General features: G+C 45.6%; 4 protein-coding genes across 12 annotated transcripts; 3 read left to right on the top strand and 1 right to left on the bottom strand.

The window, feature by feature from the left end:
- The first annotated feature begins 7,402 nt into the window (after window positions 1–7,402).
- Window positions 7,403–7,995, top strand: LOC119651762 (vegetative cell wall protein gp1-like). Its single transcript, XM_038055501.1, has 2 exons — window positions 7,403–7,563; window positions 7,632–7,995. The coding sequence occupies exons 1-2, from the start codon at window positions 7,557–7,559 to the stop codon at window positions 7,901–7,903; spliced, it is 279 nt and encodes a 92-aa protein (XP_037911429.1). The 5' UTR covers window positions 7,403–7,556; the 3' UTR covers window positions 7,904–7,995.
- A 12,072-nt stretch (window positions 7,996–20,067) lies between these two features.
- Window positions 20,068–22,090, top strand: LOC119651362 (bifunctional endo-1,4-beta-xylanase XylA-like). 5 transcript variants are annotated; one of them, XM_038054932.1, is made up of 3 exons: window positions 20,068–20,138; window positions 20,212–20,802; window positions 20,980–22,090. In XM_038054932.1, exons 1-3 carry the CDS (start codon window positions 20,132–20,134, stop codon window positions 22,002–22,004), a joined length of 1,623 nt encoding a protein of 540 aa, XP_037910860.1. In that variant the 5' UTR covers window positions 20,068–20,131; the 3' UTR covers window positions 22,005–22,090. The 5 variants fall into 5 exon arrangements, with proteins under 5 accessions (XP_037910860.1, XP_037910863.1, XP_037910861.1 ...); XM_038054935.1 differs by having other exon boundaries at window positions 20,212–21,498; window positions 21,817–22,090; XM_038054933.1 differs by having other exon boundaries at window positions 20,212–21,499; window positions 21,746–22,090.
- A 17,112-nt stretch (window positions 22,091–39,202) lies between these two features.
- Window positions 39,203–40,771, top strand: LOC119653032 (vegetative cell wall protein gp1-like). 3 transcript variants are annotated; one of them, XM_038057478.1, is made up of 6 exons: window positions 39,203–39,298; window positions 39,364–39,418; window positions 39,534–39,952; window positions 40,011–40,202; window positions 40,267–40,493; window positions 40,566–40,771. In XM_038057478.1, the coding sequence occupies exons 1-6, from the start codon at window positions 39,292–39,294 to the stop codon at window positions 40,737–40,739; spliced, it is 1,074 nt and encodes a 357-aa protein (XP_037913406.1). In that variant the 5' UTR covers window positions 39,203–39,291; the 3' UTR covers window positions 40,740–40,771. The 3 variants fall into 3 exon arrangements, with proteins under 3 accessions (XP_037913406.1, XP_037913405.1, XP_037913404.1); XM_038057477.1 differs by having other exon boundaries at window positions 40,014–40,202; window positions 40,267–40,771; XM_038057476.1 differs by having other exon boundaries at window positions 39,204–39,298; window positions 40,267–40,771.
- An 8,127-nt stretch (window positions 40,772–48,898) lies between these two features.
- LOC119651955 (protease inhibitor-like) lies at window positions 48,899–49,713 on the bottom strand. 3 transcript variants are annotated; one of them, XM_038055808.1, is made up of 3 exons: window positions 49,545–49,713; window positions 49,128–49,310; window positions 48,899–49,076 (listed from the first exon to the last, which is right to left on the bottom strand). In XM_038055808.1, exons 1-3 carry the CDS (start codon window positions 49,612–49,614, stop codon window positions 48,976–48,978), a joined length of 354 nt encoding a protein of 117 aa, XP_037911736.1. In that variant the 5' UTR covers window positions 49,615–49,713; the 3' UTR covers window positions 48,899–48,975. The 3 variants fall into 3 exon arrangements, with proteins under 3 accessions (XP_037911736.1, XP_037911738.1, XP_037911737.1); XM_038055810.1 differs by having other exon boundaries at window positions 48,938–49,066; window positions 49,545–49,705; XM_038055809.1 differs by lacking the exon at window positions 48,899–49,076 and having other exon boundaries at window positions 49,081–49,310; window positions 49,545–49,705.
- Window positions 49,714–71,221: the final 21,508 nt, after the last annotated feature.

Here is a 71,221-nt window from a genome sequence, read left to right as displayed (position 1 = left end):
TGATGAAAATAGAAAAGATTGTTTGCAGGAAAGCAATATTTTTGGTTAGTCATTAGTCACCCTTCCCGGATATTAGTTGTTAGTAACTGCCAAGGGCGAATGCCAAAAATATAGAGCATTTTTAAATATCTAAATGAGCTTTAATTAAAAATAAACTGATTTGAAAGCTTTTTCATTTAATAAGATTGGGGAATTTATGGGGCTGTAATATTTGCTATCAATAAACCAATCGATATTGATTGTGGGAATCATCCAAATCGTAATCTTATCTTTATTTTCCTGATTCTGTTATAAAATACGCTAGTTGAGCTTTGCGATATATTTCAGCCGGAAGTAATGCAAAAAGATTCTTTCACTACCGAAGTTACAGAAGTTTTAAAAATTCTTTGTTATTGCCAAAGTCGATAAATTGTTTTAAATGCCTCCCAAGATGAATGACTATATCTGAGATAGTTTTAAGTATGAACAACTATATTGAATCTAGCAATCTTTTGAGCAAACCTTGCAATAGATGCGGTTTAACTAAAATAAATTTTCCACGTTCTCACTCAGTTAAAATTGCCATTCTAGACTACACTCAGGATTTTCAGTAGGAAGAAAAAGTATCTTAAATCGGCTGAATATCGATACAACTTATTACTTACCCGAGAAAGAGCTCCATTATCGGCTAATCTACTCTAAAATCTTAATATTGGCTTGGAAATGGAAAAACGTTTGGCTTTTTAGTCTGTTTGACCAACACCCAGTGTATTTGGTAATCTTATTTTCCAGAGTAGCTATTCTATCCTTTAAGGAATGTTCTCAAATCTCCCGCTTCTCACTGCGCAGTCGAGCTTCCCACCCGCATTAGCGCTGCCTTAACGTAAGGTCAATCGCCACCACCCCCCCCCCCCAAAATGAATACTAAAATTTTATTTTACCCCCAGGGGTCACCAGCAATCTTTAACGGGTCACTCACTATGCGGGAAATGTCATCTCGAGGCGTCCGAGTAAGTAGTTCTGACCTCCTAGATGGCAGTCTACCTGTACCCTAAGTAGTGGCCTTAACAGAGTCTCCCGGGAGTTCCCAGAGTGGTCAACAGCTCCTTGATGTAAGCCTAACTCTGCTAGTCCCTTCGGGACCCTGGTAGTGTGCATTGAAGCGGTATTAGTAGACCGCTTTACGCGGAGTGAGCACTAATCGGTCCGTGAGTTCCCGGGTCAAATGAGCGTAGGTCAGATGTCAGGGAAGTGGGGTAGGGCTTTGTGTCTGAGATTACCCCCATTCCTGACTATTGAGGTACGCTCCCTTGTATACGATGCGCTGGTGAAATTCCCTTGGGGAGAAAAAATAAAGGACTAGAGGAAAAGCTGACTGCATTTGCACACACTATGACAGTGCGTTCAACGAAAGAAGCACCGAGGACTAAAACCCCCGCTGTGATATTGGGACGACCAATAAAAGGAAGCTCTTCAAAGTGACGCGTCTGTCGGTGCGGGGACGGCAACTAAATTATTCTGCAAAGTCCCTCTTTCGGAAAAAAAGTGGAAAGAGAAAAACGCGTTTGAAGGAGGCTTCATCCAAGTAGTCTCCAAGACCCAAAAAAGAAACCAAACAACTACAAATGAAAACAATATGTTGCAGACAGAAATCCGTCTGACCACAGAAAAGGAGGCTACGAGTAGTAGAGCAGAAACAGAGAAAACGAGGAAACGAAAAATACTTGATCGTCGGCTCTGCTCATTAAACCGGCAGAAGAGAAGACAAGTCCTCAGTGAAATCCCTTAGAAGATGAAACTCGAAGAAATTACTTTCTCTGCAAGGATCACTATGGGTTCCGGGAAGTTTCCAGCCTTTAGAGCTGAACTATAATCGGCTAGTATGCGACTATCATGATCCACATCCTACAAATTAACATGCACCGGTGATGAGTTGCTAGCGCAGTTCGTTGCGGACTGCTTTAGAGCTAATCCGCTACCAACACCGAAATAAGGACCCGATTTCATGACATCTTGACTTATCGAATTCCGCTACCATCTAGGTTCGTAACGGCATTCAACTTCGGGTGGCCCAACGCCAAAGGAATGGTTTTATCTGGATTCGGTTTTCAGGGATAACGTGTTTTGCGTTTATCTGACTTCGGATGAGATGATGCCGGACTTTCGGCGCAGGCTTGATGCTTTGGACTTCGGGCAGGGAGGGGCGAAACAGAACAAAAGGATCTTGGAAATGGTGGCGTGAACCGGGGGCACGCCACAATGGTGATTTGTGGACGGGTGGTGAGTTCTAGAGGACTTCACAGCAAATTACCATCAGTACATCACGTTCGAAGTGGTTGGCGCTACTTGTCGGCGTACACTAGCCTGGCACTTCTCCTGCATATGTAACGTCGCGGGGGTGAACATCGGGGAAGTTCCTTGAAATTATTGTCACAGGCAAAGCCGCGCAGAAGGGTGCTTCGGTGGTGGCATTGCAGTTGACATTGTCGTAAATTTTGTGGTGATCCTGATAACGAAAGCCTGAGAAGCTGCCATGCTGCCCTACCCATATAAACTAGAGCGTGGCATATACTGGAGGACGGCAAAAAATGCAGACCTACGAAGGGGATGTCATAAGCTCCGCCGTTTCGCACAAAGTTTACATGCCCTTGGGCAGGCATGCGCCGTAAAAGCAGAGTATAGGTAAGCAAAAGGGAGACTCTCCAGCACGATACATAAAAGCAACGGAAATCCCGTTCTCCATGGAGACCCTACATACTAATCACCGATCAGATGCACCGCATGGTGCGGGCATTATTCCCCAGACATCCCATACGGGTTAATGTCAACAGCGCACGAGGGGTAGAGGACTGCACACTGAAAGAGCTCTAAGAAGCAGTACCCACCATGAAAAAAGAGGGCGCCAGGTCCTATTGGTACCCCGGTGGAAGTTTACAAAACTGATATTTCACCAACGGCCAGACTTGCTGCTCGGGGCGTTCAATGCTAGCCGGAATCAGCAAAAGAAAAGAACACTCTGAGCTGCCATCTCCGGAACGACCGCTGCGAATGCTTGACACGCCCGGAAAAGTATTCGAAAAGCTCATCACGAGTAGACCTGCTGAAACGATCTATGTCGGGGACTTATTCGCAAGGCAGCTCGGGATCAGAGCAGTGAGACCCACGGTGGCTGTTGTTATGGAACTCGTGGATGCGACTCACCGAGGCAAGATACACCAGCCGTCACTGTTGAATAGGCGCAATATCTGCTCAGACGATTCCAGGCCAACACCCCATCTCCCTCAGTCATTTTTTTGCGCACTATATCGCAAACTGCCGTATTGGAGTTAGTCCTACCATCAGATCCCTGTAGCTCCCGAAGCCTTTCCGAAAACGGCAATTGCCCACCTTTTGGACTCTTCCAGTTCATTTGCATAACTTTTGGACTGTCCAACGCAGCGCAAACCTTTCAGAGATTCATCCTCTCTGTGCTGCTAAACCTCCACTTCTGTTTCGTATATTTCGGATGATGTTCTGGTCGCGTCTCCCTCTGAGTCCGAGCATTTAAAGCATCTCAAGTGCATTTTTCAATCTCTTCTAGTACTTAACGTTGAAAGGTGCAAATTTCTACAACCGCAATTAAACACTTCCTGTATTCCCTTGAAGGCAGGCCGTTCATATTATTCATGTACCATAAGCCACTCACTTTTGCTTTAAAACAGAAGCCAGACAAAGCGTCCCCTCGGCAACTTCTGCACTTGAGCTTTATCAGTCAGTTCACTTCCGACGTTCAGCACATATTTGGAGTAGATAACGTGGTTCTTGACGCATTTTCACGTATTGCAGTGGTCAAGATCCCCGCCACCGTCGATTTTTCGGGAATCGTGAGGCGCAGAAGGATGACGCAGTTCTTAAGACCGTCAAGATTAACTCTAAATACACATTTATGGAGTTTCCAATCTTTGGCTCAACATCGAATATATACTCCGAGACCTCAGGCAAGGGACGAAGGCGATAAATTCTGGCCGATTTCCGAAAGGAAGTATTCCACGCCATTCACGATCTGGCGAACGCAGACATTCGGACAACGAATCGGGAAGTCCCCGCAACATATTTCTGTATTTTGTCCATTAACAAGGACATTAATTCTTGGTCCAGACAGTGTGTCGCGCGCCAGAAATGCAAAACCACAAAGTATGGGAGAAAAGAGGTTGAAGTGTTATCTCGGTCCCTCAAGTGTTTCCGCACAATCCACTTAGACATCATTGCCTCACAATTATTGATAGGTTCACGCGGTGTCCTGGGGCGATACCTCTGAAAAACATAACTGCACAATCTTGTGCAGAGGTTCTCTGTCGAGCATGGATTCAACGCTTTGGTGTAACGGCAATTATAATCGCCGACCAGGGAATGCAGATTGAGTCCTCCCTTTTCTTAGAGTTGGGAAAACTCCTCGGATTTAAATATCACCGCACAACTGCATAGTAGTCCAATTGGTTGCTCGAAAGATGGCACAGGATGCTGAAGGCCGCTATAATGGACCAAGACCACCCTACTTGGTCGCAGGCCCTGCCACTCGTTCTACTTGGCCTTCGGACAGCCGATTGAGAAGAATGTTGCAAGTCCCGTGGAGCTGATATACGAGGAAAAACCCAGATTCTCCGCATGTCCTAATTAGGACGGACACCCTCGGAAGCCGCTGCAGCCACCTTACGAGGACCCCATTACAGTCTCAACGTCGGGGGCACGGTCAAACGGGTCTCCTTGGTTTGATTAAAGCCCTTCGTCCAGCAAGAAAGCGCAACCAGGAGGAGAGTCGTCTGCGTCTGCGCATTATATGATCGATTTTCATACTATCGTGAACACCCAACAAGAATGGGTTAATACAGTGCAATCTTTGAATTTTTGGTGAAGCTCAGACAAGAAAAGATAACACAAGAATGATTTAAATCTGCATGGACGAGAATCCTGAATCAGATACAAGGGGGGTGGTGAAGATTTTGTTAATAAGTTAGCCCCTGTTGTCGGCACGACTCTTCGACCCTGACAGTGTAGAAATCGACACTAAGGTGCTTGTTGCAAAACTTGTCATACAGGAGGATCTCGCTGCATAGAACGCAGCAAACTGGAACAGAATTTCTTTCACTGAGAGAACGTATAAAGGAACTTTATGTATTCAATTGGGAGAGGCGGAAGGTTTTGTCAGTTCCAACTTTAGCATTCAGATCACCCATCATGATCACAATGTCACCTTTAGGAACCGGTGGCGGAATTATTATTTGCAACAGTTTTTGCCTCCCTGACCAAGCCGATCACATTTGCTGCCACTCGCCAGAATAGCCTTAAGTTCCTTACCTTCTATTCGTTTTCAAGGTTCACTAGATCTTCTGGCGTTCGCTAGATCTTCTGGCATCTCTTCTTCAACATATCAGGAATCTAATATGAGGTATTATGTCGTCCTATATCAGGGCGCTAGAAGACGAAATAGCACAAGCATCATGTAGCAACGCGGTGATACCGCTTCAACATGAAATAGGAGAAAATACAGGGAAAGGGACTAGGGAAGGGATTAGTTAATCTTTTGATTCCCAGCGCGTAGCCAAGAAGAAAAAGCATCTTTACCGAAAATTTCGGGCGAAACAGGTAATTCCTCCATTACGTCGTCTACATTTCTAAAAGAGATCGAATCCGCCGTTCGTGAATCCAAGTGGATTCGAAATCGACAGAACTGGGCGGTAGTTGACGCAGAAAGGGGATCTGATGTTGAAGTTAGACAAATACAGCGAGAATTCAGCGCATAGCTTCCACGGCCAAATCGAAAAAGTGCTAGGGAAACAAGGAGAGGTGAAATCTCGAAAACAGGGGGCAATAATCGAGTGTAAGGACCTAGATGAGGTTACATCAAGAAAGGATGTCTGTTTTGCGCTAAGGAAGCTATTATACCTTAGTGGAATATGGCATAGTGCAATAAAGAGGATGAAGCGTATGGGGGTAGATAGACCACCATTATAAGTTTGCCAGTGGAATCATCCGCTGAACTGATTACTATGGGCACCTCATCAAAGATTATACTGGCCATTCACGAGGCATGTTGTGCCAAGGAAAGAGGGAGTTGTTGACCGGAACCTCGCGGGTTGTGATACATATCAACGTCAATCATTGCGAGCCAGCTCTAAACCTGCTCTGGCCAACCATGCGGGAGGCAAACCAAACAAGAAACAATGGCATTCCCAGCAACAGGCCCTTATAGGGTAAACGTGAACGAAGTCCACATCTGCAGCTGTCACGTTCCTCCTAGAGCCATAATAGAGCAACATTAGAAAATGCTTGAAAGGTGGGTTTTGGATGCAGATGCTGGATCGTCAAGATCGCTTACATCAGTCCCTCGGTGGCGACAGGGATGGTGTGGTTGTCGGGTGAACATTCTGCCTACAGTGCCATTTTTCTCGGCTTTAAAAACGGAGGTCACAACAAAAGAAAGCGCAGTAGAATTGAAGGAAGCTAAAGTTAGAATAGTTGGCTGCACCACTGACGTTTTTGAGGAAGAGACATCTCTGGCGGCTTTAGAAGGAGGGGACGATCTGAAGGGAAATGCGCTGGAAATAGTGAACTGAGAGAGACGAATTTTTAAATAAGGATTTCATTTTTGGAGTTAGTTTTCAGGTTTCATCAATAATGGTATCGAATGTCCCTGGAGTGATAACTGGGAAGGATGATTAGAGGGTTTAACTTGTTGTAGTGCGATAGTGAGTGCTTTTTTCCTGGAGGACATATCGGCCACAACGGCTTCAGGAGTGTACCCAGATACAACCTTAAAACTGATGCCAATGACATCTGGGACTGCGTGAAGGTGTAAACTGAAGAATGAAGCATTATTTATAATCTAAGATATGTAGTTTCGTGGAGGACTTTGGATCCACATTTGCAAGGAAGGCGAGTAGAGTCAAATCTATATCCTGTCTATGCCACTTCAAGACATTAATTAGGGATAAATTGGAGGGGTTTTCTAAACTAATCACAGGTTAGACGCCTCCAAAAGTTTCCGGAATCGACCAGTTTTCAGCAGACGGGAACATGTTCTTGACATCGCATTTAATGATTTAAAATTAGATCCGCCTTTATACCGCTTTTACGAAAGAATCTAGGGGCTCGATAAGAATTAACGTTAAGATAATGCTTTGATGATATCTACTCAAAACTATAGACGTCTTAACTTATTTATCGCCAAGACGTCTAATATTGTCTTAACTCCATTTAGTCTATGACATACCCAATTCGAAAATTCACTACGCAAAAATTCTTCTATGACCTAAATCCTAAAAAAAATTGGCTTTATGAATGGGAATCAGACAATGCGATGGTAGTGATTTTCGATTTATCAAAATCATTCTATAGATAAACTCTCCATTATTGACTCATCACATATTTCCACATGTTGAGTTGAAAGACAGTCCTAGATTGGCATATCCTTAAGATAGTCTCATTTGGCTTGAAACTGATGTTTCTATAAATTTCTAAGTTCGTTGAATTACACGACATTCTTGAGCTGAATTGCGGTGAGTTTAGACCCACGTAAAGAAGCAGTGACTGTTTTCAAGATGAAAGGTTCGTCACCTTTAGAATTCATCATAGTTTTCAATGACTAACTCATTATTTTCTTTACAAATTTTCAGTTGTACCAATTTTGTCGACCCTTCTTGTCATCTTTGTGATTGGCATTAAGGGCAACCCTACGCCCCCGACTGTTCCTACTCCAGCGAGCCCCGTGCCCACACCAGGAATTGCAGGATCGGCTGGCAGCGGTGTTACTCCGCCAAATGTTCCGACTCCAGGCACACCCGTGCCTACCCCTGCGGTTGCAGGAGGAGCATCGAATAATGGGCCGACACCACCCACAGTTCCTACACCCTCGACTCCAGTACCAACTCCAAAAGTATCCGGATAAGACATCATCAAGGTACGGACTAAAAAATGATGAAATTACTTTTGTAAAATAAACTTGAAAAATATAATTATGATCGCTTGAATTATGTATATGGAGGTGCTGACTGTCTTTACTGGTTTAAATTTCTACAGCGTTTTCCTCAAAAAGAAGTCAATGAAGGTAATGTTCCAATACTAAGTGAGGGTTAGTAGATTTACGAGTATCTAATGAAAAGTTATCAGTTCCCGGCTATCTTTTCGCAGAGAGAGTGCAGTCGGCTCCGATCTTCAGATCAAGTCCGTTAACATTCCCGAGGAACAGAAACTCCCCCCCCCCCCTATCTTCCAAGAATGGTTTACCAAGATAGCCTGGCTCTAACTAGAGTCGGCAAATTGCAAGAGAAATACGTAAGAGTTTCTGTCTCTTTTCCGCAGTTTCGGCAATGCAATTTGTAGGGTGTGTCGAGCCCGGTGGTTTAGTCTAGTCACCTATAGGCCAGTTACTCATGCAGACCGCTATAATCTTGTAGGTTTTGCATCCGTCTCGCACAAGAGCTCCTGCGATCGGGTCTTATTACAAGCGGCCCAAATTCTCATTGACTTCGCACAAGTAGTGAGACCTTACCGTCTGAAGTGCGGCTGCTAAGAAGTGCTAGTTGATTTTGCTGCTGACAGTCGCCAGCGGGATGCCGACCATGCCCACTAAGGAGGTGGGGCCTGAACAGTTCAACAGCCCGCTCATTTCCGTACGACCGAGCTATGTTGCTTGCATCCGAAAAAACTCCCCCATCGGATCCACAGACCATTTTCGATCTTTCGGTGAAGCATATTGTGTCATTACCTTGCAACACATCATCGATCCTTCACTCTGCTTTGGTTGGAAAGTCCATAGCAAAGTTCTTCGTGAAATTCGGGTTCCGGCGTAGTCCGATAGGAACACCCAGAGTTCCCGAGGTACTTGATATAGGTTGCTGCTATGACTTCGCTGTTCAACATCCGAACTCACATAATCCCACCGCATGGCACTCTACAGCGCGTTTAAAGTTGGGGGCCAGGAAGGAGGAGGGATGTAAGATTACATTGACAGCATGTTCCGGACAGGACTGCAGAAATCCGGTAGCAGCTAGAAACCCGATTCTCTGAACTGTATTATGGTTCGTTCGACTGTAGTTTTTACAAAACGCCGGCCGGCAAACCATGCAACTTTACGTTAGGATGGGATGAACCTGTATACATTTTGGGAACCATCATTTGCCGGAGACTCCATTTCGATCCAAACCCTCAGTGCTTTGTTCACTCTCCAAATTAGCTTAGTATCCAGGATCACACTCAGATACTTTACATTGGGGGAAAAACCAATCTTCGCTCTACTCAGCCGCGGGAGGCGGAATTTGGGTCCCCTTGTCTTGGTGGTTAATAGCATTAGCACACCTTTCCCTACACTGCCTCCATGATTGGACCCATAACGGACGGAAACATCCTTGATACCAATATCAAAAAGCGGTCGACGTACTCCACCACATTCACCATGATCATGAGTTTTTTTTTCAGGGAAGCAGCTGGAATATATTGCTGATACTGAAGCGAGCGCCCACCGTGGTAATTACTTCGTAGAGCGCGGTTTCTGGGGATTTGCATTAGAGGCAGGTATGTTAGGACTTGAAAAAGGATGTTATCTCTGTAAATGAAATATGTAACACTGATTGGTCGAAAGTCCTTCGCACACTCATGGCTGCACCTGCCTGCTTTTGGTATGAAAGCTCTGGTAAATGATTGAGATTATCCCATCTGGTCCTGAAGAGTTTGCGGAGAAGTTGCTTATAGCCCAGTGGATTTTATCCAACGTAATTACCGATTTTATAAATTCATACGATTGGAACTCCATACCTTCCAACCAAGGCTTACTTACAGTCCTTGGTGCTGACAGGAAAATGTGCCTGAATTAGGAACCCTTGAGGTTTCGCGTAGGATCTTTACGACTTCTTAAGAAAGGACGGAACCTTACGGAGTATCATAGACTCGCTGGTGCCTTCAATGTTCTGACTATAATCCAACCAGGAATGCTTCCTCGAAATCTTGATGGCCGACTTATTCCTCCCCTGGCAGTGCCTGTGTGGTTGCTAGTAGTTGGGCTTGTGACTTCTTGCTGGGTCTGCTTCCTGAGGCCAGACAGTGTTGGAGACCTTTACAGCGAGATCTACACTGAAAAGTATACAAATGAGATTTGAAAAGAATTTCTGGTCAGACACTCTTCAGTTTTCTATCCTGAAATTCTCGTTGTCGTTAGTAGGCTGATGTCAAGGACCTCTTGCCAACCACTGGAAGGTTTGTGTGCTATCCCTTTTACACACCGATAGTTTTGTGTTAATGATTCAAACAGAGAGTGACTCATCTCTTTCGTTGATTTCCGAGCTGCCTCAAAGTATACGCTTTGCATTGGCATTGTAACCTATCAGCAGTTTGGCCTTCTTTACGGCGGTAGTGGCTGTTGTAGTTCCTCTGGTGGAGCTAAACGCTCTTGAGTCAAGTAAGCCGAGAAGACATGCACTTTCTCCGCTTCTGCCTGTTTCAGTTTGCCCACGGCTAGGTCGTTTTTACACAGGTCTAGATACAGAGAAGCATCTAGGCTCCTTATTTTTTTTTTTGTTGAGGAGGTGGAAATCTTCAAAAAGACACTGGTCTGGACACACCAGCGTGTGGGATTTTTACCCACTAAAACCACCCCCGACTCCCTCCCTGCCCCGCGGAACCACCATAAGGTATTACATCACGGGGCGGAGTCAGCTCACTCTAGCTTTGTCACCTTTCTCCTATACGCGGCGCACGTGACCGCGCTTTTCTCCTTTCCTCTGCCTTTCGCAATTTATCTTGAATAGATGCGATCATGGAGTTGACCGCATCCCAATTATCTTGATGTGCTAGCATTTTCGATACCAGATTTTCTGGTACCAGCACCTCTCCTAGAGTCTCTTCTAGATTCCTCCTTTCTTCCACAAATCTCGGACAGTGGAAGAATACATGCTCTGGGTCCTCTGGGACTCCATTGCAATTTGGACAATCGGTTGAGGTCTCCAATTTAAACCTGTAAAGGTATTGGAGATATCCTCCGTGTCCCGTGAGAAACTGGGTGAGATTATAATTAATCTCACCGTGTCGTCTCTCCAACCACTCCTTGATGGCAGGAATGAGCCTGTGCGTCCACCGGCCCTTTCTCGAGCGTTCCCACCGCTCTTGCCATCTATTTATGGATCTCTCCCTCTCAGCGTTCTTCGTCCGCGATGAGGAAGAGGTTGGTTTTGCATTGTATATATTCGCCATCTCATCTGCCAAGATGTCAATCGGCATCATTCCAGAGATGACGAATGCTGCATCATCTGAGACAGTCCTGAAGGCAGAGCATACCCTCAGGGCTGTCCTCCTGTAGACTGAACTCAGTTTGGTAGCATTCCCTGACATCCACAACGCCTCCCTCCAAACTGGGGTCGCATAGAGCATGATCGAGGTCACTACCCTGGCTATAAGCAACCTAGAGGTATGCCGTGGCCCTCCCACGTTCGGCATCATCCTGGCCAGGGCCATACTAGCAGTGGATGATTTATCACAAACATACTGTAAGTGTTGCTTATAGCTGAGCTTCCTGTCTATCAACACCCCCAAGTATTTGATGGTCGGCTTGGAAGTGATGATATGATTCCCGATTTTAACACAGGCGTAATTTCTCTTCCGGCGCTTCGTGATGAGGACCGCTTCTGTTTTTTCCTCCGCAAGTGTCAAACCAGAGCTCTCCAACCAGCATTTGACAGCACTGATTGCCTCGCTTGAGTATAACTCAGCATCTTCAAGATGCTTTGCGACAACAACCAATGCTATGTCGTCAGCGTAACCCACCACTGTGGCTTCCTCCGGAAGGGGAAGATTAAGTACATCGTTGTACATGATGTTCCACAGTAGTGGGCCCAATACGGAGCCCTGTGGGACACCGGCGGAAACAACGTACTCCTGCGGTCCGTCATCAGTGTCATACCATAGCCTCCTTTCAGTTAAGTAACTATCGACGGTAGCAGCGAGATAGGCGGGAATACCAATCTTCGCTAGGGATTTGCGTATTAGATTCCAATTGAATTGAATGCATTTTTCACGTCCAGGGTTACTACCACGCAATATTTGCTGGTACTACCCTTTCCGTGAATTGCATCTTCGGCCAAACCAGTAACCAATTTGATGGCATCAATGGTTGATCTGGCTTTTCGGAACCCATACTGCCGATCTAAAAGGCCGCCTTGGCCTTCAACAACCGGGAGTAATCTATTATAGATTATCCGCTCTAGCATTTTCCCCACCGTGTCCAAAAGACATATGGGTCGGTATGACGATGGTTCACCTGGAGGTTTACCAGGCTTAGGCAGAAGTACCAACTTCTGTCGCTTCCAAGCCGCCAGAAATATTCCTTCGGACATGCACGCTTCGAACAGCTCAGCGAACATGTCCGGCCTGGATTTCACGGCAAGCTTAAGGGCCTTATTCGGCACTCCGTCCAGGCCCGGCGCTTTATTGTCTCCTATTCTGCCACAGATCTCCAGCAGCTCGTCTCTGGTGACTGGAGGAATTGCCGTCACATTCAGAGGTGGCCGGAATATGTCGGTACTCTCCTCTTGCTGGGGGAATAACCCCTGTATGATTTTCAGCAAGAGGGTGGGACAGGTGATCTGCGGAGAGGAGCGGCCTCTGAATCGTCCCATCACTATTCTATAAGCACTCCCCCACGGGTTGATGTCCGCTTCTGAGCAGAGCTCCTTAAAGCATTTTATCTTGCTTCGGTGGTTGGCGAGCTTGAGGGTTTTACGGGCTGCCTTATAGGCGCACTCTTTCTGCCCCTGATCGACTCTACCTACCGCCCTCTGAGCCGCTCCTCTGGCTCGGTGGCAGGCTGATCGAAGACCGGTCAGTTCATCATTCCACCAGTAGTTTGGTCTTCTACTGGGGAATGAGCACCTCCTAGGCATAGACGCGTCACATGCTTTGGCGATGCATTGAGCCAGATGGACGGCTCTTTCCGTAGAGGCGCCTGCTATATCAGGTTGATCTAACCACACCTCTAAGAAGCTCAGCTCATCCAAAGATTTTGCAGACCAGCCTGAAACCTTTTTCGGTTTTGAGCATGATAGCTCTTTGCCCTGTGGCTCGACACATGTCTCAAAGAAGATTGCCTGGTGATCGCTGTGCATCCAGGCCCCTTCTGACGAGAAAACATGATCTATGTCTGCCTCAATATCTGTCTCTGGCGCTGCGGGATAAATTGCAATATTTCCTCGCCAGTTGTCTATGATGTTCTTGTATCGAAAAAGTTCCTAGAGGACTGGTCCATGCATGTCAGGAAGGTGGTCGTTGTCCGAGCTCTTGCACAATCTGCCGCGCTTGTGCAGCTATTCGACGTCATCTTGAGATCAATTGCACTTGAAAAGGCATTCGCAATTTTGTTCAAAATATGTAACGCCTTTTGCTACTGGTTCTTGAGTAGGACTGCAGTGGACGTCCACTTCTCTGTTGGCTCTAGGTGGTTTACATTCTTGTCAGCCCTTGCTTTTGTCGGGACCCTCGACATCGACGGTTTCCGATTAGGAGTACTATGGCTGGTATTCGCTACACCCAGTTCGATAACAGTGGTTTCCAAGCCGTCTCCTGGCTGGGTGCCCTCCGATGGTGCGGCTTACACCGCCACCTCTTCTTCTTTATTGTCTTTTTTTTACTTTTATTTCTTGAGTTCGGGTCTTAGTCTCACAAGCAGTCCGGAAAAAATTACCACCCTGGGTAGCCGGGCCACCAGGATGAGGACCTGACTTGAAACTAATGGTACCCACGGCATTCAGAGTCCGTTAAAGTTCCCCATTGGCCACGCAGTCCTCGGCGTATGCTTGTTCACCTTGGTTTAAGGTTCTAACATAGAAATGTATCCATCATTAGAAGCCATATTAAAAGGGAGAGAATACAGCCTTTAACAGGCGTGAACTGCGATTTTAGATGCTACCTGGGGACTGTACTTAAATACATGGCTTGTCAAAAAAAAGACCACTAGCGGTTTCTTTCAGGGTAGAGGCAACTCATTAGATGATGCCTCATTTCTGCCCGGGGAGCAGGTTGACCGAAAACGATAACAGATGGAAATCGTTCCGTTTTATACCCAAGCTTAGCTTAAGCTACACTTTTTCTGTTTGGGATATGAGGGATTCTAAGCCGACATCTACTTGTTGTCGGGGCGGACCAAGTGGAGAGCAACTCCTCCCCCTTTTTGGTCCAGCAGTCCATGGACATAGTTCCCAAGTATTCAAAAAATGGATGGGTAACGGTTTCGTTCAGAGCACAGTCAGATGGCTTGTTATTTTTCATCCCTTTTTGTGTTCCTCCCACTCTGCAAGCGTATGTTACCGAGCTGGTAGCTACGTTTTTGACAAGGATCCCCATCCACTTAAAGGTAGCCTTATACTAGTTAAATTTAGTTAGGTAATATTGCACTTAACGTATATATTCAATGAAGATGCCGTGGAAAGCGTGCCTATTTCGGTGGCTTTGGGAGCCAACATACGTACAGTAAGGAAAGTTCCAGACCTACCTCTTCTGATTTTTCATCTTAAAGACCTGCTTCACAAATCGTTGAGGAAGGGGTAGTGCTCCCGCTAAGGTCTATGGTCCTCGATAGGATTTTCCTTATTGGGCTCCTTAATCACTACACCAAGTTTGGTAATCGTCATAAAAAAGAAGAAAACTCAGGAACAAAAATCGAATGACTAGTGACCACAGTGGTTCCACTGTAGCAAAGTCGAAGTTGGATACAACTGCAACATCAGCGCCAAAAAAAGGGGTAAACCACGGTTAGAGGCCATTCTCAGCAAGCCGAAGAAAGGAGGATCTTTCGCAGAAGTCCGCAGCAACGCTAAACTAGAAGACGCTGAGGCAGATGTTAAATTTATCCGGCGGACTCGAACCGGCGGTATACTTGTCGAACTAGGGTTGTAGACCGATAAGAAGAATACATTCTGTGAGGGAGCCTTCTAGGCACGAAAGCAGTGGTTTCTCCGCCTAGAACCCATGTGCACCCTTGCAATGAGGGATCTGGATTAGTCCACTAATATGGAAGAGGTGGAGGAGCCGGTTAAAGGATATTACACAGGCGTAAGCAACCTTAAGGTGAGAGCTACATCTGTCAACTCCAGAGGACAAAAATTGACCATTGTCACTGTTCAGCAACTGAAGGTACTGGAAGATATGGCGGCCAGCGATCATTAGCACATTTCCTTCGAAGTGACAAACGGTTCCTCCAAATGTTCTGACGTTCGCCCAACATCTACTGGGTGGGACATCGGAGAAATCGACGTTGGGGTAAATTGTGTGACAACAGCCAGGCGCAGACAGAAGAACTACAACTGAATCATTAGTTCATTAAACAATAAGCTTTGTCACAACTGCTTCTAATGTGTCGGCTTCTAAAACGATGCTGCGTCCCGGGAAATTACCTGTATACTGGTGGACAGTTGAAAGCCCACGAAGGAATTACCACAGACTTTGGCGGATCGCTCGGCATGCTAGAGGCCAAAACGAGATGACACCTAGATCCGCAGAATATAAGTGAGAGAAAAAGAAACTCAACCACGGAATTAAGAGGCAGAAAGCACGCTGTTGGCAGGAGCCAATCAACTACGTACATATAGAGCCTTGGGCCCTCGGATATAAGCTGGTTACCGGAAACTCCTTATCCATAGGCCATTCTGTCCCATTGGAGCAGCGAAGATGGAATAAATCGTGCAGGCTTTTTTCCTGTGAACTGATGCTGTCGATGGAGGAGTGAATACTGAGGAGTGCCCACTCTTCATTACAAAGGAACTAGGTGAGGTAGTCCTGTCCATGAATGGCAAAACCGCAGTAGGGCTGGGTGGTGTTCACAGCTATGTCTTCAAACTCGAATTTTGTTTTTCCCTCTCGCTGGAAGGTTACGAGACTTGTACTGATAAGCAAGAGCAGAGGCGATACTAAAGTGCCGTCAACCTATCGTCCGCTCAGTATGACGAAGCGGGAAAGCTGTTTGTGAAGCTCGTTAAGCCACTGAAACTGAACTGACTGAAACAAAACATGTGGGAGACTCCTTACCAACAGAATATGACCTTATAACGAGGCGGTCCACAATTAATGCCTTTGAGGAAATAGTCCAGGACTTAAAACTGGCTGAGGCTCACAGTCGCCACTGTCGGCGAGTGATGATCTTGGTAACGCTAGATAGGTGGGAACACCTTCAATTCTGCAAGGTGATGCCACATATTCAAGGCACCGGAAAATCTTTTCCATACTCTAGGCTACTTATTGCGGATATTAAGGGACTATTTATTGGACCGTGTTCTACTGTACGAAACCCGATTCATATTGGAGGCGACTCAGGGATCCATCCTTGGTCCCTACCTTTGGAGAGCTTTTTACGATTGTTTTCTACGGCTCGAAGTGCCCGATGAATCGCATTTGGTTGGATACATGGATGGTGTTTTGGCACTGGTTGTTGTACATACGGTTAAGCAAGCTGTGCGCATACCGGGAATTGGAGTGCGGTGAGTAGGCAGATGGGTGACTGAACTGGGATTCTACCTAGCTTTGGAGAAAACCGAATTCACTGTCCTGACCATGGAGAGGTCTTTTCGAAACCGGCGGTGAAATACCTCGGCATCATGATAGACAGGAAGATGAGCTTCCTTATCTTTCCGAGGTGTGGGTTGACTGCTTTGGTAAGGAAATGTACCGTAAGTGCTTGGCGCAGATACTAAGATGGAGGATTCTGTGAGTTTTATCTGCCTATCGGGACGTCCTGGAGTCAGCAGTAAGTCGAACGGAGGCAATCTTGGAAAGGAGAATCGAGTGACGTGACGTGCTTGGTTCAGTCGGAAGAACGATGAGGTTGATTATTGTCTAACTCCGCTGCTTAGCAGACACCAGCGTTTTCCATCTGGAGCCGAGTGGTACGTTACACATAATGCATTCTAAAGGCGAAAAAGGAGGAAACGATAGGAGAGATGAAAGGGTAGTTGAGACTCCTTGAATCCACGGGGTTTTGCTCATATACCGAATAATCGTAGCCTGAGGTAATGTGTCAAACGGTTCTAGGATAGAATCCTAGACGACGCAGGGAGGTGTTTTAGCCGGTAGTTTGTGTGAGATACTTACCCAATAAAAAGGTAGGTAATTGACGAGGGGAGTTGACAGTGAAGCTGCTTATGAGAATCTTTATTCGCAATAGGGGTTGGGGTTTCAACCAACACTTATTAAGATCTTCAAGGGGTGACATGATGAATGGGACGTAAACAAAGTTCCTGAAAAGATGATGAGGAAGTTTGTGTGAATTGACGGATTTTAATTAATGAACCTAGTTCGATTATGGTTTTCTTGTAGAATTACAAGATACTCATAGAAGCCTACCTCGGCCATGGTTTGAATGCGGTGAGCGCTTCTGTCATATATGGCATACGGCTCTTGCTCGCGCTTATTTAACCAATCGTTATGTGAATATTAAGACTAAATGCAACAATTATGCATAAAAAACCTCTAAGCTGGTCGGCAAAGCTTGTGTACAATTCAATGACATCCAAATACTACTAACTACTCCTTAAGATGTGACCTATCCACTGCAGTTTCCGATTTCCGATCACAGTCTATGTGAGTGCTTAGGGTGTGCGCGACCAAGTTCTTCGTTTGTAACATTATGAGCCCAACGTACTCCAATGATACGACTCGGACAAGTGTCGACAAAAGCTTCAAGCCTACGAATGACAATGAACCTCAACCTCAAAGTACTCAGAGATTTCACCTCGGTGCAGCACGTGACATTTTGCACCCTCATTTGTCACTCTCCGTTTACACTATGGAAATCTTTTTCAAAATCGATGATGTGAAGTGAAGGTTTGAACCCCATGCAATGATCCGTAAAGTGCCAATGTGATCAACAGAGGAGAATCCGGAGCGGAAACCAGCCTGCTCTTTGTCGGGCAAATATTCGAAATATTCTTTGATGCTTTCCAAGATTATTTTAGTTTTTATCTTTGTGAAGGCAAGGAGCATACAGATACCTCTCCAATTGTCATACACAAAACGGGTAACCTTCTTTGGAAACTTAACGATGATACCCTTCTCCTATTTTCTGAGAAAGGTCTCGGATTCCCAAGGGGTAGATCTGCAGAAACTGGTTCGGCGATAACTAACTCTGCAGGGAGATTATCAAACCCAGGGGCTTTACTCCTTTTGAATGCATTGATGGCTGAAATTATGTCTCTTCTGCTTGGAGGAGCAGTCCGTGTTCGCATATCGCGGTGACTGCTCATTTTAGCCACAAGAGGATGAACCTCTCGGGAGTCTTAGAAAGTAGGTCTCCATAGAGGGATTAGCTCTGGACTGTAACTACTCTCAGATGATCACATTGAAAAACTAGGGTATGACATCCGCAGGACATTCATCAGAAACTTTATTAGCTTTGGATGAATTTATTACAGACCCAGGGCATAGATAAACCACATAAGGTGATGTAGGGACTAAATAAATTCCTCTGGATTCAGGTCTCTGTCTTGCATCTACTAAGTCGATAATGAGCTTTGTTTTGAAAACGTTCTCTAGATATCAAGTTATACTACCCCAATTGGTTGTCTATATCCCTGAGACCCAGCGGAGTAGATTTTTTTTTTGCCTTTTTCTATTAATTACCAGTAGGACTCAGACGAGAACTTCCCTCTCTAAAATATTCATTGCAAGGGTGTGGAAAATTGGTTTAGAGGCAGTACATTCTATGGCTCATGATGAATAGAACCATGGTAGCCACAAGGCAGACCTCAGGATGAAAGAAGAAGTCATATAGATACCTCAAGCGACGCCTAACTTTGAAAAGCAAAGGCAGAAAGAAGAGTTGAGAGGAACCAGGATGCTAATAGGCAAAGCGTTTTCATCAAAGTTGACCCAAAGAGAAATATTATTGATAAAAGGCGAATAGCACATCATCCTACAACAAAGACTGTTTGGAGTACGCTGGCATTATACGAAAGATCAAGTTCCATCCAAGGAGAGGGGGTTTGTGAGTTTAAATCAAGACTTGCAAAGAATGATGAACTTCTGAAGAGGGTAATTGTTGTGTATCGGTGTCGAATGCACAAAGGACGAATCCCAAAAACCACAGCCGGTGATTTTAGCGAAGAAGAGAAAAGTGACGCTACAAAAGCCAGGGGTCCTTTTCTTTTCGAAGCTTCCATGAATATACGTACGGTGTTTGCGAAGATTGGAAAAGCACTTTCCCAAAGGTAGGTGAGGGGTAAGAAGCTGATTAGACGTATTTATCAGGATTTCAGCCACGCAAAATTACGCCACCAGTCAAGACCAACCGACTCCACTGAAACAACAACGAAGATAGCCAGAAAAAGACAATAAGAAATCGGTCAGACGTATTTGAATACCAAGGGAAGAGGGTAGTTTTGTGGAATTTTGGGCCCTACACTTGTAGCGAAAATAAAGAAATTTTACTCCAGTTACGGAATGGACCGCGGAGGGTGTGCTACAATGTCGAGTTGGTCCATGAAAGCAGGGATTCAATTAGAAGACCGCGGTCTCAACCCACCTTTATGAGTCGTCTGTAGGTCCCGCTTTATTAGTTGGCAAGACTCAGTTCAGATGATGATTTTGCGGATCTCTGCCTGTCTGAACCACTACAACCTATCTCTGGAACAGTTCAGACACAACCCAACAAATGTTTGGCAGAGCCCGTCCTGGAGTATTCTCAAGACCATTCAAAGTGTCAAACTCGTTTCAACTAGTTGTGGCAGAACTCAGATTATCTATGAGCTACTATCTAATCCCCAAAAAACACTAACGATAACCTTGTCAGAGAAAGAACTAATTTCTAAAAACTTCCGCCAAAAGTGTAATGACTAACACATGCACTTCTTACCTGTCCGAATGACAAAGACACTGGGAATTTCCTCTGTCAAAAATGATGAATGGAGACCATTAATTGAAACAAAAATAATAACAAAACATTTAAAATCACGGCTTATCTACCATAATGTAACATCTAACAAGTATATCTTATCTAAGATTATCTAATATCGAATTGACTACTTGAAGTTTGAAAAAAAGTTAAAAAAGATAAAAAATGCCTATAAAAGTATTTCGTTTAAATGTTTTGACCACAGTACTGCGAAAGCTTCGATACCAAATCAGTATTAGTTGAAGAGCAGTCGAAATGAAAGGTAAGTTTTCAAATATCCTTCATTTACTTGAAGACTCCTTGAAAAAAAAACTAACTTTTGGCTTCTATTCCAGTTACTCTTTTTATCGGCCTCCTGGCCATAGTGGCATTAGCCTCCAGTAAATCAGTTCCTGATTCAAGTTCATCACCTGTGAAGGCACCCGGAAATAGCCAGCCTGAAATACCGGCAGTCCCAGTTAGCCCCAAGCATAAAGCTGATAGTGATGAAAACAAAGTCGATAAACCATATCCGAAACATTCAGCTTCTAAGAAGGGTCACTCCGATGTCAAAGCTGAAGTCTCTAAGCCGGAACCGCCGAAACCACAACCTGAAAAGCCATCTCAACCAGAATCTGACAAACCACCAAAGCCAGAAAAACCATCTGAGGACTCAAAACCACAACCCCCACCTTCGGAGTCAGAAAAACCATCTGAGGACTCAAAACCACAACCTCCATCTTCGAAGCCAGAAAAACCATCTGAGGACTCAAAACCAGAACCCCCATCTTCGGAGCCAGAAAAACCAGTTGCACCGAAACCAAGCAAGCCGGAAGCCGATAAGCCTTCTGCTTCTGCACCTGTGAAGCCTCAACTTTACGCTGTACATAAAAAGTCCGACCATTCAAAGTCAACCGACGATTCCTCGAAATCTGATTATCCAACAGGTAAAATTCCAATTCCATTCCCTCCAGCGAAAGATGGAAAGAATTCTTTCCAAAACCATGTAGTTAACGGTGAACAACAATATCATCCAAAGGCAGTTGCCTCAGGCAAATCAAAGGATGATGACACCAAGAAACATAGTGATGAGAAAAAGGATGACAAACATCCAATTTTTCCAGGCAAGAACCTACCCCAAGGCAATGGACCAGTACGTACTCCTCAAGATCAATCAGGAGATAGGGGCCGTAAGCAACATAACTGGGGACCAGGTCCAATGACTGTTCATCAATGGAGAAACCAACACTGGCAGCAAGACAACCAGCAGGGCAACCAGCAATGGCAGCACCAAAACCAGCAATGGCAACACCAAAACCAACAATGGCAACAGGGAAACCAGCAATGGGAACACCAAAACCAGCAATGGGAACACCAAAACCAGCAATGGGAACACCAAAACCAGCAATGGCAGAATAATAACCAGCAGCAAGACAATCAGAGACAGCATCAACACAGTGATAACCGTAACCAGCAGGGTAACCAACAATGGCAGCACCAAAACCAGCAATGGCAACAGGGTAACCAGCAATGGCAGCATGATGGCCAAGAGTGGGAGCAGGGTAATCAGCAGTGGCAACATGATAGGCAGCAACACGGAAGCAATCAAGAAAATAACCAAAATAACCAAGAGGGGCGGCAAGGTAACCAACAATGGAAGCACCAAGACCAGCAATGGCAGCACCAAAACCAGCAATGGCAACACGATAGGCAGCAACAAGGAAGCAATCAAGAAAATAACCAACATAGCCAAGAAGGGCGACAAGGGAACCAGCAATGGCAGCACCAAAACCAGCAATGGCAACATGATAGGCAGCAACAAGGAAGCAATCAAGAAAATAACCAACATAACCAAGAGGGGCGGCAAGGTAACCAGCAGTGGCAACACCAAAACCAGCAATGGCAACATGATAGGCAGCAACACGGAAGCAATCAAGAAAATAACCAAGAGGGGCGGCAAGGTAACCAACAATGGCAGCACCAAAACCAGCAGTGGCAATACCAAAATCAGCAATGGCAGCATGATAACCAGGAGCGGCAGAAGCATGCTCAGGAGAAGGACCATGATAAGCAGGCTACCAAATCCAGCGATCATCAAGTTCATAAGGTTAACCACGTCGTACCAGTAATTCCCGTTAGTCAATTCTGAAACTGATTTGGATAGTGAAAGAATAATTTCAATGAAGCATGATAAAAGCTAAAATAAATATTTCATATTCATGAAATTTTGGCAGACCCATGGTGTTTTATTCTTATTCTGCTTTCTGGTATCCTTTTCCGCTGCTGTGGTTTGAATGGCATCCCAAAAGCGCTGAGGAATTAGTAGGGTATAATCAAGATATTGATCGTAATAATAATACGTAACAACCCAATTTTAAAGCGACCAGCTTTGGCCTCGATTGGATGGTTTCCCCGCTTAATTCTAACCCCCAAAAACTTTTCTACCTAATTAAGGTCAACATAAGTTTTCCAGTGTCGATCCAGCGCCTTCAAGAAAATATCGCACCGAACAGTTGGTGCCTCTAGGGGCTAAATTGAGGGGGAAGCCAGCACTCTGCCAACTACTGCAAGTGTTCTAACCTGGTCAAAGTAACAGCAATAGGGAAAACCAGATCTCAGGTGAATTCTTTCACCCGGCTATCGTTGTCCTTCGCCGCGTTTGTAAACAACGGCAATCCAAGCCCTGCCCATCCTCATGCATCTTTTAAACAAGCTATCAAGGATCGTAGTTAGTTCGTCGCCGGGAGTTTACGATGATGTCCTGCACAATGATGGACCTCAAGGCATAAAGCCATGGATCATCGAGTTGAAGTTTAGTCGACCAGAATCGTAGCCATCAGCTCGCTTAAATACCTAGAGATTGCCCTCGCTTCAATCGTAACCTGCTTCATACATATCGATTCCCTATGAAGTCCCAACCAACTCAATGATAATCCAACCTCGTCTAACTAGCAAATTGTGGTCCATAGATGTAGAGGTTTGAGTTGCCTCCGTCAAGCACACATTTGGTTTGTCTACCTGGTTTAACACATACCTCACTGCACGTAACACTACTCACTTTACCCTGGTAACCCCTATGTGCCTCCACTGTGTCCTGACAATCAGTACCATCAATGTAGCTTGTAGCCAAAACACCCTCCCATTCATTAAAACCGTCCCTGGTATCAGTGATCAGGATGCTATCACCCCTGATATCCAACTCCCTGGACGAGCCATTCACCCATCGCCTCTCACAGCCCCAGATGTTAGGATTGCTAATTGGCGGCTCATAAGCCAATCCTGAAAAATCAGACTGTCGCGGCTCCAACTCCAACACAATCATAACATTTGTAGCGTAACTCTCTCCTCTTCATTGGTAGTGGTAATTTTACTCTTCCTTTTTCTTCTGACCATCCACCACTCTTCAGGAACTTATTCCACCGTTCTGTTCCTTTATGACCAACTATGCTGCTGGAAACAGTATCTAGCCAGTGTTGACACCTTCTGGCATCACAGTCTCCCTTGCTGATTCGCCGCAATTACCGTGTGACTTGATTTGTAATTACTTTTCCCTAGTGTATTCCCCTTCTTCCTTCCTGTCTCAGCTTTTTGCAGTCCTACGATACCTCTGTTACTCCTGGATTAACTCATTGGTAACCTGCTAATGTTGGCCCCTGTCAACCCTCCAAATCTCTTGTTACTGAAATCCAAACACTTCATTTCCCTCCTTCTCTGAATAATTTTTAACAAAAGCCCCGGGGTTGTCATTTTCCTAACCTACTGAAAGGCGCTTCCTGCCGCCTTAACACATTTCAACTCCCTTGTGCCTAGCATTCTTGAATAATGCTCCATCATCTGGTCCCTCTCTTGCACCTCTCTACATAGAAAACGTCTAATGGAATTCCATCCTATCCCTCTCCTTTAGAAAGATTTTCCCTCGTGTGGGCTACTCGACTCCACCTTCTTAATCTCAGCCCTTCTCGATATGTGTTCGACCTTTAAGCTTTCTACTGGTCTGATGGACCGGTCCACCGCTGCTAACATCACATACTGTACGACGTGGTAGAACACGAAGAACACCGAAAGTTTCGACGCTCCTTTATTTCCACTCCCTGATTCCGAGGCTATATCGATTATATAACGTATTACAGCTTGTCTGCTAGACTCTTGTATTTTCTTTAATTTTAAGAGTAAGTCAACTTTTCTTCTCTCCCCTCCTTCTGAGGATAATATATGATTGGGGTATCTCTGCCTATTATCCTTAGATAAACAGATAAATATATAATTGCGTTCGTCAATGTACTGAAGAAACTCATAAAATTACTTCCTTAACCTCATCTCTCTCCGGTTGACGGTTTTTTGTAATGGATGCCTCGAAAGACATCCCTTCAAGAAAACTCTACGGCGGAGACTATTTGGGAACGGACAGCCTTCGCAGAACTCTTTCCTAAAGATCAATATTCATAACTTCGCTCCCTCAATCCATTAAAGGATTTTGATCCTGTATTCCAACTACTCAAACACACCCAGCAACTGTCCCCTCGACTTGGCGAAACTCACATCCGACACTAAAGCATATCTCCTCCTCGAAAAGTAAACGTCCTTCTTAACCATTTTACGAAAGCCCACCACTCTCCTCTTGCTTGACCAAAGTCTCAGCAATCAGCAAGACTGGACATTTCCTTTTTTGGGTTTCCCAACCAGACTCACTGGTTCAATTCTACAAATCAAATTCGTCAAACCCAAAAGTAAAAAGTCGACTCTTTCCGGTCAGCTACAAGTCTATCTCTGACCATCACTCAATAAGCGTAGCGATAGAAATAATATTACACCGGACTTCCAATTCGCCAACGGATCGGGTCATACCATTGACCATGCGACCCTAGTCTTGGAAACGAGAGACATACAATAGCCTGCTTCGTTGATACAAGGAAGGCTCAGTAGCAACTATCCTTTTCTTAATCAAACCCAGTTGGAAACCAACAAGACTCAATCCTCTTCCATATTGTTTTCTTGCTTTTTACCGCAAATATCCCGGAAACTACTTGCACACTCAACCCAATCCAGACCTTTCAATATGCCGATGCCTCATCTCTTAGACCACTACAATGGACATAGAAGACAGCGGAGGTCGACTGAATTCATATTTAGACAAATTCTACCGATACCATCAGGCCTCAAATTGGTAAAAATGCCAAACAATCGTCCTTACAAGAAAAGCTAAGGGTCTCTCATCTCAACAGGGAGCTCAGTTAGCTACCTCCAGCGCTACTTTGTCACTAGCGGAACTGTTCTCCGCTAGTGCCACACGTAAGTGACTCCTGTCTTTTTCATTGAAGGGTTTCGCAGTTCCTGGCTCGTCAGTTGAGGTTGCTTTGTGTTCGAGCCCTTCTATACTCCGCTCCGTTTGTGCTTTTGGTCCACCTCGTCTTGAGGTCGATTGCATTTGAGAGCGACCTACGCTTAGCTGATCCCGGAACTCACGATACAGATCAGCATTCACTCTAGGCAACACGGTCTACTAACACCGGTTCACTACGCACTACCTGACCAGGGACCTGAAGGGGCTGGTTTCTGATACACGTCACAAGTACCACCTTGAGAGAGCTAGGCTCTCATCGCCTCACTACGTCGACAGAGAGCTGTCCGGGGACTCCCAGTGTGTCCTGACGTGTACCGGTCGTTCGCGGTTCGCTCTTCACCGAGAGGCTTTTTCAAGGTTACTTCCTAGGACGCACGTACAGTGCCAGCTAGGAGCCTCGAACTATTTACCCAGACACTTCGAGGATGTCACGCCCCTAAAGGTCGCTGACGACCTCCAAGGGTCAGCGGTACTATGGCTGGTACTTGCTACGCTAGTCCATCTGCCGCCTCGCTCCGAGGGTCCCTGCGGTTAGTTTTAGCACAGTGGTGTTACGGTGGGCACCGACTGGATGCCAGCAGTTCTTCCAATGATGTGCCTGACATCAACACATCTTCTTCTATCGTCAGGTTCCATCAGGAACCATCAAAGGGCTCCAAAGCAAATATTTTAATTTATTTCACAGCACAGGAGACGCTGATCAGGCTAAACCTAGACCATGCATTCTTGCGAGGTAGAGTCTACACGCTTTCCTGTGCCCGGACCTGAGTTCCAGGTACCTAGTTGTAGTCAAGCTGGAGCAGATGGGGGCAGATAACGTGTATATTTCCTCGGCGTACATGGCTCCCGACCGATCAGCTCCGCCAGAAGAACTACAACATCTGACGAACATCATAACAGCAAAGAAAGCCAACCTGCTGATAGGCTGCGACGCAAATGCAAGGCATACGCTTTGGGGCAGCTCCGAAATCAACGAAAGAGGTGAGTCATTCTTTGATTTTATTATTACTTCAAATCTATCGGTGTGTAACAGGGGCAGTACACCAACCTTTCATTTCCCCTGCTCGGAGAACTGTGACGGTTGGGAGGAGGTCCTTGATATCACCCTAATAACCGACAACGGGATTCTTAGGGTGGAGGACTGGAGAGTGTCTGATCAGAGATCCTTCTCTGACCACAGTTGGATACTCTTCAGTCTAGATCTCGCCGCAGAGGTCTCCAAGCCCTTTAGAGACCCCAGGAGGATCGACTGGAGTAAGTTTGGTCAGGTAATTAAGAACAAACTCTCCGGTGCGCAAATTGGTAGGATTGGCACGACAGGTCGGGGCTCTGGAGAAAGCTTTTGATACCGCCTTCAAAGTCTCGTGCCCTGCCAAGTACAGCAAAAAGACCCTGCCACCGTGGTGGAACGAAGATCTCTATAGTCTCAGGAAGCTGACCAGAGAAATCTTCAACATCTGCTACAGGCAAAAATACTGGCAGCCATACAAGGACTGCCTAAAGAAGTACAAGTCGGCCATCAGGACCACCAAGAGGCGGTCTTGGCTAGACTATTGTCAGAACATTGAAAGCACTAGTGAATCCGCGAGGCTCAATAAGATTCTGTCCAAGGAACATAAGAGTCCATCCTTCCCTAAAAAGTCGGAAGACTCCTGGATGGAATCTTCTAGCGAAACCTTGGAGCTGCTGGTGCAAACGCACTTTCCCTCCAGCGAGGAGGACTGTGAGTCAGAACCTCGCTTGGAGGGTTTGCGGCAACCCCAGCTGTGCGAGACTATCAAATCGGTAATTACCGGGGATAGGATCGGCTGGGCTATAAACAGCTTCTCCGCATACAAATCTCCAGGCCCAGATGGCATAATGCCAGTCATGCTACAGAAGCAGCAGGAAAGGGTTGTGCCGTGGCTTGTTGAGATTTACCGGAGCTGCATCACTTTAGGATACGTACCGCAGTCCTGGAGGCGCGCACGGGTGGTTTTCATACCGAAAGCGGGCAGGCGAGGTCATGAGTCCGCAAAGGACTTCCGGCCAATCAGCCTGACCTCTTTCGTGCTGAAGACCCTAGAACGCGTCCTGGACATTCACTTAAGGACGATTATAGAGAGAACGTCTTTCTCTAAGTACCACCATGCCTACCTCAAAGGAAAATCCACAGAAACCGCCCTCCACGAGGTAATTGGCACGGTTGAGCGGTCGCTGCAATACAAGCAGTATACCCTTGTTACCTTCTTGGATATAGAAGGAGCTTTCAACAACGTCAGTACCAACGCCATCAAGGAAGCCTTGACCGGTATTGGATTGGAGGGGTATCTCACGCATTGGATTATATCCATCCTGAGTACCAGGATAATCCAGTCCGATCTGGGAGGTAACCACTTGACCAGAGCTGTGAACAGAGGCACGCCCCAGGGTGGTGCTATCTCACCGGTGCTCTGGTTAATAGTAATGGACAGAATTTTACGTACATTGGACAGCAGCGGGGTGAAGGTGGTGGCGTATGCCGACGACTTGGTGATATTAGTATCAGGGTTGTTTCTGTCCATTATGAGCGGCATCATGGAAGGAGCGTTGCGAAAGGTGTGCCTGTGGGCCGCAAGATGCGGACTCAGCATAAACCCAACCAAAACGCAACTGATGCTATTCACCACCAAGAAAAGGATACCTGAATTCCATCTACCACGGCTCAATGAACAAAGATTGGTTCTTTCCTCTAATGTAAAGTAACTGAGTGTAATCCTGGATCCTAAGCTAAATTGGAGGTTGAATATAGAACTGAGGGAAGGCCTGTATAGAATTCTATGCCTGTAAGAGAACCTTTGCGAAGAAATGGTGTCTCCGGCCGAGGATGGTTCTCTGGATGTACACCGCTGTAGTGCGTCCGATCCTAACGTACGGATCTATTGTATGGTGGCAGGCTTTGAAGAAGAAATACAATAGAACGAAGCTTAATAGGATTCAAAGAACCGCGTGTGCGGGTGCTACGGGGCTCTGCAGTCCTGCCCGGCAGATGCTCTCAATGTACTCCTGCATCTCCTCCCCTTAGACCTCCACATCAAATATGTTGCAGCGTGCAGTGCCGTCAGACTACGTGAATCCGGATGCTGGGCAGCGAACTCCTACGACCACAGCAACATCGTAGATGAAATACCTCGAGAAATCTGGGCATCCCCCATGGACTATGTCACACGCAAGCTGAACTTCACGAGAAACTTTGCTGTGGACCTTCCAACCAGGGCAAAGTGGAAGACCGGCGGCGTGTTGCAAGACTATGACACGGTATTCTTTACGGACGGATCAAAGATGGCCTATGGAGTCGGCGCGGGGGTTTTCTCGAATACACACGGTGTATCCAAGTAGTATGGTCTCCCAGGTTTCGCCAGTATATTCCAGGCGGAAGTACTGGCGATATTGGAAGTCTGTCGATGGCTGGAGCGTGATTCGAGCCCCAAGCGCAATATAGCCATTCTGACCGACAGTCAAGCGGCCATCAAGGCCTTGTATTCAACGACGACATCTTCCTGGTTGGTGGTGCAGTGCAGAGACACGCTCAACCATCTGGCCGGCACGCTCAAGATCACTCTCCTCTGGGTTCCCGGGCATAGGAACATAGAGGGGAATGAACGGGCTGACGGATTGGCCAGGCAAGGCTTTGCTCTTGGCAGTCCCTCGGCGAATACAGTCGGTGTTCCGCTGGCGGCTGTCGGGGGCCGAGTCTACTCGCACTACCTAGCAACCGCGGGCCTGAGATGGCGAAGGCTTACAAGCACAAAGAGAATTTGGCCCGCTTATAACATAGCCCGATCACGAGAGCTCCTGTGCTAAACGCGTGCAAATGCATTCAAGATTACGGCGGTCTGCACGGGGCATTGGCCCATAGGGGACCATGCCGCTAGGCTCGGCTTACTCTACAACTCGCATTGCCGAAGCTGCGGAGAAGGAAGGGAAACCCTCATGCACTTTCTCTGCGATTGCCCAACTCTGGCTCGAATCAGGCTGCGGACCCTAGGTAAACCATTCTTTGGGGACCTCGTGAATGCTACGAGCTGGCTCTGAAGATCCGAGCCAGCTGGACTCTGCTTCCCTGTTCCTATAACAACAGTCACGGTCTTAGGAGTTTGTGGCATCAAAACGGCGCGCCAAAGCGCTAATTGTGCTCCTCGGAACGGCCGCTGATACCTACCTACCTACCCATCGTCAGGTTTTTATTTTTTTAATTGTGTCCATATCTTGGTCCCACGAGTAGTCCGGGAAAAATGTCCACTCAGACTAGTTCGGCCATCCTAGGGTCTTATTTGAAACTGAAGGTGCCCAAGGTATACAAAGTTCGCATTTTAAAGACTGAGCTTGTCACGGCCCTTGGCGTATGCTGTTTCACATTGGCTTGGCGTCCTATTAGCACTTTCTCCAGTGCAGGGAGATGATCGCCGGGCTGTTGCTTAGCCCCCCCACCTCCTCAAACAAATCCATTTGGTCCTAAAACATAACCAGCAAGCAAACAGATCCTCGTTAGTTGAATGAGGTTACTCCCAAGCTGGCCTTATACACTTTTCCCTAAAGACGGTTTCCAACGGCCATCGCTAAGAGGTCGTATAAAGAATTGCCGAATTATGCAGCCTAAATTCCCCCCTAAATTGCTAATAGCAGAAAAGGAGAAGGGAGAAAGTAAAAGGTTGCCATGGAAACCACAGGAACAATTCTCAAGGAAAATATGGAAAAAATAATCGGAATTCGGAAGGCTGGAAAAGCAACAAGAAAGGTAGTAGTAGAGTTTAGGGTTTTTTAAAAAGAATAGCTCATGCTCCAGAAAGGACAGCTTTTGTTCAAGAGATGTTTTCGTGGGGATTTCTTTAGGAGAAGATCCTACGATTAATTAGTGAAAAGATACCGGAACATGTTTCGTCTGGACGTGTCTCACCCAAAAGTCCTAGTGATTGAGTTTTGTTGTAGGAAGACCAGATCTTTTTTGACTTTCGCATTTGGAGTCAGCGTCATGTAGTAAACCCATCAGAATAGAGGGTTGAGCATGTTGGACAGACTGCACTCTTCCACTGGTTTGGAAGATATGCCGCTGACTACATACAAGGCTTTGATGGTGACTTGACTATTGCTCAGCCTGAATATGATATGTTCCTGGATCAACAGCACCTCAGCTTGGTGTATCCAGAAAGATGGTACGACTCAGCTACATTGCGCGCATTCGAGAATATTCGAGCTCCAGCTCCGCAGATCTTCTTTAGTTCGTTCATAAAGAATACCGTGTCGTAACCCACCAACACATGGTGGTCTCGGTTGGAAGATTCCTCTTGAAGCTTAGCTTGCATGACAGTTTGTTTGTTGGAAATGCCTAGAGTTCCTAGGATGTTACTATGGCGTCACTGCCCGACGTACTGAAGTAGACCACGATATGGTGTCTTTAATATGAAGGTCCAGAGGGAAAGGTGTACTAGTACATTAAAGGGAGGTAAAAGCTACAGTAGCGCTACTTGCTTAGTAAGCTATTAAGTATCCCTAAAAAAGGGAAGGGGGAGTGATTAGTTCTGGGCTTGGAGTTTTGTCAGGGATATGTTGTTGAAGTTTACACGAAATTATAGTAGCTGAAGGGATAATAGAGGCCCCTATAATTTTCACTCCGTACCAGGATTTTTTTCTACTAGTCACAATACTGAAGTCTCAAGAATCTCCGTAGACGTAGTTAATCCTTGATCCGCTTGCCGTAACATCCGGTAACAAAAGTATCAGGGCCATTACCGTTTGCATTTTTCAGGTTGGAACATTGCGGATTGCTAGTCCTCAGAGCCCGTAAAAATACTCCAACCCTCGGACCACCTAATATCACGGATACATCCAGACTTCCCTAAGACGCCGAATTAAACCAATTCATCATAACGTCCAATTCCGATAGGATCTCAAGCAAAAACGTACCAAGGACTTATCAAAGACCACGTAACAAGGACCCCGTCATTAAAATAACTCTCAGAAGTGAATCTAATCACATTCTCGTCACATCTTCTCCGTTGTCTGCTAATTCCACACTAATATCAGTGTTGGGTTAGCAATAACGTCGAATTAATAAGAACCTGCTCCGAAAATTGGCATTATCTTTGGAACCTCTTTCGCGAAATCCACTCCCTATGCTTTCGGTCTGTCAATCATTTTGGACGCCTTCAAGATAACAGAAGATGCCATGCCTGCCAGGCCTATTTCTTTTGCTAATCGAAATCAAAGGAGATATAAAAATCGCATGGTCCAGATAAATTGCATCATTTTTCGCATCAATTTAAAAGATCTTAACCATCAACAAACACAGTTTTAACCGACCAATAAACGTGTCTTGACGATGATTGATGGCCCTCACTGGGCCCATAAACTGGATGGTTTTTGCAGGCAAAGTTTCAGACTCAGGGCTCGGTTGGATAATGACAGGCTTAATGCAATCTTCAATCAGAGAGATCAGGTCAGATGGATGACTGGATGGATGGATGGATGGTCGTCGTTAAACTCTTTCAACGGATCCCTTCTCAATGGTGTGTTTGCGGAAAGTAGTTACAGGACCCGTCCCAGTTTGATCCCGTAGTCCAACATTATCAAATTCACTTAATAATGGGTTTAGGCAACGCGGGTCCAATATAGTTAAGGAGAAGCTTGACCATAAGTTGGGGGTCAATAGGAGACCCTTTAGGCTCCGAATATCTTGTAGTTAAAAAGGTCCAAAGGCTCTTGTAATTCCTTTGAATGCTTTCTGAACCAACCGCAAACTTCATTGTTCAAACTTCTTATCAAAATGACCATCAATTTTTCCAAAGCCAACGAATCTAGCCCCATTGGGTTAAAGCCAAAACATTCCTAACTGCAATCGAGACCCATTTTTCCTCACTTTCCACTCATCTTTCATTGCATCCCTGCACCAACTGCATATCCATCACCACCGCGTCAAAAAAATGGGGTTTTGAGGTTACCATTGAGAAATGAGCAAACCGCATCCATCAGAGGATAATGCATCATCATCTTGATGGCGACCGCGATGCCGATGACTATCCTCCCGACCAGCAAATTGGTGATCCTTGAAATTAATCTGCTGAAGAGATTGTTAGTTGCATCCTTCACGCATTTCCGCGGTAATGGCGGCCAAAACGAAAAATGAAATCTTAACGCCCAAATCAAGGGCTAACTCCATGCATAATTGCTGTCCTGGGTTATTTATGCGTTTAGTGGTGGCCATATCTGATGGATTTTATGGTTGTGAAGTTTTTAGTGCTGAAATGATATTGGATATTGTTCGGTATTACAGTGAAGTTTGCAAGAATGGATCTGTGGTTTTTGGTAAATGCATAGTTTGGTTGAGGCGTAGAGGAGTTGCGAGACTGACTTTAAAGTCCACCGAGCTTGAACCTAATATGTTAGGGTCTCTTGGAAGGAAAGCAGGTAATCTGGATAATCATAGAAATTAGAGTCCTCAAAAGTACTTAAGTAGATAATTTTCCGACATTAGGATCTATTAAAAGGATTTGCGATGAGGAGCTTAATTAACGCTATCCCGGCAGTGCAGAGATACTTTGAGGAACAGATATAGCATCACAGTCTCCACAGTCCTTCTTGATTAGTCTCTATATGTGGTAGAATCTCCTTTGAGAAGAGGGACCCTTCACATTTGGCTACTGAGGGATGGAAAGATCTAGTCTAAAACCACCTTAGAACTCCCCCACCCCTTCGACCCTGTGGAACCACCATAAGGTATTACATTCCCCTCAGGGTTCGTTAGTGACCTTAACGGGTCGCTTATGATACGGGGTGTGACGTCAGCATACTCGCCTCTTAGGTAGCAGCTTGGAGAAAGCTTCCCGGCGAAGTGCGAACCGCGAATGACCGGTACACGTCGGAACACACTGGGAGTCTCCGGAGTCATCGACAACTCTCTCTTGACGTCGATGGGATGATGTGAGCGTAGCTCTGCCAAGGCTGTAGTTGTGACGTGTATCTGGAGTCAGCCCCTTCGGGACTCTGGTCGGGTAGTGTGCATTGAACCGGTGTTAGTAGACCGCGTTGTGGATCAGCAAAGCGTAGGTCAGGCCTTAGGAAACTGGGTGTCTCCGAGGGCACACCAGTTCCTCACTATTGCGGCCCACTCCCTGGCACACGATGCACTGGTTAGTTTTTCATGGAGAATAAACAGGAAGAGTTAAGTGCGTTTGGGCGCAGCACAAAAATGCGTCGTTCACCGCAGCGATCAGCGGAAGAGGCAGCGAAGGCTGACATACCCGATGTGACACCGGGGCGCCCAAATAAACAGGAAGCCTTATCAAGTGGCCCGACTGACCGTGCGGAAATGGGAATTCCAATACCTTGTAGTACCCCTGTTCCGGAAGAAAGCTCAGTCAGAATCGCTAGTCCTGAGCAGATGGATGCGGACACCAACCGAGTGTAAGTGCCATCGACGTCCTAGCTAGAGCCGAAGAGGAAAGGCTCATCAGGAAATACGCAGCAGTGGTGAAGAGTATGCGGTCGGCAACGTTCCTCCAGAGGAACGTCAGTAAAGGCGTCAAAAACGGGCTGATGGAACTGGAGGAACTATTGGACCTCCTTCCATAGGCGAACGTGGAGAGCAGCGAAAGACGACTGGAAAGTAGAAACAGGCGCACTCCCCGCTGAGAACGTTGGTTGCGTCAAACGGACCGCAGATAACTCACTTCAAAGCGAACGGGGGAAAGCGGAAAGGGCATGACGTGCCTGAAGGAGACATTATCGAAGTAGTTTTCAGGACCCAAAAAAGAAGGCGAAGAAGGAAAAGAAGAAACAACGGACTCCGCCGCCAGAGACACGTCTGTCCAAAGGCAAGGAGACTGGCAACCAAAAACCAGTGGCAGAAAAGACGAGGAAACGAAGAAGGAGTAGACCGTCGGCTCTCCTCGTTAAGCCGATGGAAGGCTACAGGATGAAACCCGAAGACAACGGAGCAGAGGTGTCTTCTATACAGAAAACGAAGTGTGGCGAGGTGCTCATCAAAGTGAGCCCGAAGACGACTAGCAAGGGTACGTTCTGCGAAACAGTCAAGGGGGAGAAGGCTCTTGTTTCTTGTCTAGAGTCTATGTTCTCTCTACAAATCCGAAATGTTGGCTGTCGTACAGAAAAGGTCGAAATGGAGGAGGCGATAACGAGCGAATTTAGAGGTAACCAATGCCCCGATAGGTACCATTTCTGGAAATTCACGAGGGTAAAAACTCGTCGTGGTGTAAGTCGCCGAGCAATATGCGAGGAGACTCCTCAGCAGCGGGAAAATCAAAATTGGATAGGTCGTCAGCAGGGTACGAATGAGAATAATCCCTATCAAGCGCAATAGGCGTCTGGACTATAGACACACATCAGCAACTAGCAAGGGACCGGACAGGAGTGCGGCATGCCGGACATGGGGTCAAGTGAATTACCAAGCAATGGAAAGGAAAGTTGGGTTCTCTGCAGGGATCTGGTGGGAGCGTCGCACACATTGCGAGCTCATGACCGCTTCCAATCTTTAGGGCAGAACTGAGGGCGAATAAAACGACCCGGAATCTATAAATTATTATGCACCGGAGAGCAACCGTTCACAAGCTACTAGCGCAGTTCGCTGCGGAGGTAAATGATGATCTAGTGCTAATCAGCGAGCAATACCGAAACAGAGACCGGGCTTCATGGCATCTCGACTTATCGGGCACCGCCACCATCTGGGTTCGGGACGTCATTCGACTTCGTGTTCCTACCCAAGACCAAGGGAATGGCTTTGTCTGGATCCGGTGTTTAAGGATAACATTTCTTAGCGTTCGCTTGACGCTGCACCAGACAATGCCGGAGTTTTGGCGCCGGCTTGATGCACTGGAGGACGCCGTTCCGAACCCGGAGGGGCGAATCCTGATAGGCGGTGATTTTAACGCCAGCGCTCTTAAATGGGGCATGCCTCAGTCAGACTCCAGAGAAAAGCGGGTTCTGGAAATGGCAGCGAGAAGCGGACTCGTAGTATTAACAGCGGATCGACGCCAACATTTCGGCGCCAGGCTGTGAAGGAAGCATTCCTAACACCACTTGTGCGTCGGGTGGCGAGTCCTAGAAGATTTGTCGGCAAGTGATCACCAGTACATCGCATTCAAAGTGGTTGACGCTACTTGCCGGCGAGCCCCAACATGACGCTCCCCCTGCTTGTGGAATGCCGCGAGGGTGAATATCGGGAAGTTCATTGAAAGTCTTGGAGAGGCAGAGTTGCGCTGGGAGGCGCTCCGCGGGGTCCTAATGTCGCAGCTGACAGCGTCGTAAATTCAGTGATGAACCTGATAACGATGGGGTGTGAGGCTTCCATGCCCCGGAGGGGACCCAGGCGCGACAAGCCTTCTATGTACTGGTGGACGGCAGAAATTGCCGACCTACGAAGGGAGTGCCATAAGCTTCGCCGTTTGGCACAACGTTTGCATGCCAATGAGGAGACATCTGCCATAAAGGCACAGTATAGGGTGAGCAAAAAGGAAACTCCGCAGCGATATAAATAAAAGCAAAGCTCGCGGCTGGCAGAAGCTTGGTAATGAGGTGAATAAGGACCCGTGGGGACTTGGCTATAAGGTTATCACCCAGAAAATCGGTGCTCTGCGGAGGCCCTGAATACTAAATACCGACCAGATGGGCCGCATTGTGCGGGCATTATTCCCCATACATCCAGTAGGAGTTGATGTTAATAGCGCGGAAAGCGTCGGGGATTGCCCCCTTTTCATAATGGGAGAACCCGAAGAAGCGGTTCTCACTATGAAAAACAAGAAGTTGCCAGGCTCTGATGGCATCCCGGCGGAAGTTTATAAACCGGTGTTCCGAAAACGGCCAGAATTGCTGCTTGAAGCATTCAACGCTTGCTTGAATGTGGGCACTTTTCCTTGTCACTGGAAAGTGGCGAGACTCGCGGTAAAGGAGACCCGAAGGTCCTGTCTGCATACCGACCGCTATGTATGCTTGACACGGCCCGAAAAGTGCTCAAGAAGCTCATTAGGCGTAGACCCGCTGAAGCGATCCGCGCTGCCGGGGACTTATCCCCAAGGAAGTTCGGGTTCAGAATAGGGAGATTCACAGTGGATGATATTATGGTGGTCATAGATGCGGTTCATCGAGCTGAGGCACACAGCCGCCGGTCTCGACGGATAGTGCTCCTCATAAGCCTTCATGTCCAAAATGCCTTCAATTCCCTTAAGATGGACAGATATGTTAGGGACACTAGCAAACTCATATCACCTGCCAAGCTATCTCTTGCGGATATTGAGGGATTATCTGAAAGACCGCTCCCTGCTGGAAATGATAGAAATCACGTCGGGAGTAGCACAGGGATCCATCCTAGGGCCGGACCTCGGGAACGCTTCTTACGATAGTCTGCTGAGATTCGATATGCCCGAAGAGTCGCCCCTGGTCAGCTATGCAGACGACGTTGCGGCACTTGTTGTTGAACAGGCGCAAAGCAAACTTAGTATATTGATGCGACGGGTAAGCGGATGGATGACTGCTTACGCCTTGCGCTGATAAAAACCGAATTAGTCATCTTGACCAGAAGGAGAATCCCGACCCTGCGCCTCATATCTCCGAACCGGCTGGCAAGGAATGCAAAGCCGTCTACCGCCGAAAGGGCGAGAACTTAAGATAGGTGAATGCCCATGAACGCACCCTTATCGAGTGGGAACTTTCTTGGCAAATTGAGCCAAAGGGCAGATGGACAGCGCGGGTCATCGACAATTTAGAGCCGTACGTGAACCAAACGCAAGGTGAGATTGATTACTTCCTTACCCAGCGGAGGTTTTCAGTCTTACCTGCACAGGATTGGGAAGGCGCGATCCCCTGATTGTGTGTTCTGCAACGGAGTGGCGGACGACGCTGAACACATATTTTTCTCTTGCGAGAGATGGGATGGCTTTCGTTAGCAGCTTTATTCAGACACAGGGGATCTCTCTCTAGGCAACATTGTCAGAGAGATGCTGAAGAGTGCTGCCAACTGAAATTGTATTGCGCATTATGTTCGGGCTCTTTTTATTGCGAAGAAGATTGAACTCGACCGGTGGAGGGATCGGACAGTAAGAAGTTCCCTGAACTGACAGCTCCTTTCCTCCCATCCCCCCCCGTTGGTGAAAGGAATTGTCTGACTTGAAGGTTCCCAATGCCGGGAGAGCGGGAGGGCTATTCCGAAGTAATGTGTCAAATGTTTCCAGGCTAGTTCTTTGATGACAGGGAGGTGTTTAGTTGGTAGTCTGACAGCGTAATTTTGCAGGAATCGAACACTCTGTGCGTAAACGCATTCACCTACCCTAGTCCCCAAAAAAAAAACCATTCTTTGAGGACATCAAAGGGATCTCCAACTGCAGAGATGAAGCTGCTTTCGTTCGTGAATCCTATGCGCTGCCTGTGAAAATCTGAGCGACTGGACTCCGCCTCCTTGTTCTTATCACTGCAGTGATGATCTTAAGAGTTTGTGGCAACAAAATGGCACACTACAGCTCGGCCTCTCATACCTTCCCACCTAGCTTTCTTCAGTCATTAACGCACGAATGATTCTTACGCCGACCAGCTGCTATGCTCCACCAAGCGGTATAAAGACACAATATACTAGTTATGTTGAACCACCAAAATCCTAGCGTGGGTCCTCAAGGCGTGGCTGTGGGTTGAGGCAGTGAAACCACGAACATCAGAGGCCATATTTTGCTCGAGGGTTTTGTAGAGTGAATTTTTTAAGAGGCAGGCTCCCAACAGTCGTTTTGGCATATGTGAGTACTAGAAGGTTCCGGTTTGTCAGTGAAGCCAGATCGAGAATGGGCCATGCAGCGATGTGCGTTCCTGCGGAGCTCGGAATTAGGACTGGCCTGCGAAAACGTTTTAAGAGCCATAAAGCCATAACCCTGATAGGCGCTGAAACTATTTTTTGAACGAAGAAATCACTAAGCTATGGGAAGCTTACTTTCGAACAGGGATGATCTGCCAATTTTGTAGAGAGAAAAACCAGACTTCCGGAAGGGTTGTTAGCAGAAGGTGAGTGGCGAACACCTCTTCTGAATATAGTAATGGTGCTCATCCCTCGCAAAGGGAGTGCCAAGATATAAACAGGCCTTGGACGTCTTCACCATAGCTGTGGTAACTAAGCGGAAACATTTGTGAATCGGTGACGTATTTGAGGCATGCATAGTAGAAGTAGATTTCCCCGCTCGGTGCAAGAGGCGAAAACTAGTATTGCTACCGAAGCCCAATAAGTAACCGGGGTAACCATCACCGTAACGTTCGATTTGTATAGACCTAGTAGGAAAGATTATAGAAAGAGGCATCTACAATGATCTTCTTCTCCTGTCTCCTCTCCAATAAATGCTGTATCGTGGTAAATTTGGACGTCCAAAATGGGTTCAACACAGCCAGCTGGGAGTGAATAAACAGGTGTCCCTAGTTATTCGACTAAGCTCCTTGACAACTATCTCTCGGAAGGGACATTTTAGTGCGATACAGATGAGGGACCTAAGCAGTACATCGTCACAACAGTAGTACCACGGGGCTAAGTATTCTTCTCTCTTATAGAACCTGATGTAAAATAAGGTCCTTGTCTTTCCCGCGTTAATAGAGGCCACAGTAATCGGTTTCACAAATGATCTAGCCGTGGTGGTGCTCGTATCTGTTAATGCATTCATGGTCATTAAAAACAAATCAGAATGCAAGAGCAATATTATATTATCGAAAATCACTGCCAGTAGTCAAAGCTCATTTGGAAAAAGTTAGTGGTTATCTTTTTTAGTTGGCATTCTAGATACAAACGCGCAAATTCCTAGAACTGATATTTATTTTAGGTTCGACAGAGCTCCAAAGCGCGAATATCTTAGCTATCAGTAGATATGTTTGGACTGATCATATCGTTCTCGTTGAAGCCTCTGAATTACCTACAATTGACACAAGAATAAAACTTGTTGTAACATTGTCAGTTTTATCAAAAATGTGAAAGTACATAATCAAAGGCTTATCAAAAACCCAATGCTGTTTGTTCGCGCCCCGATTTGAAAGGTATTTAAGCAGGGACTGAAATGAATTTGTTCTTTATTCGTTATTTAAAATCGATAAATTTGAAAGCTGCCAAATGAAAGGTGGGTACTTTGGAAAATTACCGTAGAATAATGCGTTCATATTTTTAATTTTCAACTCTTTTTAGGTCTACATTTTGTATTTCTGATCGTTCTTTTGGTCGATACCATTTATTCAAGACGGTAATTGCAAATTTAACTTTTTAAAGTTAACCGTGTTAAACTATATTGACAAGTTGCTTAGAAAGGCCTCCTCTAATCTACGGGAAAACTCCTTGATTCATAAACATTTTTGCAGAATCTCACGCAAAGATGACTTCTATTCGTTGAAATTTGGAAAACTGAAGAAATGCTTTCCTCTAGTTGAAGTGCGTGAACAGGAAAAGTGGATTGAGTGCGTCCTTTTATTAACTTCACTTAATTACCCACTGATACCGCGGATATTGCCGATACCACGAAATATACCAACTGCACCAACAGAGCCTCCGAAACCATCTACTCCCTCAACCCCTCTACCGACTGAATCGAGGACGTTTCCCTCCACTCCGCCAACTCCACCAACTTTACCGGGAGAAACACCTTCACCAACAAAACCACCGAAACCGCCAACTCCCCCTACTGATCCTGGAGAAACACCTTCACCAACAAAACCAACGAAACCACCGTCTCCACCTACTCCACCGATCGAGACAACTTCTTGGGAGACGGACATAACCGGTAAATGGGTTGTTTATATTAAACCAACCATATATTTTAATAAATGCATTTTCAACAGAAGAAACCTTAACAACAGATGATTCAACCGACTTTCCTACTTCATCATCTCCACCGCTAACTGACCCTCCTACTCCACCAACTGCTCCAGGAGAGTCCACAGTTCCTCCAACATATCCTTCAAAGCCACCTACGCCACCTACTCCTTCAGATGAGACCACTCTTTCAACTACACCCCATACGGGATCACCTGGTAAGTCTTCCCTCTAACAAAACTGTGTTTGGTTTTGTCATACCTATTCGTATGTTTATTCCAGAACTGACAAGCATTCCAACTCCACCGACTTCGCCTCCAGGAACGACCAGACCAACTTTATCGACTGAGAGTACACGCATTCCAACACCACCAACAGATACCATTCCACCAAATTTTTCAACAGAGAATATAACATCACCGAAACCTACAGAATGGACGCCACCAACACCTCCGACTGATTTACCAGAAGTTACCACTAAGTCAACTGCTATTCCAGCGCCACCAACAGATACCATTCCACCAAATCCCTCAACAGCGCCTCCAAATCCTCCAGGATGGACACCACCAGCACCACCGACGGATACCATTCCACCAAATCCCTCAACAACTCCCCCAAATCCTCCAGGATGGACGCCACCAACACCGCCGACTGACCTACCAGCAGCTACCAATAATTCAACCGATGCTCCAACGGCTCCGCCAACACCACCAACAGAAGCTAGTGTAGTGAAAAGGAAAGGAGCATTCCTTTAGTGATAAGTTTAATTTAAAAAGGGTCAAGAGCACACAAATTAGTTTCCAAAGAAATTCAAGACAAACATAACGTTTCAAAAAGAACCCCCTCCCAAGTGATCGAAGAAAAGTCTTTTTTTTCCTTAAATTCTCTGTAGAACTACGAACTTTGTCACCTTTGAGAAATACGTTATTACCAAAGGAATAAATGAGTACATTAGTTTTCCAGTTTGACCACTTTGCTAATCCCATTATCCGCTAATTCTGATGACAGTGAAATGGAAAGGAAAAAGTGTTAATTCAAAGATAACCAAAGACAATATGACAATACTGCGTCAACCATATCTACACGTCTTCGCTCGCCGTTGCCCGAAATATCCTTCACCTCCTTCAACGACTTCTCGAGACGCCCGAGCTCCTTCTCTATTATTCTGCGCTAACCGACCTGGAGCCAGGCCACTCATACCCAACTCGGAAGAGTGGATTCCATTACATGGCGTAGCCCACTATGCAATTGTCGCCCCTCTTTAATGCGTGACCTATCCACTGCCACTTCGGCCTCCGGATCACATTGCGCTGGGGTAGCAGGCCTGCTTCTCATTTGTTATAGTATTAGACCAGCCAACTCCGATGTTGCGACACAGAAAGGGGTTCACGAAGGTTTGGAGCCTTCGAGTGACAGTAAGGGTCACTCTCCATGTGCTGCTCCCGTATAGTAACGCAGAAAGAACATTGGTACGAAACAGCCTCAACCTAATTTTGATGTCGAGAGGACTGCATTCCAGATTTTAGATGCATCAATAACGTAAGCGGATCTAGCGCTATTCGTGGGTAAAAACGAACGTTTCTTGATATATAATGACGGACGCCTGCGATGCACGATCCATTAATGCAGACAGGGAGACTGCAATGCCGTCAAGCACCATGTAAACTCTATTGCAGGTAATCGGTAAAAATAGCCGACAAAGACGAACCTTCACTGTAGGTTCCAACAGCTTATGAAAACTAACGCCTGACCTTATTTGAAGAGACTAATCCACGAACTTTTCTCCTGGATTAGAGTGTCAGAGGACTTCACTTTATTTCCTTAAGTAGCCAAAGGTGTCTCACCAGAGCTTCTTTCTTGCAGTTATTTCCCTCTCAACCAAGAATCATAGACCGATCTCTATCACACGGATGATCTACCAGTCATTCCTGTGCAACCTCGCATTAGTTGAGGTTGATTTATATCAACCTCTTTGATGATTTACGTCGAGGGTTCCCCTATATTCGGGGCGACTTTTACTGTCTGCAATTTGGCAATGGTCTACACTCCTTGCCTTTAAACAACGTGGAGTTTGTTTGGATTCTACAATGGTTACGGATAAGGCTCTCCGTTTCGCATTTTCTGCATTACCAGCGGTTTCTGCTTGGATCTATCATTCACCTTGGTACATACCTTCGTTATATGAGCAGAACTACGGCATGTAAAATGTCGGTTCTCCTAAGGTCTGATAAGTTCCAACTCCTTTCCAAAGCCTATCGAAATTTTTCCACTGTGACGATCTTGTCTGAATTTTTGTATTCCGTAGTTACCTCCTGTCTGCATCTCATCGTAAGAATTTTTCAATTTGTGTCAGATATTTGTCCTCTGTTCCATCTTTGCATTTCTTGACCTCCGACATAAGGTCTTCCAATTGGGGTCGTTTGATGCTACTCAGAGTTTAGGTAAATTAATAAGTTCTGCATCCACTTTCAATACCGGTGTATGGCCCTCATCTCGCTTGAAGATGATGTTACCGTCCTTCTATCCCTACTCCCTAATCCCTAATCCCCCGCAGCCTTTCACCAGGCTTCCGCATATTCCGTGTGGGGTCCATTTCTTTTGTCAGCCGCTGTGGGTACATCTGGTTCATCACTTTTTTGAACATCAAGCTCTTTTATCGCTTAAGGGTTTGTTGTTGTTGTTGTTGAATCAACAGGGGTTGATTCATTCAACCATTCACCCAGCCTGGTCTACGATTTCTCCCCTTCCGTATTTTGAATGGGCACCACTGGTTCGTCTCTTGCCAGGACTCTTCAATTCTAGCTAAAGAAAGAATTCCCAATCGCGGTGGCTGGTATCCGCATGGAAGAGGACCAATCAGCAACCGAACTTTTCCTGTACGGGTCCGTGGAGGAAAACCAGTTTTAATCTCTCCTCCACGCTTGTAACATTTGATGCTACAGCAGCTAAAATTGTCACTGGTGAAGTACAGCCTCCCGGAACAGTGGAGCGGAGAACTCCTGACCCAGTCAGTAACCCCCCCCCCTCCTAGAATACTGCAAAAGCAAATATTTTCAAGGGGCAAAATACCTTGAATCATCTAGATTACGGATTTCATCGCCAATCAGTTCTTTACCGACCTTAGCATTTAGACTTAGGCTGACTTACACAGAGGGTCTACTAGTCTCCTCCACACTTTCCTGAGCAAAATTTTGGACAATAAAACATGACATGCTAGGGTTCCTTTGGTCTGAAACCATATCCAGGGCAAAACAGAGAACCAGGAATTGAGTTGAAGTTGAATCTCGCCATGTCATCGATGAATCTACTCCTCAATACGGCAACTCGGTGGGTGAACCCAGCTTCCCCTCAGCGAGTTATCCCGGCGTTGCTACTGTTCCAGTGACTTCAATTTTGTTGCTCTGCGGTGTGCTGCTTACTTTTCACGTAGATTCATTCTCCTATAGGTATCAGACTTGGCAGAATGTCCACCGGCAATAATAGACGCTGCGCCAACTCCCTGAACGGTACTACAATACTGTGGCGCCTACCATTTCGCTACAAGTAATTTGCGGGTGAATCTCAGGCTTCCAATGTTAGGCACCATCCGTGCTAACGACACGTTCGTAGCTGTCGCTTTCTCACAGACATAGTTCCTGTATCCCTTCAAATTGATCTTCGCATCAATCATCACTCCCAGGTCTTTGATAATCGGATTGGAAGTGATGATGTGATCACCAACGCTTAATTGGAAATAACACCCAAATTTGGAGGATTATCATCGCCGATTTTCCGGCAAATATCTGGAAGGACCGAGGAGGAGGTTACCGTAGGTATTGTGAAGACGTCCAACCCTTGTTTCTATTTTTTGCCCTCCGCTTTATATTGGGGTGTGTGTGGGAAGTGCCATCACTATATCATGAAGAAAATGCCGGTAGGTAAGATGTTGCGTTCGTCCCGCATCCTCTTCTTATCAACCCTGTAAGCAGTTCCCCAGGTTTTAGGTTTATTTCCGCCAAAGTTTTTTAAAGCACTCCCGCCTCGAAGTTTTCCGTATATTTCCTGTTTCTCGTCGAAGTCTGGTCTTCTTAATAGGTCCCTCTGGTAAGAAACGAAGCATCCCGGAACTCCGCGATTTCTTCATTCCACCAGTAATTTAACTGCCTACTGGCGAGGATTCATCGCCCCAGTGGCATGGCAATATCGCGTGCTCTCGGTATAAGTCTCATTTACATCTCTATAATGCATCGCCTTCAATCGTTTTCACGGACTATCCTTGATTTCTAGCTTCCTATCATGGTCCATGCGTCGTAGCTTCACCAATGTCCTTACATTGCACATACTTTTTGGTCCTACTGGAATCTCTTCCCCTAAAGACTTCTGCATCATACCGTTTAGCTAGGAGGTTTCTTCAGCTCCAGCAGTGGGAGTGTTTGATTTGGCTGACATTTTCTCTAGGGTTCATCAGGTCTAGATCGTATTTGACCCTCCTAATAGTCGCAATCTTCCTTTGCGTGCTCCAAGGTTCCTTATTGGGGCTTTACCTCACCTGTGTTCGTTGAAACCGGTGCCACTGTTTCCGTAATTTTGATTAATTGACTGCTTCCCTTCCCTTCCTTCCCTTTTCCGCTGAGAGGCTCTTTTGCCTTCTAGCATCCTGGAAGGGTCCAAAGGGGTCATTCGCTTCCCCTCTACTCCTCTTTTCGGGTGCACCGTACCTTCTCTGACCTTCAATATTAACAACGGTCTAAGAAAAGGGGATGTCCCATCATGCATTCTCTTCAACCCAGTCTTGGAAAAAGTGATTCGCAATCCAGATGCCAATGTGGTAGGTATCATGCTCTTTAAGTACACACAACCATTGTCGTATGCTGATGATATTATGGAAAGAACTCAGGCACATTTATGAAGGTAAGATGAAGTGTAACGTCAGCGCCAAACAACATCAAATGGCACTGGTCAGAATAATAAAGATAGGAGACTACAACCTTGAAACCGTTGATCATTTCTTCTATCTGGGGTAAAAAATCACAGCCGATGATGATCAAATCCGCACAGGGTTGTTGGCTGCCAACAGAGCCTATTTCAGTTTACGCAAACTGTCTCGCTGGAAACGTCTCACCATAGGCTAAGAGCCTTTACAATACAAGATAGTGACGCTACCAGTCCTTATGTACCCCTCGGAGGGCTGCGTTCTTAGCAAGAAAACTGTAAACGCTCGGCTGTATTCAAGAGAAGAATCTTCGGAAGAATTTCTGGCCCCCCACATGAGGATAGGCGATTTCGTAATGGTTGTAGATAAATTCCGACTGAAAAAGTTTTGCTGGGCGGGTCACATAATCCGAATGGGTGAAGCTGGTCCAGCACGGAAAGTCTACAAGAACAATATCTATCGTCGAAAAAGAAGACTTGCCGGTCTCTACCTCAGATGGAGCGATGGCGTAGGCCAGACAGCTTCAAAGGATATCGAAACGGTGGGGCTTCCTTACTAAGGCACGCCTACGCCGGATACCGGTTGTTCCGCCGTTGATGATTATACTTTCCAGATTTTTTGGGGGTTTGCGAAGTTTATATCTCCGCGATGTACGGGCCAAATGCCCGTACGCGTGTTTACGAGAAGGGCGCAGGTGGCAGTGTGTAGGTCACACATTAAGCAAAGACAACATTTCAATGAGTACTGTACCATGTCCTTACTTGAGACAGAATAACTTTTTACAAAATCTTGCTTTGTTGAGCGTTCTGTTTTTCTTTTAGTTACTTTTTTAGCACCAAGGCCAGCTTCAGAGCGGTACAAGTTTGCCCTGTGGATGTTTATACTCCTTGGTCGTTTGAAAGAAGCTGTAGAACCATTAGCTGGTGACGTCTTAGCTCTCTTCACTTGATTAGGATTTTTATTCTCAGTTTCGGAGTAGGCGACGGATGAGGTCACCTATGCGATTGAATAGGTTACTCTATATAGCACAGTTATTTCTAAATTAGTCTGAGAGCCATGACCCCTTGTATCCTGTGATCCTAAGATTCCTGAGAGCCGTATTCCTTGTGTCCTGTGCAGCATCTTGTAGTTATCCACGGTGATGTTGTGGTTGTTGTTTACCATATGCATGGCTACTGGTGATCCAGCCCATGCTCCCCCTAAATATTCTTCGATGCTGGTGACCACAATCTTCTCGAATGTCCCTTTCGGACCTGGCCACATTTCGGGCAATCAATTGGTTTTATAGACCCCACCTTTCTTTTTCTTTTGCCGGCAGTTTCTTGGGGAACCCACTATTTTCTAATTGTGGCCGGTCATCTTAGCGGAGGATGCATTCTTTCTTCTTCTCGAGGTGTTCCTCACTTAGCGGGATTGTGTACATGTGATGGTTCATGGAGTTTAAAGGACCATTTTAATTGGGATGGTTCGTCGGGTTTGGGTGGTTTTTCTGTCGATGTCAAACTCTACCTTTCCATCCTTGACATCCAAAAAGGAAGGCCGTGGTCGACTTCCATCTCCGTTGTGAAGGCAATCTTTTTGTAGCTATTGTTGAAGCTTGCCAATAAGAAGGTGGCGTTTTGTCTCATAACCAAGGGAAGGACATCGTCTACATATCTTGCCTAAAATAGATGGATTGTTATTATATTTTTCCATCCTCTCTTGTACTTTTTTTGTGCAAATTTCACTGAGTACTGGAGAAAGAGGGTTATCCGTTCCAAATACTGAGGTTGTCTTGTAGAACCTACCCCTGAATGTGAAAATATTTGACTTATAAATAATGATATTGTCAAAGAAGGTTCTACTGCATCCTAGAAGAATTATTGGGCCCCACCGTTTGCTCATACCTATGGAGGTCAGTTTCATATATTGGTGAAACTCCTTTCTCTATTCAGGTGAACCTTCTTCCTGCAAGAGGCTGTCTTCCAGGTTGCAGAGCCCCTTCTTTTCAGGGGTGCTAGGAAGCACAGCTTTCACGAGGAAGGATATTAGCATTTCGTCGTTTGCTATTTCCTTGGGTTTTTGTCGAACCATGTATTTGCTTTCGGGGACAAAACTGCTTAGTTTCGATACCAGCCATTTCGTTAGTTTCTGATTTGGCGAGTTTGTTGCAGCGATTATCTCCCTCATTTCATTTTCAGGTTTATAGATTTTAGGCAGGCATCTGATCCTTTGAAGGATTACTTTGGAAATTCACACGGCTGAAAGGTTTCCAGTGATACTTTAGCATTCCGTGATCGTTTTTTTCCACCAGATTGATCAATTCTTGTATGGGGTTTATCCATAGTACATGGAAGTTTACGTCCTTTAATTTTTTTATGAGTACTTCATCGTACTGCTCCTTGTCCATAATCACGGTCGCATTTTCCTTGTCCGCGTTTATGTGAAAACCGGTTTTTCCTTGAGACTCTTGACGATGGCGGCTTTTTTATTCCTGTTTTTAGTCCTATTGTCAGTGGCAACATCTAGTATAATTCTGGCTAGACCTTTCCTTATGGTTTCCTTTCTGTCAGTTGAGTGGTATTGAATGCCCGCTTCGATGTCCACTAGTATGTCCTGTATTTGGAGTCTGCCTTACTTTAAAGGGGATTTTATCCGCTTTTTGCGAAGGGCTAGTTTCTCTTCTGAGCAATTTTACGTTATGTTCTCGACATTTTTATTTCCCGTGTCAATGTTGAGAGTTGTAGGGCCTTTAGTTTCTTTGTGAGTATGGCACAAGTTTTGTTAGTCTGGCATGTCTCCGGTATCCAGAGGTTACGTTCGTTACACCCTTCGTATGATTCGCACATCCGCACGGGATGCTTAATACTTCGGCTTGAGGTTTTTAGTTTGCTGCTTGGTTTTGGGGTATCCCTAGGTTTCCCAGGAGTAGTCCTTACTAGGGCCACAATATCCTCTATGGACCTTACGTTTACGAAAAACCTTTGGCGGTACTCAAACGGCCACAATACGAGTACCAGCGAAGGTAGCGCAGAAGTTGTTGGCGGTCGGATAAGTTAAGATTGGTTAGGTTGTCTGCCGCCACTCTATACGACCCCAGCTTGGAGGGAGGCGTTGCGGATGTCAGCTAACGCTAACAAACTGAGTGCAGTCTTCTGGACGACAGCCCTCAGGATATGCTCTGCCTTCATGAATGATGCAACATTCGTTGTCTCTGGAATGATCACGATTGATATCTTGGCAGATGAGCTGGCGAATATATACAACTATATTAACTATAATCTCACCCAATTTCTCACGGGGCAGGGAAGATATCGCCAATACCTGCACAGATTTGAATTCATGGTCTCACCCAATTGTCCAAGTTGCGATGGAGTCCCATAGGACCCAGAGCATGTATTCTTCCACTGTCCAAGATTTGTGGAAGAAAATAAAAATTTAAAGGAGACTCTAGGAGAGGTCCTGGTATCAGAAATTCTGGTGCCGAAAATGGTAGCACGTCAAGAGAATTGAGATGCGGTCAACTCTATGATCACATCTATCCAGAACAAACTGCGGAAAGCAGAGGAGAGGAGAAAAGTGCGGTGACATACGCCGCATATAGAAGAGAGGTGATCAAGCTAGAGTGAGCTGGTTCCGCCCCATGATGTAATAACTTATGGTGGTTCCTAGGAGTAGGGAGAGAGTCCGTTGTCGTTTTACCGGGTAAAAATCCCACACACTGGTGTGTCCAGATCAGTGTCTTGGAGATTTCCGCCTCCTCAATAAAAAAAGATGTTGCACACATTTTTCCTAGACTGTTGAGGAGAAAAGAGGAAAGTGATGAAGGAATCATAACAAGACAGTTACGATTGGGTAAAATTATTTGGTCTCCAGAGTAAATTCAGAGCGCCCTTTCCACATACTCCTCCTAATTCCTGGAACGCTTTTCATACCTAAAGGGACATTTTTATTATAACCTTATAAGCCTAGAGATGACGAGGTTTGTTAGGTTCTCAAGAGACTATGTTTTGTTCCAGCTGAGGCGAGAGGGAGTACCAAGTGTAGACGCGATATGTCGTGGTTTTTTATCACATCCATTCCATCATATCAATAATTATTTAAGATCGACTCAGGAAGATTTCGAATCCAAACAGGTTTTTTTCTACTGAAGTAAGCTTAACTCCTCCTCCTCCTCCACTTAAAACTTTCCTGAAAAACACTAATCTCAATTCAAATTTTATTCCTCACGCAATTTAAATCACTTCATCACTTTCTTCAGATGACTCTGCGCCCACGCATAATTTTCGACATTCCTTCAGATTATCAAAACGATTATCATTTCCACCGCAGCCGCCATATAAAAATTGATTACAGTCCCCGATTTCAGGGTCGAAAAAGAACTGGGGTTGACTAGCTCGACATGGTCCTGTTGAAACTGGTTGTGAACAAACCTCTGGAAGAGTAAATAGTTTCTTTGATCAGGGAAGAAAATGTAGAAAGCTGAGAAAAAACGAAGGTATTTCACAAATTACAAGAAAAAGGACGAAGCTAGCGGGGGGATCTGTTACCTTTTACCCTTAGCTAGGTTTCCGAAATGTAATTTTTCGGTGACCAATACCATTCGTCCCATTCAGGGCTGATTATTAACAATAATTAGTCGTATTTTGTTAACACTATTTGATCTTACTTTTATTGACCGTTGAAGTAGATACAACCCCCAAACAAACAAAGATACCGAAGGCCAGAATCAATTTCATTTTGACGATTCAATTCTAAACCTGGACTGGTCTCCAATAGAGCCGAATACTTTCTTTTGTAGATTACTAATGATCACCAACAATAGTGTGAATTGTGTTTTCAATTGTGACAATTAAATAAATTTGCATATTTGAAATTTTCCAATAGGAAACGGAAAATGCCTGTTTGTTGTTGGGGACGAAAAGCTCATCACATATGCATGACTATTTCGGTGAGAACAATTGAATAAATACGGCAATGTCGGTTTGTATTGTTCGATGAATCGCTGGCAAAAGTGTGGAATATCATAATTTATATTTGCTTTGCAAATGACAATGGTATATTGATAACATGTTTACCACGTTTATCATTTATATAGCTTTTATCGTGAATGTCATTGAAAACTAGCGGCTGAAAGCGATGGGTGGGTGAGTCACTAACTTTAGATATATCAAAGTCTGCTTTTTCAACAAAAAAAAAACAAGTTGGGAAACCGAAAGCTGAACACTTCAGATATGAAAGGTTTTGTGTATTTCTTTTAGAAAAACATTTGATAGACGTTTGTGCTATTAGTACCTAGCACCCAATATTAGCACATATTATGTGAGAATATCCAGTTTCGCGTGATACTAACATTCAAAGTCTTGATTTTGAATTTCATGAATTTTTTCTTCGTTAGTAATAATGCGATTTCCGCCAAACTTGGTGAGATCATGCTCTATATTATAGCCTACAAAGGTACATGATGAATTTAAGGGGGTTTTGTATTCAATTACTTAAAAATTATAGTAATATACTATTATTAACTTTATTTGAAAAGACATCGGTATGAAGGGTATCTCGGAGCCTAGGCACCTTATAGTGGCTGCCTCTTGATTTTTTTTTCCATGAAAGCAATCATCACTTTCGACCCCTCCATCTTTCCAACAAATGTCAAAACTAAGACCAGCTTCGTAAAGTATTATACTAACCGAGGCCTTTCATTTGATACCCTACAGGACTATATTTGGTGAAAAAAATCACAACACCCTTTTGCATACCTGTTTGGTCACGCTGCTCCCAGAGCAGAGGTGAGGCAGCGTCTGATGAGTGGGCTCTGCCCTGCATGAAACCGTCAGTACCTTTTTTTGAATGTTTGGGTGCTATGCCCTAAACGAGGGGTCCACGGACCAAAAAACGTGGGAGTAAGTTGCTCTCCATTTGGCCCGATCCAACATCAAGTGGATGTGAACTTAGGATCGCTCATATTCCAAACAGTAATGTAACTCAGCGTATACTTGAGCATTTACAAAGAACACCGTGCAGCGTGTAGCCTAGTGGCAGAGCGCGTGCCTCATTTGCGCTGTGATGGGGGATCAATTGCGGACTGAGTTGGTGATTCTTTTTTTTTCTAGAATAAAGTCAGAGAAGTACCATGCCCGTTGTTGTGCCCAGTCACTAATTTTATAAATTCTTAATTTATAAATTTTAAATATTATTAGAAGATGAATCAAATGAGCCAATACAAAGGAAAAATGTCCACCCTGTTGTGGAAGGGTGTCACGACAACAGACGGGCAATTTACAAGCGAATGCGCTAAAGAGGAGTTGTTTAAAAACGGAAACGATCTTTTTAGGCGCAGCGGTAGAATATTGAAATCGCCTACAAGAAAAGATGATTTTTTTAAGGGGACATTTGGGTCAGTCTGGGGACTCATCAAATCCGAAGCGATGCAAGTACTTCCTGTATCCACCATGCCCTCCAACGCAGTTGGGATGGATGGATTTCACCATCCCTGCGATAAGCAGCCCGTAACTAGATTTTGGCCCTCCAATATTAGGTATCATCCTTGCTAGAGATGAACTAGCGCTTGCTGTTTTTTCGCGAGCATAGTCCAGACGCCCCTTGAAGCTCAACTTGGCGTCGGTCATTACCCCAAGTATCTAATGATCGATTTTGAAACTACCTCGTGATTACCAAACCGGATTTTGCAGTGTGATTTTTCTTGGGGTTGGTAATAAGAAGCGCTTCCGTCTTCTCTTCCACCAGGTCTAATTTCATCATTTAGAGCGATGCCTTGATGGCATGAATGATTTGTATTATTATTTTCAACAAGAGTTGCGGACACGTCACTTGGGGTAATTTTTCTCCACGAATCTTGTTCATTACAACCTTGTAAGTAGCGCCCCACCAGTAATTTCGCTTGGTTTCTTATATAGCTTTCTTAAGGCTACTTCAAGGATCGCGGTATTCCTTCTCTGACTGCCGTTTTGGCTTTCCTCTAGTCCTTTGGCAAAGCCTTCTCGTTCGCAGACACGATGCTGTCAACAGCGCAATTTCTTAGTTCCACCAGTAGTTTGGTTTCCTACTGCGGTGGAACTTACATCGCGGCATTGTAGAGCCTCATGCCTCAGTTATCCGTTGACATAACTGACTCACTTTTGGCAGCGCTGTTCCCTTCGGGTCGTAAGCCGCCAGGAAAGTCTCTTTCTCGAAAGCTCCAGTAGACCATCAAGCTATTCTGGTTTTTCCGTATTTGTTGCTCACTCGACTATCGCCTCCCCCGTCCACGATGTCGAGAAAGATGGCCTGATGGTCACTGTGGGTGTAGTGTTCACTCACCTGCTAGACCATCCCTCTCGTCAACGAGATACGGAGGTATCTCAATCGACGGTTGAGAGTAGCCCTCTGCCTCAGAAGATGGGCACGTATCCAGCATTGGTTAGTACGATGTCAATTCCGGGAAGGTTTCACGCAGGATTTGGCCAATGATGCTCGTCACTTGACTTCCCAAGTCTAAAGCCCAGGCAGTGATTTTGGGTCTTTAATCTCTAGTGTCGAACACCAAGCTGTTGCACTAAGAGGAGCATAGCAGCTGTAGATATTGACGCCGTTGACTTTTACCTTTATAAAGCCGACTCCCGGTAAAGCCATTGTTTCTTGAATGGTTTGACGCCCACATGCCCACATGCTGAGCTGCCTCGCAATGGTTGAGGTTGATTTGTATCACGAGTGTGACGGAGTTCGTAGGTTCCCGACACAATGCGCACGGTGAAATCAACAGGTGCGTGCTGTATAATCTATGTATTTTGAGGTACGAAATGACCCACACTGCTCCGAGAAAACGAATGCAATAGTAGAAGTAGCAACACAACCGTCCTCATAACCTATACTCCCGGTAGGAACCCGGGCTAGAGGTGAAAGCATAGCAGTGGATCGCCTTCAAGACGGAAAGAAAACACCAGAGCCTCGCAAATGGCATATGGATACTAATAGCGAATCTCCTGAGTGAACTCCAAAGCGAAAGAAGGGGAAAGCACAACCGGCCCTATCAATTAGTCTTACCTAGTGAAACTTTACTGAACCATCTGGAGAAACGGATCAAAGAGACTACTTGGACTAAAGTAGAGAAGAAAAGAAGACCGCAGAAGAGATCGCGGCCAGATGTCCTGATTATAAAAACAACAAGCAAGCTGATATATGCGGAAATCTTGCGGAAGGTTAAGGCAGACAGTTTCCTCCTGGACTTTGGTGAATACGTGAATAGGATAGGACGCATGCAGAAAGGTCTTCTTGAGTTCAGGCTTGGGGAGAGTAAGTCTCACGATCTCCATAAGAGGATCGAATAATTATTGGGCAAAGCAGCGAAAGTAAAGGTGAGCCAGGGCTCAATGGTGATTGACCGCAAGAACCTAGATGAGACCACCACAAAAACAGAGATCTGCGAGGCCTTCAAGAATTAACTTGAGTTAGATTCGATCCTTAAGTCCAATGTGATCAGGCGACGTAACGCAGTTAGAAATTGGTAAAATTCGAGTCGGCTGGGTCAGCTGTCGGCTGCGAAAGTAGATGTCGCCAAAGAGATGTTTCAAATGCTTGAAATTAGGACCCATTTCAAGAAACTGCACAAGTAAGTACGATAGGCCTAAGTTGTGCCAAAGATGTGAAGATCAATGGCATATTGCCAAAGAGTGCAATGCGAACCCTAAATGCCTGCTATGCACAAAAACAAAAGAGAGTAACATCGACCATATGACACCATCATCGCCAACGGCGCAACAACCGGTATTTGGTCTAGGCCTTGCGTAATAAGGAACTCCAGACACCTCGCTTTTGTGTCGAGGTCCACCAATTCGATATCCCTAATAGCGGTCTGGTGTCCTGACCTACGCCATCGCTCCATCTCAGGCAGTGTCTGCCTCATCTTCTTTTTCTACCATAGATTTCGTGTGGATCATCCTCTTATATGTGAATTAGGCGACCCGCCCAACGCAACCTGTGGAACCGGATTTTATCCACAACCAGATGGTTGTGGTATCACTCATAGATTTCATCGTTATGTAGGCTAATTGTCCTTCTGGCAAATGCTGGTGGCGTAAATGTTTTTCGGAGACGGGATATGGGATCGGTTACGTTTGTTAGCAACACATTATCTCTAAAGTATCTCCAATGGTAGATGAGGCAGGAATATGCCCACAACGATCACTAGGCTACCATCCAGATAGAGCGTAGGACAGGTGCAAAATATATAACAAAAATTGCAGTAGGTTGGACATCCAAGAAACTTGACAAGAAAATGTTCGAGGAAATACTTCTTCAGGAAGCGGTACCAATGGGAAACGCAGAAGAATAGGTAACGCAGGTTCTTGAAAGGATACAAAAAGCATGTGATGCTTCCATGCTACATCGCATTATACTCAAAAAACGATCGCCTAGCTTTTTGTGGAATGCCGGAATTGATGAACTTTGCAAAATTTGCCTTAAGGCCAGGAGACACAGTCAAAGTAGCAGAAACCTGCCTGAGTCTGAAAAATTGCACAACCTCTATAAGAAGACGAGGAAAGAACTGCAAGCAGCTATCTCTAGAAGTAAAACTGGACACTTCCAGAGGTTGTGCAAGGAAGCCGAGTCCGAGCAATAGGGAGGTGCATACAAGCCCCGGGCTTAAATGTCCTTCCAAATAAAACATTGGTAGCGGCCGTTAAAGCAGTTCAAAGGTGGTTCGCTAAAACATTTACGACGTGCCTGAAAGAAGGGTTTTTTTCCGGAGAAATCGAGGAAACAGAAGCTTGTCCCAATCCTGAAGGGGAATAAACCTTTGGGTTATCCTTCGTCTTATAGGCCCATAGGCAAACTTTTCGAACGAGTCATCTACAATAGGCTTGTATCAATCGTAAAAAAGGAGGGTGGCTTCTCAGATAGGTAGCTCGGATTCCGGAAGACAAGATCTACTGTCAGTGCGAGCAGTACGGTGACGAAAATTGCTAGGGAAGCAGTAGAGACCAATAAATCTTGCGCGATAGTCACTTTCGACCTGGAGATTGCCTTCAATACTGCAAAACGAAGCAAAATAATTGCGGGTTTAGCCAAATTGAGAGAGAGAGACAATTATGTTCCGATTCGGATGCTGGACCTAAAACATATAGAACAACCTGCGGGTTCCACAAGGATCAGTCGTCGGTCCTCTCCCGGGGATAATAATGTATGATGGAATTTTAAAGTTGGAAATGCTCAAAATAGTGACAATCATTGGCTTCGCAGACGACATCGGAGTGACCATTGCACCACAAAATATTGAGGAGATCGAGGTTCATACAAATAAGGTAATTTTTGAAATAAAATCTTGGTTAGAAGTCGTGGATCTGACGCTCGCAGAGCATAAAACCGAAGTAGTTTTGATCAACAAACGAAGGAAGCAAACGTCGATAAAGATCAGAATTGGCGAACCCATGGTACATTTGTAACCAACGCTTAAATACTTAGGAGCTATGGTTGATCAAAGGCTGAAATTTAAGCCCCCTCATGAGAATTTAGCAAAGGCTTCTGGGTTTGCTACATTGTTGGCAAGAATGTTACTAAATGTAGGTGATCCTAGGCAAAGTTGTCGACTCCTTGTCTCGGGAGTTGTCAGCTCCATCTTGCATTATGCAGCTCCAGTCTGGTCATCGGCACTAAAGCTAGAAGAAAATAAAGGAAAATCACAGCACCGTATCGATTGAGTGCATGCAGACGAAGCAGCGTATGTGATAGCAGGCAGGTCGACGAGGGTCGACGCCTCTATGATCCATCATATGCAATCGGCCAGTCCTGTACCTATCGTCGGCAATTAGTACGAAATGGAACTATTTTGGAGTGGCAAAAAGATGGGATGATTCAAATAAAGGACGCTTGATGAAAGCCCCGCTACGACCTAACTCAATTCCTAAGCGAACACGGGGGGGTATCGTGCATACCTTTATCATTTTGGGCATGATGACCCTCCATATTGCCAGACATGCTAGATGATTCCGGAGAATGCGCACCATGTCGTTTTTAAATGACTGAGGTTAGCCGCACACAGAGTGGAGGCGAAAATTGAAGCCGCGGCTCGGTTGTCACCCGAGAATATGGAGGATGAAATGTTAGCCTCTAAAAAAAATTGGAGGGCGGAGAAAAAATTCATGAAGGCGATCCACAATCTGTTGAGGAAGGAGAAGTTTCGGAGGAAAGAAGCAAATAACGATACGGACCGCAGTTTGTAATTGACCCGTTTCCACTTTTCGTGGGACAAGCTCGGGCTCAATAGTCGATCTGACATATGTGAGTACCACATTGGCGAGGAGAATGACATGGCTTGTCAGTGATCATTATACTCACAACGACCACCAGGCGATTTTCCTCCAGATCAAATATGGGCCATGCGTCAATGTGCGTTCCCGTGAGGCTGGAAACCGAGGCTGGTCCATGAAAGGGCTTGAGGAGGGTGCATTCATAGAGATGCTATTGGGAGGCCAAAATCCCGGTCGTGTGGCTACGGAAAAGGTAGAGCAAATGATGGGACGCATAACGAGAGCATCCGACGCTGCTATGCCGGGGCGACGAGTTCTCGCAAAAAGGCGCTCAAACTTTTGGTGGAATGAAGAGATCGCGGTGTTACGGGATGTATGTTTTCGTGCTAGAAGGATCTGCCAACGATCTAGAGGAAGACCAGACTTCGACGAGTAACGGCTAGTATATGTGAACCTTCGAGGTAGGCTTAAGCAGGCTATACGGACCAGCAAGCGAGAATGCTTCAAGGAACTTTGCACAGAGGCAGACTGAAGCCCCTGGGGAACAGCGTACAGGATAGTTATGAAGAAGATGAGAGGGTGAACACCACAACTGACCTACCCGCATCTTCTGCTCGATATCGTGACGGCGCTTACGGAACAAAAGACGGAGGCGGTCTTGATTACCAATCGTAAAAAGAGGAGTACGGTTAATATTCGTGTTGCTGGTAACGTCATCACTTCGAAACCGGTTATCAAATACCTAGGGGTGATGATTGACGCTAAAATCAATTTCAAGGGACATCTGGACTATGCCTGTGAGAAAGCGGCAAATACCAGTGTATCATTAGTGCGGATGATGCCTAACATTGGAGGCCCAAGATACAGTCGCAGATTACTTATGGCCGGAGTGGTTCGCTCCACACTATTATACGCGGCACCAGTTTGGGAGGAAGCACTAACGTGTGAGAGTAATCGTAGGAGGGTAAATATGACTTACCGCTTAGTGGCGCTAAAGGTGTGCAGCGCCTTCAGAACAATATCAGCCGAGGCAGCGTGTGTTATTGCGGGAATGATCCCGGTAGACATTCTGGCAAGTGAGACACGCTGTCTGTACGAGACAAGGAAAATGAATTCTCCTGAAAAGGATTCAGAATACCGAAAGACGGCAAGACGAGAGTCGCTGAAGAAGTGGCAGAAACGGTGGGACGACTCGCAGAGGGGTCGCTGGACCCATACTTTGATTCCCCGTATTGAGGAGTGAATCCAGCGACGATACGGTGAGATTAACTTCCATCTGACGCAATGCCTGTCAGAACATGGTGGTTACAGGAAGTACCTGCACCAATTCAGCCTGGATGATTCTTCCTTGTGTCCTGAATGTGATTGTGCACCTGAGGACCCGGAACATGTTATGTTCCACTGTCCACGATTTTTCACAGAAGGGAGGAGTCTGGAACCTGAAAACCAGAAGATCGTCGGGGAAATGCTGAAGTCGGAGAGAAACTGGTGTGCAGTGAACTGCGCAATCAAAAGGATACAGGAGGAACTTGGAAGAGCGGAGCGCGCAAGAAGGACGCGAAGAACAGAAGGCTTTGTCGCTTAAAGCGCAGTCCACCACGCGAAGTAATGCTTTGCGGCGGTCCCGCGGGGAAGGAAAAAGGAGAAAGTGGGGGTGGTTTTAGTGTGTGAGATCCCACACGCTGCTGCAACCTGGCGCGGCAGTGTCTTTCTAAGATTTCCACCTCCATCGATAAAAAAAAAGAAAATACAGACAGACAGACGGACGGACAGACAGACATTGAACCGATTTTAATAAGGTTTTGTTTTGCAAACAATGCCTTAAAAACAAAATCAATTAATTATGAAATATTGAAACAAGTCAATGAATCCCGAGGTTTTTAAATCCCCATCCAGCGCATCGAACCATCGTTGTTTCGGCCTGCCATTTGATCGGTTACCATCGACTTCGATTTTCACACCAATCTTGGCAAGTAAATTCTCGTTAGTATGAATTGCGTGACCATACCATCGGAGACGCCCCTCTCGCAATTTTTCCACCATCGGTCCAACCCCATAACCATCGCGAATATCCGCGGATGTTAAGTCCTTGGGTGTTTAACGTAGGTACCTGTCGTGGAGACTTAATCCTACGGTTTTCTTAAGATTTTGTGACAAGCAACAACGGTACCAGTCTATACCAAGTGCATGGCTTAGCATTCATACTGGTGGATGTCAGATAAACTTAAACCTCTACCGAACTAAGGAGTACGACACCCGTGTTGAAACGCAACACCACGCCGAGGCCCGAAGGTCTCTTCTCGCTTGAGCATTACCACAGCCCCCATGAAACTCCCACTAGGGGGCCAAACGCAAACAACCGAGCTGTACTCATGTGCCACGCCCCAGACCAACGCAATATCTTCGTCTCCATTACCGCAAGGCGCCGTTCATTGTCTTTTATAGTCGGCTAACACTCAGAACCATAGAGGGCGACAGGACAGATTTGAGACGTTCGTTGATACGTCGATTACAAAGGACACCAGTTGTGGAACGCCACTTCGTCCAGGTTGCGTTAATGCATGAAGCAATTTCATAACCCAGTTCTCCATTGGCTGATAGCATTGACCCGAGGTATTTAAATCGCTCAGTTCTGGGTAGATCACTGCCGCTGACAATGATTGTGCCTGTTTCATGGGGATCGGTCGTCAAAAATGGATTTTTCAAACTAAAGTCTTAGTTTCCATGAAAGATTTGGTCTCAGCTCTTATTCTCGGATTTCAGCCCACCCTCTAATGAGTCATTACATACAATTGAAGCTAGAAGGTGGATCGAAATCCTCATCAACCAAAACTGATGAAAGACATATTATTATCGCCAGCATAATGAAGGTCCGCAGTTGGCTATAAATACCCACCGAGCACATATGATTACCACATAAATTGTCATGCGTTGCAGCTAACGTGGAACACGTTTATTATAATTGCGACGAGACTGCAATTATTTTCCGTTTTCAACAAAGTAACGAACATGAACTTATAGATACTCCGGCACGCAATGAGCCTTCCACCAAGATACATTTCATTTCTCAGAATTTTCCATTCTCCTTGCTCAACAAACGCATCGACATCCCCAGACATACGCATCCGACCTACGAAACCTCCTGCAGATTTTCGCAGCATTTTCAATTCATAAATGTTAATGGACTTCGGGCCGGGGAAAATTAACGACTCTTAGCAAAGAATAAATAAAATTGAGCTTGCGTTATCAAAGGAAATCAAAAGTTACATGAGGCAAGCGGGCGAGTGGAAAATTAAGCCAAGTGGAAAACAACGCGCAGACGAGTTGAGTGCTTGGCTAATAACATTATTTTTCCTCAAAGTTAAAATGAAATTTAGATATCATGTTATCCAGTGCACGAAGCCTGTCTTTGCTCGGCCAACGCTGTTATCAGGGTACCTTCATGTTGTTTTTGCTCTCGAGTTGTTTTATAATTAATTTAACATAAATTACGTGGAGAGGGGCTATTAGATGGCTGGAATTCAGTAGCTCGACATGAACGGGGCCTGTGTGAGCTATCGGGAGTGAGATGGTGAAGATGTTTCGCAAAATTTATGGTGATGATGAGGTAATTATTAATTAAGGAGAATAGAGAAGTTACAATTCCTACGGTGAGGGTAATTTTAATGATGGAAAACAAATAATTGATTTCTCGTAAACACGATCATACGCGGACGAGAGATAATTCTGAATATTCGAATGAGGGGCGGAGAGGGCTGATCCAGATGAGTATAATGAAGATCAACTGAACAACAGTTTTGATTGATTTAAATCAGTTGTAGTCCCGTATATGAATGTTCGGATTCCAGAGTGCAGAAACACAGAATCCCGTCCCTTGTCCTTCAGGACGGAAGATCCTCTGGGAAACCAGAGGTGACCCCTAAAGCTAAACGGTAATCAAAACCCCAAGCCAGGGTATGACTACCGTGTCGGGGGCTGAATAGTCACAGGGGTTAGGATGTGGCCGTGAAAGGTGAACACTGGGTTCCAGGTGACCCCCAGTTTTAACTAGCCTTGTTTCGGCGAAAAGGGCTCTACCAAGATCGATTTATTTTCCCCGGTAAAACAAAGGCCATGTTAGCCAACTATGCAGAAACTAAAAACTTAAAAAACAAAAGAATTCAACAGCACTTTGATCATGACGATTCCACCCTTAGCAAAGGGGCAACCCTCAAGTCTTCGATACAGAAACTGAGTCTAGACACAGATTCGCCACTTATTCTAGTGGGAACCAATCCTATTGTGACCCAGTCCTTAACCGACGAGCCGAAGTAGTCCCCTACTGTTAGAATTCCCGACTCCGGGTTCTAGTCGGCACCACCTGCTGAAGCTAAAGTCTTACCTACGGGTAAGCATCTCTCTTCGGGCAGCAAAAGGCCTTCGGCCAAACCGCCTTCAGGCAAACCACCTTCGGGAAAACCGCGTTCGGGCAAACCGCTTCGGGGCAAACCGTCTCCAGATAAACCGCCTTCGGGTAGAACACAACTCCCGGGTTGTGTCGATGTTGAACGGAAAGGATGGTCTGGGGCATCTGCGACTGTGGCAAACCAAAGCGGCAACGATCTTCTGACGATCGTAACCCTTCAGTTCAAATGGCTGCAAAGAAGGGCCGGCCGACAACTTAATTTGCAACCAAGGCTATTGAAGCCGATAGATGGCTCTTGTTTGATGACACTAATCAATCCGGTTATGATAGAGACCAGTGCGGGCAGCTTAGAAGGAATCTCCTCCTAGCTATAAGGACTGCATACTCACAAGAGATTAGACTACACTTTGAGTCGGTAGGCGTATACCCCAAACGAGTGGCTTAGCCAGTACTGCTCCTCCTTCAACGATGTGTAGAAGGGTATGCGACTGACCCTGAAGAGCGTTTCTGAGCTACCGTTGTTTAGAAAGTTCTCTCTCTGGCTTCCAGAAGGGAAACGTAATGGTGCTGAGGTCCTGGAACAACCATGTCCAGAATAACCTAATATAATAAGCAAAGCAGGGGAAGAGTCGATAGGCCAGGAACTTTCCTCACTATCCGCATTCCTGAACCGGATATGAAACGGATATTAAGAAGGATCGGAAACAAAGGGGCTGCGGGCTCTACTACTGGCTTGGGACCGTCACATTACACATGTCGGCTCCTGAAATAATTGACGGCGTATTCATCTGAACCGTAGATTAGGTGCCATATCTTTCAGATAAATTTGCAGCATTGTAAAGTGGCGACGGCACTTATCATTCGTCGGATCAATAGCTGCAAGACATGTATATATACCATACAAGAACAGTGGGTTGTTGGTGGGAGAAATTAGGGGCTCAAGCTTCCCACATGCTGACTTGTTGTATACCAATGCAAATGATAGACCCCGCTCCTGCATGGTGGTTTCAACAGACCTCCAAGCTATCTTGGTTAAAGGCCTACTGATGGTGATACCACAACGACCAAATTGACCGTTGAAAGCCAACAGGGAGATAAAGAGGTCCTGTGGTGACATAGACGAAGTTCCCAGTTGAACATTCATCAAAGCTAATCAATATGCCAAAAGTAAAGGCAAGGGTAGTATAGGCCCCAGGGCGAAACGTGGATTGGTACCCACGATGGAGCATAAAACCTGGGAAATGCCTGCTGAACCACCACCAACAGCTTTACTACCAAACCCTATCTCCACCTCCACATGGTTACCGCTGGGAACTCTTTCTTCACGAAAAGCTGCAGACGGAGAAGGATAAAGGCAAGCCTCCCGCGCCTAAAAACGGGACAAATTGTACCAACTGGTCCTCCAGGTTCGGGGTTGGGTAGGGCTGACAACCCTACACGGAAAACAACTTGTTACGAAGCCACAACAGGAGCCTCGGACTGCACGGATTTTACAACGACGAACCCGGCAAGGACAACGAAATAACGATTTGCGCATTTTCTCATGGAACGTGCGCTTCCTGTACAGAGACGAAGCTGATGAGCAGCTAGCCGATACCCTGTCCCAATATAGGGCTGATGTAACAGCGTTGCAGGTGATGCGTTGGACAGGGACCGGTTTCCTGGAGAAGAGCCGCTACATCATATATTATAGTGGCCATCCAGTAAACCATGTGCTCGGAATAGGTTTCTTAGTCAGCCAAAAAATAAAACCTGCTGTTATCGGCTTTAAAAACATAAGCGAACGGCTATGCCCTCTGCGCTTGCGAGATAAGTTTAGAAATATAAGCCTCAAACATACGTGGGCCTCTCCAGACGGGACCACTTTCAACCAAATTGACCACGTGTTGATCGAACGCCGCCTCGATGAATGTCAGATCATATAGGGGGGCCAATATAGACTCGGATCACTATCTCGTTGGCATGGTGTTCCGAGCTCGAATAACAACACCACCTAGAATCGCCTCTGACAATCAGGTGAGAGTTAACACTGAAGCCATCCACAACGCAACCCTCCGCGACACATATAAGAGGGAAATAAATGCCGCAATAACTGCAGTCAACAGAGGACCTGGAGATGAAGCATCAACAAATGATCGTCACAACAACCTGAGGAAGGTTATCATTGATACGGCCACAAATATACTTGGCCCCAGCCACAAAAGGAGTCGGAATGGCTCGTTTGACGATGAATGTAAGCTAGCAACGAAACGGAACGGGCACACGCAGAGACTTATCACGAACTCCGATATCGATATCCCTAAAAGCTGTGTGGCGTCCTGACCTACGCCATCGTTCCATTGCATCCAGGGTCTGCCTCGTCTTCTTTACCTCCCATAAATATTGCCCTTATAGACCTTCAAGCCTGGATAATCCTCATCCATACGGATTAGTTGTCCACCGAAACTGTACACAGCCATGAGAGGATTCAGTATCCCGACGAAATTGATGAGACTGACTACAAACAATGGTCCAAGCCAAGGGAGAAAGTGATTCGCGATGCAGATGTGAATGCGGTAGGCACCATCGTCGTCTCACCATAAAGTCAAAGCTCTTACTGTGTAAGGCCACGGGCTTGCCAGTCCTTAGACCTGGGTTCCTAGCAAAAAAAAATTGCGAACTCTTGGCCGTGTTCGAGAGAAGAATCCTCCGAAGAATTTTTGGCTCCCAACATGAAGATGGACGATTTCATAGCATTATGTTTGATGAAATCTATGAGCGATACTGCGGCTGTTGAGCCGCATTTTATGCACAGCTAGACAGTCGCAGTATCGCTCATAGATTTCGTCATACATAATGCTATGAAATCGTCCATCTTGATGTTGGGAGCCAAAAATTCTTCGGAGGATTCTTCTCTCGAACACGGTCAAGAGTTCGCAATTTTTTTTTGCTAGGAACCCAGGTCTAAGGACTGGCAAGCCCGTGGCCTTACACAGTAAGAGCTTTGACTTTATGGTGAGACGACGATGGTGCCTACCGCATTCACATCTGCATCGCGAATCACTTTCTCCCTTGGCTTGGACCATTGTTTGTAGTCAGTCTTATCAATTTCGTCGGAATACTGAATCCTCTCATGGCTGTGTACAGTTTTACCCTGGCTATGCTGTCATAGGCGATTTTAAAGTCGATGAAAAGATCGTGCAATTGATGGTCATATTCCAACAGTTTTTCGGTCGTTTGCCGCAGAGAGAAAATTTGATCAGTTGCCGATTTGCCTGAAGTGAAGTCTCTTTGGTATGGGTCAATGATGTTCTGAGCGTATGGGGCTATCCGGCCTAGCAAGATAGCGGAGAATATCTTATAGATGGTACTCAGCAACGTAATACCCCTATAATTGCTGCACTTCGTGATATCCCCCTTTGCCTAGTTGCCAGTCCATAGACATTGATACGCTATTCCACACCTTCAGCATCAGTTGATGAAGTGTTTGCTGTAGTTGTTCGCCTCCATATTTAACCAGTTCGGCTGTAATTCCATCGGCTCCTGGCGACTTATGGTTTTTAAGCCGGTGGATTGTACGGACTGTTTGCTGTTGCTTGGTGGAGACAGCATTTATCCGTCCGGAGAGTGGGTGGCATGCCAAAAATATGAAGTTCCGAAGAAAGAAGGGGGTATCCACTAAGCCGGCAAAGCGCTTTCGCATCGCACACCTCGACATTATAAGTCTTTTGCGAGACTCGTACGGCTACAAGTATTGGTTGATGATCAGAAGACCTCTGCAGGGCATAACAAGACATTCATAATCTGAGGCCCTCTGACGGAGCAGGTGTCCAGAGAGAACCTACAACTACCCGATGTGGTCCTCGACAAGGGAGACGGGCTTCGAGAGACCCGATTGTTGTCCCTACTACAAAGGGCATTCCCAAATTAAAGCCACCTCTGCCATCTCGTCATTCGCAACCAGCGACCCACACTCCTCGAGCGCTTAAAGTTTGTACGCACGTTTTGACGATCGCAGCCATCCAGGAGGCGCGGTAGCCACCAACTGCGTGCTTCTAGCATGAAGAACATGCATTCAGTCTGGACATCGGTGGTCAAATCCAAGAGTATCTCTTTGGGCAGATCGAATCCTTTCTTCCAGGAGGCGGACAGCACTGGAAGGAAACAAGAGCGCTGCACTAGTTTCGAAGTCCGCCAGTCGACCGCGGTTTAGTAGCTCCGCCACGGGTTTGCTCTTTGAAACTCCTTGATTTCACCTGGGGGCGAAGTGCTGTGACGGAGCGATCCAAAGCACCCGCTTTACAATCCTGCTTGGGGCAACTATGTGTCACTTATCCGTCGAAAAAGCATGAAAAGAATCAGATTTTTCATTCCGTAATTTTCGATTTGTACATTTAGGTGAAGCGGTGGATTCAAGTAGAAATGTCGGTTTCTACCAGTTTGAGGAAAGGAAATGGGGTGATTTCCACACCAGTGCTCCAACCCTGCTGGCGTCGTAGTCCCTGGATAGTTTCAAGTTAGAGATTAAAGGACGAAATTTGTGAGGATAAACGGTCTCTGAGTAGTCTCATCATAATTTGTTTTTTCCCTCACCATTAATTTTCTTCTGTCCCCGAGCAGAGATTCTCAAAACATTCTTCCTGGTTCCGCAGGATACCTTGAGATTTTTTTCGGTTCCCTGTACTTGGTTTTGCCTACCGCATTCTGAGCCGTTCGTCTGGCTCGGTGGGATTCTGATCGAAATCTGCTTGTCTGTCCGTCACACGCACTTTTCTCAGGAACGGTGATATCTACTGGCATCGAAATTTGGTTGTGCAGAGAATGACATTGAACTACGTTGTTCCTAGTTATCTGCCCCCCAAATCTACATGTATTAGCCCTAGCTCGGCTGGTATGATCTACTAACACCGGTCCAATGCACACTGCCCAACCAGAATCGCGGATATGCTGGATTATCTCACCCCACAACTACCACCTTGGCCGGACTTACATAAACCCTTCTCCGGAAACTCCCAGTGTATCCCGATGTATACCCCATTCATCGAGAAACTTTCTCAATTCTGCTACCTCGAACGTTCATATAATGCAGGTCAAAAGATCTGAATTACTTCCTCAGCTATCTGGAGGATGTCACCCTCCCGGTCATGAGCATCCCGTTAAAGATCAACGGCGGCTAGTTCTTACATCAAAAGCTCGTTTCCCCCCAGGATCGGGGTTTGTCGTGCCACACCCACTGGGGTGGATGCTCTAAGTGCTCGATTTCACTGCCCAAATCTCTTGTTTATGGAGACGTCGTTGCTCAATATAACCCAGTCAAATGGGAAGTAGTGCAAACATCCCCAACGTAAGCTTATCGAAGAAGGTATATCGAGCATCGCACAGTCGACGCTGACTGATATCCTGCCAAAATCCGACAGAATATAAGGCATCTAATTTAAAACCTTAGTTCCTGGCGACTGAATCCAACTCTTCAAAAGGGATTAAAATAGAAACCAACTCAATAGAAACATGATCGAATTTTACTCCGCAGGTAATCGTATCCTTTTCTTTGAGTACCTCTCAAAGTTGATCCAAGTCCTTTGCAAATTTAATATCATTCAACTTCTCGTATCAACCGCACTTGGTTTACCTACTGCGAATGTCTTTATGTTCCTTTTAAATATTCCGAATCTACATCCATTCCCCATCCCCCGCCCCCGCCACCATCGCTGGCAACAGGAAATATCTTGACAGGCAGCGTGAAACGTTATCTCGCCTGTCAACGACAATCAACAGAGAAAAACTTTACCTCGTCTTCACATCACACGACCGGGTTCCTTGCAACCCCACCCCCTCCCGTGCCATTACGCTCTCCTTTGAAATGTTGAAGCCAAATACATTCATCGTTGACGTACACCATATATATATTCATCCTTTGGGAAACAGGAAGAGAAATTGGAGCAATTTCACTACCAGACTCATATTTCACCCCGAGACACACCGAAAATTACAAAACATCAATCCTTCGTTTTGGCCTTGTGAATGACGACGACAGGAACAGACATCCGATGTATGTTTGTATATCCTGTCAGCCAACGGGGGATTTTACAAATGGAAGAAATAGGACTCACGTCGTTTTGCTTTGGCACCCGCCCGCTGCTCCACCGCAAACAACCACCTTTTTCGGTGGATTCGTAGTGATTCTACCCAGCAGGATCCAGCAGGATTGTTGCATACGTACACATCTACACACATGCCGCCTTCCGTATATCCTCCCCAATCGTATAATATATGATGTAATAGTCGAGTGAACGAGGAGCTATATTCCACTTTGCTGAACGTTCACTGAACACTATACAAGGATTTATGACCAAGGATATTTTCTAGTCGAGGGGGGCCGCTAAGCTTGTTACATTTCGATAGTAAATTTTACCAGGAAGAAATTGGGGTGGTTTCTTTTGGATTTTTTGTATGCTTCTCCTGTGAGGAAGATGTTGAAAGTTGGTGTCGAAAAACCCTTATGCAAGGATGGGTTCGGTCAGAGCAAGACATCGTCTTTTCACTGCAGGTTGAATTATTACCACAATTAAGGGTTTTTTTTTTCCCTAATTAGTACCCCTATTTCAAGGAAAAAAGTGCTTCCTCTGCTAGATCCTCCTGCAGTTCAAGATGCATGAAATTTTTCGTCCTTTTGGACACTAAATAGCCCCTGCCAAAAATTGGTGCTAGAGCAGCCCGCATCAAACTATGCACGGCAGTCTGAAATGATTTCCATCCCCCAAAATTTCCAGCTAAGCCCATAAATCCCTCTATCTCAGGACACACATCCTTTTCCGTCTGGACACTTTCCTCTACATTTCTCAGCCCCCAATTTTCTTCGTCATGAATCCCAGAAAACAATTTCGTACTTGAATGATTGATCTGTCTCCGGGTTGTTTGTTACTTGAAGTGTTTATTGGACAGGGAAGGCTTTCTTTACTTTTCCTTTTTTTATTTGGGGTATTTGTCTTGCTTTGGAGTGTTGTAAGTGAGAAGGACGGTGACGGAAAAGCAGGAGTCGATAAGTGCTTTCACTTAATAAAATGAAAGAAAATTCCTTTGAGAAACAACAAAAAATGATGTAAATTGAACAAATCGAAAGTATTTTTTACGTTACGTGAGGGAGTGATACATGTATTTATCGGAAATCGAATGAAAATGGAGTTATTGGATAAGTACGTGTGGGGGATGTAATGCCAACCAAGAGAAGGGGTATAGTTTCTTCCTCCCTGGGGTGTACGTACCGAATTTTTAGTTGAAGGGTCACTGCTGCTTCTGTGCTTCGGGGCGTTGAAAATTCCTCACCTCCTTAAATTCCTGATATTTAAAAGGCATCTTCAGCCAGAAGGTGGTAAAAAATTGCCGACCTCATTTATGCTCCTAAGGCTTTCCGTAACTATTTAAGTGGCAAAAATTAGACACGCTCTTAAGCCAATCAAGGCCATGTAGGAACGGTCAATGTGAGAAAAAGAGGAAGACCGTAGAATCAGCTCACAATAGATCTATTGTTCTATTGCTCACTGTGTTTCCTCCTCGCGTCACCCACATGGTTTTGCAAATCTTTGGTTGCTTCCTAAACACAGCGGTCATACCAATTCTTCATTTGAAAAGACTGAAGGGTAAGCTAGACGGTTATACATTAAATAAAGAACGGGTCCTTAATCTTCCCACGATACAGGTAGTCGAGTGCCCTCCTGTCACGGACAATAACCCTTTTGGGGGCTTTATTGGAGACCTTCTGCCCCTTTTCTTGGAGAACAAGGAATGCTTAGGTCCCCTCAGTAAGACCACGGCTTTCCGAGATTAATTTATTGGCTTCATTTTGAACTTTCATACTCTGTCAAACCCTTCAATCCCGATGTTGCGCAGGTCCCCTTGGGCTGAATGGTTTCAACATACCAATTTCACCTGAATGAAGGCGAGTCTCCCGCGCCTAAAAACGGGACAAACTGTACCAACTGGTCCTCCAGGTTGAGGGTTGGCTAGGGCTGACGACCTCGAATAACAATACTACCTACAACCCCCTCTGACAATCAGGTGAGAGTGAACACTGAAGCCATCCACAACACAACCCTCCGCGACACCTATAAGAGGGAAATGGATGCCGCAATAACCGCAGTCAACAGAGGACCTGGAGATGAAGCATCAACGAATGATCTTCATAACCACCTGAAGAGCGTTATCATTGATACGGCCACAAACATACTTGGCCCCAGTCGCATGAGGAGTCGGAACGGCTGGTTTGACGATTAATGTAAGCTAGCAACGGAACGGAAGAATGCCGCATATCGAGTAATGTTGCATTCCCAAAGAACACGGGCACGCGCAGAGACTTATCACGAACTCCGGCGAGGGGAGAAGTGACTTTACAGACGGAAAAAGGAAGCCTGGGAGAACCAACAAGTCTGTGAACTAGAAAAGTACAGGAGCAGCCGCACCAGGCACGCAAGTTTTACCAATAAGTCAGCAGGATGAAGCCTTATACACCTCGATATTCATCCCTGCCGAGTCAAAGAGGGAAATCTGATTTCCGACAGAATAGGCATATTGGAGCGATGGGTTGAGTACTTTGATGAGCTACTGAACAACTAGAACATCGGCGAGTTGGAGGTTCCGCCAACTGAAGACGACGGACAAATACTGCCACCACCAAGTTTAGGAGAAACGGTCCGTGCAATTCATCGGTTAAAAAATCATAAGTCGCCAGGAGCCGATGGAATTACAGCCGAATTGGTTAAATATGGAGGCGACTAGGTACACCAAGTGATTCATCAACTTATGCTCAAGGTATGGGGCAGCGAACCAATGCCTGACAATTGGCAACGAGGCATTATCTGTCCCATACATAAAAAGGGAGATATCACACAGTGCAACAATTATAGAGGTATCACGTTGCTGAGTACCATCTATAAGAACATCCAGAACATCATTGGCCCATACCAAAGAGGCTTCACTCCAGGCAAATCAGCAACAGATCAGATTTTCTCTCTGCGGCAATCGATGGAAAAACTGTTGGAATATGGACAACAGTTCACCATCTGTTCATCGACTTTAAAGCCGCCTATGATAGCATAGCCAGGGTAAAACTATACACGGCCGACGAAATTAATAAGACTGACTAGGATGACCCTGACCAATGTGCGAGGCCAGATAAAAGTAGGAGGATCACTCTCAAGACCATTCGACATCAACAACGGTCTACGACAAGGCGATGCCCTATCATGCGTCCTCTTTAACCTGACCCTCGAAAAAGTGATCCGTGATGCTGATGTAAATGCAAGAGGTACGATCCTCTTCAAGTCCACCCAACTACTGGCCTATGCTGATGATATCGACATCATGGGAAGAACCACCCGAGACGTACAAACTGCCTCCATCCAGATCGAGCAGGCGCTGATTGGCGCGAGATCTTGGGCTGCACAATGAAGGCAAGACAAAATATATGGTGACAACGTCAGCACCGAAGACGAATCAACCAACAACATCTAACCGCACCGATAACAGCTACGATGATGAAATCCGCGCACGGTTGTTGTCAGCCAACAGAGCCTATTTCAGCTTACAAAGACTGTTCCGCTCGAAACGTCTCACCATAGGGTCAAAGCTCTTACTGTACAAGACTATGATCTTGTCAGTCTTCATGTATTCCTCGGAAACTTGGGTTCTTAGCAAAAAAAATTACGAACTCTTGGCCACGTTCGAGAGAAGAATTCCGAAGAATTTACGGCCCCTTACATGAGGATGGACGATTCCGTAGCCTGCACAATGACGAAATCGATGAGCGATACCATGACCGTTCGATTGTGGATAAAATCCGGCTCAATAGGTTACGGTGGGCGGGTCATTTAATCCGTATGGTAGAAAAAGAAGACGAGGCAGACCCTGCCTGAGATGGAGCGATGGCGTAGGTCAGGACGCCAGACAGCTTTTAGGGATATCGAATTGGTGGACCTCGCCGCAAAACCGGGATGTCTGGAGTTCCTTATTAAGACAGGCTTATACCGGATACCGGTTGTTGCGCCGTTGATAATGAATTTCATCTACGATAATCCTATACCCCCAATATCATATCATACGACTTCAAGTAAAATTTGGTCGTTATTTTGCCAAGACCAGTTAAATTCCTGGATCCTGATCCCTTTTCTGGTTGGCTTGTTGAAGCAAAATTGCAAAAACATAACACCACCCTCTGATTTATTTTTTTGAGCCTGGGTTCGTAGCATGCTTGATGGAGGTAAGGTCCGTGTTGTAGGCATGATTCTTTACATGCCTTTGAAGACGCAAATCGAACGGTTCAGCTAGGATACTGAAGTATAAAGAAAGCATGTAAGTAAATTGGCCTTTGCTAGAGAGGGCCAAACGTAGGATACTACATTGTATGAACACAGCGGTTTCAAAGACTCCAGGACAAATTTATTAGAGCTCTGATTACTTTGAAACAGATATTCTCCTTCTATTTCTTCAGAGCTAGCATATATTTTAATTTCCGTATACATTTTTAGTAGACCTCGATTTCCGCAACAATATCATTACCCTTTACTTTAATTTGTTAAGTGGTTCATTAGTACGTGCTGAAAGGATGACAAAACGAATCAACGCGTCAAATGACATTTGACCCTCTCCCTCTTCCCAGGAGTAATTAACGTCGTCTCTAAGAAATCCCCCTTTACCCTTTTAAGGCCTAAGTCTACATCCTTT

The sequence above is a fragment of the Hermetia illucens genome, chromosome 3 (genome assembly GCF_905115235.1).
Source record: "Hermetia illucens chromosome 3, iHerIll2.2.curated.20191125, whole genome shotgun sequence".
Taxonomy (NCBI): Eukaryota; Metazoa; Arthropoda; class Insecta; order Diptera; family Stratiomyidae; genus Hermetia; species Hermetia illucens.
This window is presented reverse-complemented; position numbering and strand designations above follow the sequence as displayed.

Bases quoted from the DNA above. Each gene is read 5' to 3' on its own strand.
- LOC119653032 (XM_038057476.1), top strand. The intron at 39,419-39,533 runs GTAATTGCAAAT...ACATTTTTGCAG, and splicing joins GATACCATTTATTCAAGACG to AATCTCACGCAAAGATGACT. The intron at 39,953-40,010 runs GTAAATGGGTTG...CATTTTCAACAG, and splicing joins TTGGGAGACGGACATAACCG to AAGAAACCTTAACAACAGAT.
- LOC119651955 (XM_038055808.1), bottom strand. From the start codon at position 49,614: ATGAAATTGATTCTGGCCTTCGGTATCTTTGTTTGTTTGGGGGTTGTA. The intron at 49,311-49,544 runs GTAAGATCAAAT...TTACTCTTCCAG, and splicing joins TACTTCAACGGTCAATAAAA to AGGTTTGTTCACAACCAGTT. The intron at 49,077-49,127 runs GTGATGAAGTGA...AATTGAGATTAG, and splicing joins CGCAGAGTCATCTGAAGAAA to TGTTTTTCAGGAAAGTTTTA.